Source organism: Mustela nigripes, chromosome 4, assembly GCF_022355385.1.
Source record: "Mustela nigripes isolate SB6536 chromosome 4, MUSNIG.SB6536, whole genome shotgun sequence".
Lineage (NCBI taxonomy): Eukaryota > Metazoa > Chordata > Mammalia > Carnivora > Mustelidae > Mustela > Mustela nigripes.
This window is the reverse complement of record NC_081560.1, coordinates 137,487,264-137,557,663: the sequence shown is the minus strand read 5'-3', so window position 1 is coordinate 137,557,663 and position 70,400 is coordinate 137,487,264. Positions and strand designations below refer to the sequence as shown.

The 70,400-nt window shown below is 53.4% G+C and overlaps 1 protein-coding gene across 1 annotated transcript; it reads right to left on the bottom strand.

Moving 5' to 3' along the window:
* Positions 1–23,622: 23,622 nt before the first annotated feature.
* SLC29A3 (solute carrier family 29 member 3) lies at positions 23,623–63,171 on the bottom strand. Its single transcript, XM_059397673.1, has 6 exons — positions 63,048–63,171; positions 59,471–59,772; positions 39,924–40,006; positions 32,821–33,047; positions 28,549–28,711; positions 23,623–25,234 (listed from the first exon to the last, which is right to left on the bottom strand). The coding sequence occupies exons 1-6, from the start codon at positions 63,169–63,171 to the stop codon at positions 24,583–24,585; spliced, it is 1,551 nt and encodes a 516-aa protein (XP_059253656.1). The 3' UTR covers positions 23,623–24,582.
* Positions 63,172–70,400: the final 7,229 nt, after the last annotated feature.

Here is a 70,400-nt window from a genome sequence, read left to right as displayed (position 1 = left end):
GAGGCTTACGTCATGATGGAGCCCAGATGTCAAGTAGCCCGTTGGACACATGAGCCTGGGGCTTGAGGGGAAAGGGGGGGACTGGAGTCATAGTGGGTCTCAGGTAGTCATGTTTTCGACAAGGTGATGGAACCAGAAATGGAGGTTCTGGGTTCTGAATGCGATTGCTTGCTAGCTGGATGGACACTGGACCCCTTATTCATAAAATGAAAGTTCTAGAAGAAGTGTTCTTCAGAGATTCTTCAAACCTAAATCCTTTCTTTCTGGTTTGCCGTCATCTTCAGCTGACTCCCCAAACTGTCCGTAGTCATTTTACATGTGAGCAAAAACAGCACTGAGCTCACAGAGACAATCACCTCCTTTAATGTGGGCACCATACTTCTTTTCATAGGACCTCTAGGCTAGGAACTGGGGTGTCCATCGGGGTGCAATGAGCCCACAAAGCAAATTTGGCCACATAGTGATGGAAGAGCTGAGAATTCAAACAGGGGATGGCAAGATAAGCCAGAGGTCATCATCAGTAAGAAGTTGCTGTATTACCCCTGAGCCCGAGGGACAGAAGGAGGAAGCAGTGTTACCAGGCTCGGGGGCACACAGTGCCAAGATGGAACCGTGGTGGACATGTCTGGTGGGGGCTGAGGAGGCTGCTACTGTCCAAACACTGCTTAAGGCCCAGTGTGAGGAAGAGATGCCTTGGCTTCTCCTTCCTTCAGCCCTCTGGCCTCCCATGGGACCTCCTTGGGTTGTCCCCAGCCAAAAGCCAGCAGACCCCGGAGCTTGAGGGTTGCAGCCTACAGAGGAGAGCAGGGTGTGGATGTGAGGGGAACAAGCCAGCACCACACCCTGGGGACACAGAGACGAATAAAATCCAGTTCCTATCTTTAAGGCACTCCCCATCTAAGAGAAAGGCAGACCTAGAAATCAATTATAATCTAGCAAAACAAGTGGCAAAGCAGAGAGGTAGCCCAAACAGGAGTGATGCGACAGGTTTCCGAGAAAGTTGAGTCCGGAAAGGCTGCCTGGACAAGGAGACATCTGATCTGGTTTTGCTGCAAAGATCAGGAGTTCCTCAGGCAACAAATGCTGAAGGGCATTCCAGGTGGAGGGAACAGCAGGAGCAAAGGTGATCCTGGAGGTGAAAAGCTGCCCTGCTGTTCTGCACAAGAAGCAGCCAAAGGAAGGCTGAAGGCGTTTGCAGGAGACTCAGAGCTGGGGAAAGAACCCAGGCTCTGTCCCCTGGACCAGCTGAAGTCATGCCCGGCATTTTAGCTTTTCTCCCTGGCTGGGGTTGTTCTCTGTTGAAGCCCACAGCTTTGGGGGTTCTTCCCACCACCCCCTTTCCTTAGAAAACATCTGCCCCTCCCCAAGCACCTGCAGCACGGAGGAATGGGGGAATGAGCGTGATTAAGAGACACCTCTCACCGCCTTATGCAGTTTGGGACTAATCACTTAACCTCTCTGAGCTGCGGTTTCTGGAGCCTGGCCAGCCTTCCTCCAGGGGTGGAGTGTTAAGCACGTTGACAACAATAAAGAACCACACGGATGTTCACTGCTCAGGCCCCAGCACCACGAAACCCCTCTCCTACTGGCTGGGGGCTGGGCCATGAGCCCCACTATGTGAAGTGAGGGAGGGACCAGGCTCAGCTTTAACTGCGGCAGCTAAAGGGATGGTCTTCCAAGGTCCCACCTCCTGGGTGCATCACGTGGCCTAGGCTGGCCAATCAGAAGCACCACTTTCAACTTTGGCCCTTGGGGAAGAGTGGCAGAGTTTAGAAATAGTTTAGAATAGTCTAGACATCAAGGAAAGCACCATACCCCGACAGACAGCTCCTGGGGCCTGACCTGGGCTGCAGGCTCAGCTGCATTCCTGGCCACCAGTCTCCTTTGGTGGCTGTTTTCTGGGCCTACTCTCCAGTCTTCAGGCTGATTGGGCAATCCCACCTCCCCTCCACCTCATCTAAGCATGAAATTCATTTTCTGCATCAATTAGCCGGAGTTCATTTCTGTGGCGGGCAACCATGAGAACCCGGTATGGACCATATGATGGTTCTCCCGGCAGTTGCAGGGGATCCCAGTGCAACATGGGGTCAGCATAGGTGAGTTCCTCTAGCTCCTCTTTTCCAGATTTAAAAAAGGAAGGGAGGGAGGGAGGGAGGATAGATGGATGGATGGATGATGTACAGGCTCCTTCCATATCAGAACACCTTGTTCAGGTATTTCCTTCCAGAAGCCACCACCTCTCGGTAGTGGGTTCCTGTTCATCTTTAGCATAAAGACACATTCCATTTTGGGATCCTCAAAGGCAGGGGCCGCTGTCTTTGTTCTTTTGTTTAATAGGCATTCCTGGAGCATCCACAGTGTGCCAGGCTCTGGACTGGGTGCTGAAGGCGTAGAGAAGCGCAGGATGTCATTCTGGTCCTTAGAGAAGCTACAGCGCAGTTAGAGAGACAGACACGGAAACAAACAGGAAGCATAGGATAAGGGCCTTCTTGAAACCAGGACCAGGTTCAACAGTGACAGAGGGCCCCCGAGAAGGTTGCAGTCCACTCTAACCAATGAGTGTGACAGGACGGGAGGGATCACTTGAGCAGGGTCTTGAAAGATGAGTGCATTGGGCAAGATGAGGCTACAGAGGCATCCAAGGTGTGCAAAGGAGGAGAACTGGATGTGTGCAGAGCCATGGGGGCAACAAACAGCAGAGAGTCTCCAGGAGGTACGGTGGGAGGGCTGGACGGGGGCGCACTGGGCAGCAAGGGTGAGAGAGGAGACAGACCCAGGCTGGACAGAGAAGGGCAAGGCATGCCACGCCCAGCCTTGGGGTCACTCAGCAAGCCATGCTGAGGGTAGAGGGGTGAAGAGGCCTAGGACCGGAGATGCAGGAGGCATGAGGAGCAAAAGGGTAAACTGGAAGAGACCGTGCGCTGTCCCAGGGGGCCCTGGGCTGGCATCTCAGAGGCGGGGGCATCGTGCCTTCATTGTCTCTGTATCGCCAAGCACCAAAGAATCAGCTGGTCCACTGGTACGGCCAAAAGAAAGGGAGAAGGGAGGGAAGGAAAGAGGGAATTCAAATATGCTGTTTTAAACCTGACCAGTCCATGAAGTCACCTGGGCTTGGATTCCGTGTCTGTCCCCTGGCCCCTCTGGGGAGGAAACTTGGTGCCCCTCCTTCCTCTCCAGGAACGGAGGCAGGCTAAGCGGGATGAGGCGGGACCCACTCGACTGGGGTCTTAGTCGACCAGTCTGAGCCTCAGCTTCCTCGGCTGTACATGGGCAAGCCAGCCCCCAGGCACCCTGAATGCCTCCCCAGGAAGCCGTTCAGGTAGAAGGAGAAAACACACGCATGCGAGTGCTTCATAAACTGTGAAAACAAAACAACACTTACATACAAGTCCCTCCTCCCCACAAGGATCGATTATTATTTTTAAAGCACATAAATACCTCTCCTCTGGGTGTCCTCCATAATAGCCTCTCTTTCCCGCCTCACGACGAAGCGCCGTCTCCTACTCCCCTTCTATTCCCAGCCCCGAGCTGCCGAAAAGCTGTTTGTTGCTTCCTGTCTGCGTCCCCAGCCCGCTGGCCCTCTCCCGGGGACAGTGCCTGCTGCCATAAAGCAAACATGTGTGCTCCTGAGTTTGGTTTGTGGGCCCCTGGAGCCTGGCACAGCTGTGGCGGCTCAACTCGGCTCCTGGAAGCATGAGGCCAGAAGGGGAACAAGGTGGGCTGGGACCCCCCATCTGCCAAGTCGAGGGCCCCAGGAAACCCCCAGGGGCATGGCTTCCCTGGGCCCCAGGTTGGAAGTTCACCCCTCCCCAGCATGGCCTGTGGAGCGTGGCTCTTTCCCTCACGTTCTTGCCCTGCTCCCTGCTCCCCTCTCCCATCATTTATTTATAAGGTGTTCATAGCAAAATGAATGACAAAAAGTTAGAAGCTAATTAAAGCTGGCACAGATTGGCACACGGGGGCATGAATTATGCATGGGTGCAGGATGGCGCATGGTGGCAAGAACTGGTACCAAGTGCCCTGGGCACTGGCAGGAAATGGATACGGGACCCCCAGCTCCAACAGGGCCCCCCACCCTGCCTCGCCAAGCAGCTCTCCATCTGGGCCCTCTGTCTTCCTCTAGGGGCACCTGGAGCCTTGTCAGCCACCACCTCCCCAAGGGTAATTTCTCTCTGCATAGCCCCACGTGTCCTGGCTGTGGGAGACAGGACTCTGTGATCGGAGGCTAGACTCATCCCACAAAAGCACATTCCTGGTTCTCTGAGCACGAGCCTACCGCAGCCCCTACACAAAATGGGGCTTCCAGGGGGGAGGTGGTGGGAAAGGCCCAAGGTACAACCAACTCACTGAGTTGAAGCACAAGAACTTGTGCTCTACACAGCTCGATGCCTCCAGAGGGTGGACCTGAGGCCCAGAGGGGGCCAGGCTCTCGACACAGCTACACAGTAAATAATGATGAAAAATAGTAACAACAATCATCATGCTGGCATTTCTTTAAGGCAGATTTTGTGCCAGGCACTGTTCTAAGCATGTTGCATGGATCATCTCATTCATTCATCCCATGAAGGAGAGATACTGTCATGATCCACTTTGGCAGATGAAGAAACCGAGGAAGCTCAGAAGGTAAAAGCAGCTTTTGCCCAAGGTCACCAAAGCAAAGCCCAAATTAAACTAATCCTACAGCCTAGCGCAGCTGTTCTCAGCCTGGTAACCCTTTAGATGTTCTTGGGAGGTGGGGTGGGGGTATTAAAATGGAAGCCAAGATTCAGTTTTGATTGGTCTGAACTGACACCTAGACACTGTCTTCTTGAAAGTTCCCTGCATGATTCCTTTTTTTTTTTTTTGAAGATTTCATTTATTTATTTGACAGAGAAAGAGATCACAAGTAGGCAGAGCAGCAGGCAGAGAGAGGGAGAAGCAGGCTCCCTGCTGAGCAGAGAGCCTTGTGCAGGGCTTGATTCCAGGACCCTGAGATCAAGACCTGAACTGAAGGCAGAGGCTTAACCTCACCGAACCACCCAGGCGCCCCTCCCTGCATGATTCTAATGCGCAAAGGAAAACCACTTGCCTGGGGCCAGAGGCCAGGGGTCAGAGGCTGGATTTTGATCCCAGAAGTCAGAGTTGTGAGTTCTTGCTCTGCCACCACTGACTGTGAGTTTGAGTATATGGCTCAATATCCTGGGGCCTCAGTTTCCTCATCCATAAAATGGGTTTAGTAATATCTTGGGCTGCAGAGTTGGACTATTTGGGCTCATTTAAAGTCCTGGCTGTGCCTCTTAGGCAGCGTATGTAACTTTTCTTTGCCTCGGTTTGCTCATCTGTAAAATGGGGACAAAAGTTGCAAATATTGAGTTAATGACTGAATATAATTAGGAACCCCAGAGCCATCGCCATTGGCTGTCCTGGAAATGGGGAATCTTGCCCCTCCTGGCTCACAGGGCTGTGGCTGGGATTAAATGAGGATGTGGATAAGAACAGAGAGGTTCTGTGCACCGTGGGGCGTGGTAAGAGACTGTCAATCAGAAAGACCACCCTCCTGGTTACCAGTCCTTGGCCCCGACTTTCCTTTTGTTTGCACACAGGAGACAGGAATATATTATCATCGCAAACATCTCGGACCACAGAGACAAACCACTGTGCTGTTTGGTGTGTATCCTTCCAAGTAATGTTCTATACACATATGGAAATATATAGTTTTCGGCTGGGGGCAGGGGTAGAAGAGAGAGAGAGACATCTATCATGGCACACTTCTGTACTTTTGAATTTTGAACCATATAAATGGCTCAAATATAAAACTAAATATAAAGGGTATGCTTCAGGCACAAGGAAAGTGATCCCAGATGGAAGCTTGGATATTCAGGAAGGAAAGAAGAGCAATAGAAAGGGAAATATGGGTAAATACAAATGAATCTTGGTTGTATAAAACAATAAAACTAATGTCTAAAATATATAGAGAGAATTAAAATACGCGACACAATGGCACATGAGTCAGGAAGGGGGTAAATGGAGTTAGAATGTTCTAAGGTCCTTGCATTGTCCAGGAAGTGGGTAAAAATGGGAACTTAAGGGAAACGTTAATAAATCAGGGATGCCCAGTCTATCTCTAGGCGAACCCTACAAGAATGGTAGATGGATGTACAGCCAATAAAAGAGAAAACCAAGTAAACGAAGTTATGCGTGCATGTGTATTTAAAGAATTATTTGTTGTTTATAAATTGAGTCATACTTCACATCTTGTCCTATAACTTGAATTTTTCTGTTAAAATATGTCCCGGAGCTCTTTCCACACTGGTACACAGAGGGTCTGGCTCCTCTCTTTAATCTGCCAGCCTGCCTTCTGCAGAACTGTGGTGACAACAGTGTGGGGTATGGGGTCCTTCCAAGCCTGGGGTGCTACGTGGCTGTGTAGGACCCATGCACACAGAGCTGGCCCTGGCCGAGATGCTGGTACAGAGAGAAAGCAGTGCCCAGGGATGTTTCTGCCGCCCAAATAGGGGTGCCAGAGGTGAACCCTGCTCTGTCCCAGCTCTGAGCCCCCACAGAACCCCATTCACCACACATCGGAAAAACGAATGTCCAGGAAAGAAAGAGGCAGCCTGTGATCCGCTCCCACCTCAGGACCCTCTGCAGTCAAGCCACCCCAGAAAAGATCTTCTTCCCACAGTGGTGACAGCCTTCAGAGATGGGGGGCCCATTTGGGATAGCCCGTAAGTCACTTCCTGCTAGACACAAGCCCTCTTCAGGTCATCTCTGGGAATCACTTAGAGATAAAGTGGTTCCATTGTCCATTCTGGGGAGTCAACGCAAGCATGCACAGAAGGTCATCTCTGTTTATGGACTCATATCTTAAAGAGTTCATAATCCCTCTTTCTTGAACCAGAAGGGATTAGGCTTCGTCTTGTCTCTAGCCAGCAACTTTGGCTGGCTGTATTTAAGAGTATGGTTGTTGCTGGATTTATTTTTATAGTTATCTTTCATTTATTGCGGTGAGCACTGTTTTTTTTTTCTTCCATTTATGGTGGTGATAAATTTTTAAAAATAAATTGACAAGTTGAAAAGTAAGGGATTAAAATTGAAATTGAATGAATAACCGTATAGTTGGCACAGGGATAGACCAGAACTGGTTAGTGTGGAAAATGAATGGCTGAAATTGGAGGTTCTGACCTGAAGAACGATGTGGAAGCATCGGTGTAGCCTTCAGAGGCCCCAGCCCTCTCTCTCTAAGAAATGAGGCTGAACATCCCTTTCGGGCTTCACCCCAACCTTGTTTCCCTGCAAAGTCTCTGTCTCAGCCAGCAAAGTACACAAATACACAGAGGTTGGCACAAAGACGTTCAGTGCAGTCTTCTTTGTAATGGGGATGGGGAGGGACCTCCATGTCCTTCAGTAGGGTATGGGTCAAACAGTCTGCCCCTTGACTCATCTGTCCCATGGGCCACTCAGTTTTTCGGACTTCCCTATCCTCTCGTCTAGGTTACACTGTCCTCTTCCTGCCATCACTCCCTGTCCTCCCCTGCTCTCGGCTGAAAGCCATTCTTCAAGTCCCACCATCTCCTGGAAGCCTTCCCTACCCACCTCCCAGACCCTTAGGTCCTCCTCCGACCCTCAGAATCCTCTCTCTGTACACAGCTGTACATAGTAAGGAATCCTCAGTGATCTTTTGGTATTTTGTCTGTCTGTTTTGTTTCCAGTCGAATCATAAGCTCCCAGAGAGCAGGGACCGAGGTATAGCTGAAGGAGCTCCAGACAGAGATCAGAAGACCCTGGCTTCAGCCCTGACTCTGCGACCCTCTGCCTGAGTGACCTTGAACAAGGCACTTCTCCCCCTGAGCCTCTATCTCCTCCTCTAGCCATGGAGAGTGAGTTCAAGGTCATGGGATCCCTCCTGCTCTAAAATGCAGAAATCTAAGGTCATTACACGTTTTCCTGTATTTTCCTATGGAAGAAGTAAAAAGCCAGATTTTATATTTTAAGAGGGCTGTATTCATGATCTCATTTAATTCTCACAACTCCATGAGAGTTTAATTCTCACAACTCCACGAGAGTGGTACTCTGGCTGTCCCCATCTCACTGAGGAGAAAATGGAGGTACAAGAGAGCTGTGTCAGTAAAGTTAAACTAGGTTAATAGGGTAGCATCCATGAACCCCGAATTCTCAGTGGCAATAAGTTTACTTCCTGCTTATATATAGTGCAGTGCTGGTGGATGGCCCTCCTCCAAAGGGTGCTTGGGGACCCAGGACACTTCCATCTTACAACTGTACTATCTGAAGAGCTGTCCCTGCGGCCAAAAACAAGTCATTGTCACAGGGCAAGAAAAAGGATGGAAGAGATCTACAGGCTCTTCACCACTTTGGTCTGGAGTGACACACCCCACGGCTCCCATTTCTTTGGCGAGTTCATCCCATGGCCCCACTCTAACTACCAGGGAGGCTGGTTTATGGAACGGTGAGCACTAACAATCTGCTGAACTGAAGCTAAGGAACTTGGCCAAGGTCACACCGGAAGTGGGAGAGGCAAGGGTCTGAACCCCAATCGTGTGACTTTGAAACCTCTGTCTCACCACGGTTCTATATGGTCCCTGAAGAGGTACCAGGCCCACAGGGGACACAGACTAGAGGTTGGTAGCATGATGGGCTGGCGCTACATGGTAAGAAAGAATGGGAAGAAATAGCAGTCAGACAGAAATAACATCCGGCAGCCACTGTCCACGGAACAATCCTAATGGTTCCCATCTGTTGAGCACCTGCAGCAGGCCATAAAATGTTCCATCTGATTCTCCCAATATCCTGGAAATAAAACCCACTTCCACTCTACAGATGAGGAAAGTAAGGCAGGAAGAGGCTGAGCAAGCTGCCCAAGGTGGAGCCTATGGGAAGCATCGGGATGCCCGCCCTCTCCCAAGTCCCTCTAGAGGTTCTCACCCAGGGGTCATCAGAAGGCTGGCGAGGGAGGATGTGGTTGAGATGTGAGTTCCCGGTCTGGATCCTGCCAACCCTTCATTGCCAAAGCCTTGGCAGAGGCAGCCTGCAGGAAAAGAGGAGCTGTCTTCCCCGGGATATCCTGAAAAATATAGAGGCAAACCATTACCCAGGGAAAGACCAATTCCCGGTGGCTTGGCTTCCTGAGGGAGTCCAGATCTGCAGTGCGGGGTGCCATCTAGAGGCCGAGTGCTGCACGGCACCTATCGTCCTTGAAGGGGGCACCTTACCCTTCGGCCCAGAGGTGAAGGGAAACTGGCTCCTCTTACAGACCTGCACGAAAATGTCTAGTTCCCTTATCCCCAGCCATCCTAGGTCTCACTCCATAGACTTGCTTCTACCACAAATATTAAATAATGGGCCAGGAGTCCTGAGGGACAAATTTTGGGACTGAGAGTCTATATTTTTGGATTCAGTATCTGCTCAGCCACTAGCTGGCTCTGTGACCCAGGGCAAGGCACTGCCCCTCTCTGGGCTTCAGCTACCTCCCTTGTAAAATGCAGGTTACAACTAGAGGTAATTCAGTGGGGCCTGGAGCCAAGCAGGCCCAAGTTTGAATCCCAGCTGTGCCACTTCCTTGCTGTGTGACCCTTTGGGGGAGTTAATTAACTTCTCTGTGCCCCCACTTCATTCATCTACAACACGGGGGGTATAATCCCTGGCCTGTTTTTTGATTGAAAGATAAAGCAAGATCTTGAAAGTCCTCTATAAACTGACTAGTCCTGTTCAGACATGTTATTCCCATCCCCACTTGACCAACTTTTTTCACTTATTCATTAATAGAGAACACCAGTGGCCAAAGGGCTGGGGACAGATGATGGTGAGCGCAAGGCACAGCTCCTGCCGCCTTGTACACCTCAAGGGAACGGAGGAGAAGAGATGTAACGGCACCTTCCAGAGGGCACCAAAGCCTTCTCCTTCTGCTGGCTCTGTCTCCTTGTAGGAGTGGTCATAACGTCATGTCCAAAGTGCCCAGCTCTGTGCCCACCCAGCACATCACGGACACCTATCAATGGTTTAGTCTTTTCAGCAAACTCTGAAAAGTGAGGTTGTCACCCTCATTCCCATCTTAGAGATGAGCCAATTGAGGCTCAGGGATTTATCCTTAACTGGAGGAAGCTGAATTCCAATCATGATCTGTTTGGCTCTCCAATGAGAGTGCACCCTTGAATTACAGCAGGAAAAGTTCATCAGGCCCGAGTGTGAACCCTGTGTTGTGGGACCAGCGCTTTATGTGTTTCATGTTTCTTGTTCCCCTGCCAGCCACCCTGATTACATACATTACCCAAATTTTACCGATGAGAAAACCGAGGCTTTGGGTGGACAGGGGAAAGCAGTCCTTCCCCTGCCATACTGGCGGACACCTTGGGAGTTGGACAGATTATAGTAATCAGCTAATGCCTGAGCAGGGTTCTGAAGATGCAAAGCTCTTATTGAGAGGGCTAAGTATGATGATTAAGTCGGAACATGGAATTAGCTGCGCAGGGAGAGCGGGCTGCAGCCATTGGGAGAGGATTAGTGATGTGCTGCCCGATTAAGCCAAAGGCAGGCTCGGGGTGAGAGAAACTGAGAGGCTTATGGCTCCACAGTGCTGCTCACGCAGAGGGGGTGAATGACACTGGGGCTACAAGGCCCCAGTCATGCCCAGGGTTGAGGGACGGGGCAGCATCCACAGAAAGCAGGCTGAGTCCCAGCATCCTTGCCTTTCTGCCATCCATCCATCCATCCAACAAATGCTTACCCACCATCTTCTAGGTCTTAGGCACTTTGGATACAGCCAAGAATGAGAGAAAGTTGTCATTAAGCTCCCTGCCTAGTGGAGGGAGACATTTAACAATCATCACATATCAAGGAATTGTCGTTCATCTTTCTAAGCAAATAACGGTAGTGTGGTTTTATTTCATTAAAGAGCCCTAATCATTCAGAGATACATATCAAAATATTTATAGATGAAATGATTCGATGCCTCAAATTAATACAGAGAGGGAGGGGGGTAGTGGGGTGGAAACAAAAAAAGGTTGGTCCCAGGCGCCTGGGTGGCTCAGTGGGTTGAGCCGCTGCCTTCGGCTCAGGTCATGATCTCAGGGTCCTGGGATCGAGTCCCGCATCGGGCTCTCTGCTCAGCAGGGAGCCTGCTTCCTCCTCTCTCTCTCTGCCTGCCTCTCTGTCTACTGTGATCTCTCTCTGTCAAATAAATAAATAAAATCTTTAAAAAAAAAAAAAGGTTGGTCCCGAGTTGGTGACTCTTGAAGCTGGGTGATAGGTACAAGCTGTTTTCTTTTGTACATGTTTATAATTTTCCATTGGGAAAAAGAAGTTTGAAAAAAACACACAAGCAGGTAAATAATTATAACATGAGATGAGGGCCTTGAAGGAAAAGCAATTGACATGGTGAGCAATTGTATTGAAAGGAGTCCCCACCACTTGACTCATTAGGAACACAGACCATCTGTGTTCAAACTCACTCAGATTTCAAGTGGGGAGTCAGGGGAGATTGTTTTTAACAAGACAAGGTGCTGGGGGGTCCTTAAGCCTAGTGATCACCAAAGTAATCCCTGAAAGGTGGGCTGACAGGATCCTGGGGAGAGGGCTCTAGCCTTTGGGTGTCAACTTCATTCTTCTGGCTGACTACAGTCCTGGAGAACCCAAGACCAGCCCCCAAGTACCCTCATCCTTGTAAGAAAAGGAGCAGAGGGAGGTTTCCACTGCAAACCTGTAGCCATCATGGCTCATGCCTGCATCCTGCATGTACATTACTTGTCTGCAACAGGCACCGCATCTGTAGAACAATCTGTAAAATTAGCAAGTGTTTTGTTCTGATTCCTTTTAACATTTTACACAAGTATTCTTTTTGTGCCTAGTTTTATATTGGCAATTTGTAACTCTTTTTCTTAAAGAGGACCCCTAAATTATCTGTTTTGGGAGCCAAAGAACCTGGGTTGGCCCCTGCAGATAGGGCTAATATGAACACAGACTCCTTTGCTGAATTGAAATGAATGTCCACTGCTTCACTCAAGAAAACAGACCGGGGTACCTGCGTGGATCAGTCATTTCGGTGTCTGCCTTCCGCTCAGGTCATGATCCTGGGGTCCTCAGATCGAGTCCCTCATCGGACTCCTTGCTCAGCAGGGAGCCTGCTTCTCCCTCTGCCTGCTGCTTCCCCTGCTTCCCCTGCTCTCTCTCTCTCTGTCAAATAAAATCTTTAAGAAAAAAATAAAAAGACCAACTGAGTTCAAGAATATCTAGATTCAGTTTGCCTCTGATACTCCCTGAGTTACTTTGAAAACGTGCCTAATCTCTCTAAGATCTCTGTTTACTCATTTAGGAAACGAGGACCGTAATCATTTTTTCCCTGCAGGATCAGATAAGGATCAAATGAAATAACCCCTAAAAACAGCCAGGCCCACAGTAAATGTTCAATAAACACAAGTATCTTTTTTTATTGTTGTTAGTCCCCACCGTTTACTCTTATCATTTGCCTTGATGATCATCTCTTTCCTCCAAGTCCAGGTAGGAGTGAAGGAACTGTAGAGAGGAAAAACTCTTTGGGGACTGTTAGCTCGCCTCCCTAACCTGCTAGCACGCCAGCCAGCTCCTTTGCCCAGCTAGCCCTGCCCCCTCACCTGGGCGCTGGGCTCGTTGCCGGGCAACCACTGCCCCCCCCCACCCCCGCACGAGGATTGGCTGTGCGGCATGGCTCCCGGCAAGCCCCGCGGCTCCCGGAAGTCGTACTGGCCATCTGTTTCGCGGCGGGTGGCAGTTGTGGCGTCAGAGAAGCCAATGTGGGCGGCGGGGCGGCAGTGCTGGGAGCGGATCCCGGCCTAAGTGAGCGCGGCGGCGGGTCGGAGGCATTGCAGCAAGTCATCGGAGCAAGTCATCGGGTGGGACGGCCTGGGGGGGGGGGGGGGGGGGGAGCAGTGAGGATCTGCCACCTCTCTTGCTAGGCCAAGGTCTGAGAACACAGGGCTGAGTGTGGGAGGCAGCTTGGAGCATCTGTAGCAGCTCCTGTTATGCCATCCTGGCTCTGAGCTCCAGAGATCGGACACTCCTGGACCTGGCCTGCCAATCTAATTCAGCTCTGTGACCTTGGGCAAATGACACCCCCGGAAGCAGCTTTGTCATGTTGGCATTGATAATATCAGCAGTGATTAATACTCAGTGACATGATTAGTGATGCTTATTTTTGACCCTTGATAAGCATTCTGTCATCCGTGCCTTCTGATCCCAGGAGATAGTACTTATATTATCCCCACTTTGCAGCCATGAGGAAGAAAGAGTCTGGGGAGTTTCTAGCCCCAGGTCGTGCAACTCCCGAGCCCCAGATTTTTAACTTAAAAGCGTCTTGTGAGGTTTGATGAGAGGATGTCAAGTCTTAGCCAAGTGCCGGGCATCTGCCAAGTGCTCAGGCAAGGTTAGTGGGTAACAGATTCGTGGTAACAAGTAATGGCAGTTGTACCAGCATTAAAGAGTGACGTTGGCTGCAGCTTTCTTAGAACATACTGCTTTGTCCACTTGGGACAGGGACAGTCTGGAAAACGAAACTGCCCTCTCCAGTTTCAAGTCCTTAAAACTGTTGAAGCTGTGGTGTGTCTTCTACTTCCCACTTACATTTCTCTCCACTTCTATATTTACCCTTTCTCTCATTTTTACCAGTTATTGCTAGCTCTGGGGCTGAAGCCCTTTGCCTCTGAAAATGGCCTGGTTTGTGCCCTGAATTTAAACTTCAAAAGTTCTCACTTTTATGGGCTAATAAGAAAACAGCCACAAGAGGAGAGTTAATGGGGCCTAAAGTTAAAAGGGGGCCTTACCTAGCCCTTGACCTCCAAGTAGAACACTGTGGTTCTCAGGGCACGTAGATGTCTGTATTCTTCTTAAATGTCCGAGATACTCTTTTGGATCTGGGGACTCCTGCCTGGATGTCAGTTTACCTGCCTTTAAAATAATAAACTTGAATGATATTTGCCATATGCAAATACCATCTGTATGTTTTTAATGTACTATTCTTTAAGTCAGTTGCTTTTCTTAAATTTGCTTTTAAAAAAACAAACTGTAGGGACACCTGGGTGGCTCAGTCAACTAAGCATGTGCCTTTGGCTCAGGTCATGATCTCAGAGGCCCAGGATCAAGCTCCCTATCAGGCTTTCTGCTCAGCAGGGAGTCTGCTTCTCCCTCTCCTGCTCCCCCTGCTTGTGCTTGCTCGCTCTCTCTCTGCATCAAATAAATAAAATCTTTAAAAATAAGAAGCAAACCGTAGGCGTTCCTGGCTGGCTCAGTCATTAGAACATATCACTTTCGATCTTGGGGTTATGAGTTCAAGCCCCACGTTGGGTGTAGAGTTTACTTTAAAAAAAAAAAAAAAAGCAAACTGTATTTAATAGGAAACTAGTATTCCCTGTCATAAAGAGAAAAGGCAAGAAAGCATATAAAGAAAGAAAAATAGAAATCGTGCCCAATTCTAGCAGGCAAGTCCTTGAACTGAAGGCAGATCTCATTTTGTTAAAAAGGGAGAAGAGCAGGTTTTAGCGAGGTGTTGGAGACTTTCAAGCCACTAAACTGAAAGTGGCCTCCGTGGGTAATCAGGGTTGAAAGAACTGAAAAGGGGTGACCTCCTTGTACTGGGATGCTGCCTCTTGACCCCTCTGACCTCTTAGCAGAATAGTTCGCTTTCACACTTGAAGACACTGACCAGGACACTGTGGAGTTGTCTAATATCTAGTCTTTGCTCTGATTCTCTTTGGGTCTGCAGGGCACATGGGGAGCAGGAGATATTCTACAATGAGTGTGCCACAAGGCTGTCCCCTCATACTGTTCCTTCTCTGCCTCTGGCCCCTCTCAGACACAGGTGGTCTTTCAGCAGAATCTGATAGGCACCTGATGTGCGCTGAAGTCTTCACCCACCTGCTCTGCCTTCCCAGAACTGCAGGAGGCGAGGGGGAGGGGAAGGGTAGCTCTTCCTGTCTTACCTTCTGGGGGTGGGGTGATGTAACACACAGACAAGCAACCCCGCTTATAGATCAGAGTCCCTGCTTTGCCAAAGGGTGTGTGAACAGGAAGGGGACATTGGGAAGGGGTTTTCTATGGAGCAGAATGTGGACAATGACACCAGCGGCAGCAAGCAAGGAATAGTTAGGAGAACCTAAAGGGGGCCTGAACTCATGGCGGAGTCATTGGCTGCTACCTCTCACTAACTGTTATTCCCCCTCTGACAGTCTGCACCTTCCAGGATGGAGGTAGGGGAGGATTGGGCGGGACCACTCTCCCTATAGTAGCCCCCTATACAAAAGTCTAGGCTTCTAGGGCCTCCCCCAGCCCCAGGATGCAGCCCATGGCTTTTCTTAGTATCAGCTAGTTCCTGTGGCTTTGGGGCTGCCATGGAACGCTGTCTTCTTCCCCTGAAGTAGTAGGGACATCCACGGTCTGCAAACTGCTCAGGAAGGCAAAGGGAGGCAGCTGCCGACCAGGAGGCTACCCAGGATTGCTGCCTGGGGTCTGTCCTGTGTGTCACTAGGGGGGTGAAAAGTGGTATGAGGAAGAGCAAGGAGCCCCGGAAGTCGCAATATACATCTCTGAGTCCTGGCTACGTTTCTAAGTAAGGCAAGGCTTTGAATATTTAGGAAGACAAAGGAGAGGAAATAGGCACAGAGAAAGAGGAAAATAAGAGGTCTGTCTGGCTCAAAGGAAGTGGCATTTAACCTTCTACTAATAAAAAGGAACATGCGTGGGCCCAGCAAAAGAGTACAAATCAAGGCCCATATACCGAGTGTCTCCGTGTGTAAGTGACAAGTCAAGTAGCAAACTTAAATATGTTCTTCCTTCCGGAAGCTCAGGTCTGCATTGGGAATTCTCTGATGTCTTAGAGTTCTGCTGTGGAATGGGGTAGTTCACCCCCACCTGTAGAGGGGTCTCCTGTGCACAGATTGGATGTCGAACCCGTATGTCCCAATGCAGCACTGCTTGCACACGGCCATCCCCGGGGTCTAGAAGTGCCTCGAGCAGTCTTGGCTGTGGGAGGATGAACCACCTGGGCCCTGTTTGCAAGTTTAAGCCCATGTAGGCAAGGGATTTGGGAGACCTGGGTACCCAGAGCATGGTCCAGAAGGGGGAGGGGGTGTGAGCACCTGGCTACCAAGTCCCCTTGAACCTACAGCCCCCAGCCCCTGTTTGATGGGATACAAGTGGGCCTGTGGTTAGTTCGGCAGTCTTCATGCTTTCTGCAGCTTACAAGGCACCCCGAGCTGATCAGAGCTTAGAGGTATGCAAGATTAGTTCCCCATTATACAGGCGGGAACACAGAGACTGACAGAGGTTGAGGTCTTACCCAGAGTTCCCTGATTGCAATCCCCGTCCCTGAGCTCTTCCCTATTGAAGAATTCAGGTATCTAGTCCTTATCCAACGTGGCAGGAGCCGAACATCTTGAGCAGCTAAAAGCAAGGTAAAGGGACATTTCCTGATGGCATCATATCAGACCAACTGGTATGGTGTTAACAGGCCTGGTGCATTTTGGCATTTGACCCCTCCTGTTCCTTTCTCACAGAATTTTATGGGCAGAAGGTGAGCCACAGACCACTCCCTTCTGAAAGGCAACTTTGGTAAAGCAAGGCCAGATGTCTACATTCTTAGAGCACAAAATGTTATGAGAAAATGCAGTTTCTGTTGCAAAAAGTGTTGCTGTTTGGTAATGGCTCATTTCCCTTTTTGAGTCTCAGCAAAGACTCAGCAAAATTAAAAACAGTGAACACCACCTCAGCAGCTGATGAGCCCAGGGAACAGGTAGGAATTGTGACTCTGGCCTTGGCAGGAAGTGGCTCTGCACCACCCCCTCCACGATCCCTGGCTGCTGCTCCCCGATTATAGGCCCCGGGGTAGGGAGTGGGAACATGGCTCCTTCCCCCTTGTCAACTCCAAGCTATGGGCAGGACACCTTTCCCATCAGGCCTCCCTCTTTCTTATTCCTTACTCCCTCCTCCCTCCTGAATATGGTGGAGAGAGCAGGTGAGAAAGAGGCAGCCGAGGAGTATAAACCCTCTGGATGAGCTGGCAGAGAGCATGAGTTTGGCTTTTACCATGCATCGGCTCTGCCCTGGATCTGTGATCACTTTTTAAGGAACGATGATTGAGTGCCCACAATGCATTCGCTTCTCTACAGGCTTTCCAGTCCTGAGCCCTCAGCTGGAACAGGAGCAGACAGAGGCCTTGCTCTCTCTCCCTGGGCCAGGTGTGAGCTGCCGAAGAGCCCTCATCTGTCTTCCGTGGTCTGGCAGAGCTGCTCTTGGATTTCCGGATTCCCAGACCAGCTGCATCAGCACCACCTGGGCACTTATTAAAAAATGCAAATTCTCATGGCCTACCCCAGGCCCCGGGAATCAGGAACTCAGGGTGGGTAGAGCAATCTGAATGTTGTCCAGCACTCCGGGTGAGTCTAGGGGTAGGGGGAAGATGCTGCTACAATTCCTTCAGGTGCTGGTGTCCTGGAGTCAGACGGATCTGAGCTTGAATCTCAGCTCTGCCCCTTGGCAGCTTGCATCCGAGTCTTAGTTTTGGCACCTATAAAATGGGACTACTACGACTTCCTCCTGGTGAGTTGGACAGATTAAGGAAGATTATGCATTGACATGCTGGTTTACAGGGGTCACTCTTCTGCTTCTCTGGAAGTTAGATGAGACAGGGTAACCCCAGGAAGGCATGGCAGGCCCTTTCAGACGTGTGCTTCTGACTCATGCCTAAAGCCACCTGCAGCACCCTCTGATCCTGTGCCTGGTTCTGGGGACCGGACCAAGGACTGACATTGTCGGTAGATCTGCTTGATTCCCAGCTTCTCTAAAGGAAACCCCTACCTTCAAGAGCAGTGCGCAGACCTCTTCGGGGGACCGTGGGTACTCTGTCAACGGCTTTCCCAGACAAGGAAACAGAGAGGTTAGGAAACTTGTCCCCAGTTAGGATGCAAAACTGGGCAGGCTCCAGAGTCCCACCGTTCGGCACCGTGCTGTGTATGAGGACACCATCTAAATGGGGCAGGTCCCTGGCCTCCTAGGGATCTAAAACCTTAGAACATGGATTCCTCTGATGACCTGACAGATGACTGTGGTCCCTCTGCCCAGAAGCACACAGACTTCTGCACATGCTCTCAGGGCTCCGGGAGCCTCTCACTGCTCCCAGGCGGGCAGAGCAACACCTGTGTAAGGCTCTTGGAAGAAAACAAGGACAGAAGAAGTCCATGGCTTTTAGCATGCTCTGCCCTCATTACGCTCCACAGAGCAGGCCTGGGGCCCGAGCAGCAGGGGCAGGCCTTGCAGGGAGACTGCTGCAGGGAAGGTTTCGCATCCTTTTGTCTAGAGTGAAGCATGTAGGAAATGGGCTGGGAACGCGGGGCTATTTCCCGAAGGGCAGGGGTGGGATGCTCCATCTCCTCAGGCCTCTGGGGACTTGGTCTGGAAGAATCTGCTGATCAGCACAGGCTGGGTGCCTGACCATCTAGAGCAACCCGTGTCATCTTGGCAAGAAGCAGGCGTTGGACTAGATGACCTCAGGACCCCTCCCAGCTCTAGATGTGTTTAAGTTGGGGATGGGAGGGTGAGCATCTGAGGACCTCACACTTCAGCCTGCTCAGTGTCTGGGAAGCGGGGGCCCAGCCCTGGTTCCACCTCTGGTTCCTTGGCACCCTGGAGAGGACTCACACGAGGCATCAGCCGTGTAAGGCAGAGGCAGTGAGGCTCCTGCCTGTAATTATGTGCTCCATAACCTGGCCCTTGGCTTGGTGTGCTTTAAGTTCCAGGTGCCTGTAAAGCCTGCTGCTCTGGTCACTGAGGACCAGTGACTTCATCAAACACCACAGAGGCACTGAGGGCAGGCCAGGTGGCTGCTGTGCCTTGCCCAGGACAGGTCAGTCCTGCTGCAGGAAGGCTGGATGCTCCACAATGCCTGCTGCCCACCCAGCATGTGGCCCACGGCTCCTCCCACCAGGAAGCCTTCTAGGCAGCACGGTGGCCCCAGAGAGAAGCCAAGCTTTGGAACCTTACAGCCCCAGGCTGAACTGACCTCTTGCTGACTTAACCTCTCAGAGTCTCAGTTTCCTCCTCTGTGAGATGGCAATGGCCACCCCAGCCAGCAGGGTGGTTGTACATGGGCACAGCCCGGCCGTGGTGGGCACTGAGTTAGCAGTCCCCTCCTTTACTGCGATGCGTGGAGGAGCCGGGCCTGTGCGGAGGCTCACAGCACCCCGCCCTTGCAGAGCCTGGCTACAACTATAAAATCTGCATCGCATCCCAGCGTGGAAGCAGAGCCATGCCTTGTCCATGAGGGCTCTTCCAAGGTTAAAGTCGCCAAAGCCTTCCCTGGGTATAACAAGGCAGAAGCGTCACGCTATGGGTAGGAAACACCTTTCCAGCTGCCTCCACAAAGGTGTTCGAGCTGTGACTCAAGACAGAGCCAGTGGCCATGCCTGGAGCCTTTACAGCATACCTCTCACTCCTGTTCACCCAACCGCCCGCTCTCCCAGAGCTGGCAGGGGACCCGACTCCCAGCCCACCCTCATCTCCTCTCTTTTTGCTTCCTTCTTTCCTCCTTCCTCCCCTCCATCCTCCCCCTCCTGTCTTTTCTCTTCTCCCCACTTGTAAAATCATCAGTAAGTGAGCACCATCGAGCCACATTCTTGGAGAAGCTCGTCCAAGCACACTCTGTTGGCCCCAACGGTGGGCCGCACTGGGAGATGTGGCTTTGAGAGGTGGGCAGGGGAGGGGCAGGACAGCCTGGCACAGGGGACACATCCAGAATCTAGTGAGCGAAAGAGACAACGTCAACGAGTTAGTTGGAAGAGGCAAATATATAGCCTTCTGGAAGCTGGCAAGGAGCACCGGTTATACCGGCCTCAGTCCTGAAGGCTTTCTGTGAGATACCACCATGCCACTTATCACACACAACAGCCAGATGCGTGGCTGGAACAACCATGGCCAGTCAGGCTGACCTTGCCCCTGGTGCAAGGACAAGGAAGTGGTGAAACCCAGACCTGGGCTAGCCGGCTCCAGAGCCCAGAACCACTTTCAGACACGACCAGTGTCTACAGAGCATCTGTGTAGCTAGCCACCTGTGGATGAGGGAGGCAGGGCGGGTGGTGACCACTTTTCTAGATGAGGCTTAGCAACAGATTGACGGGGCTAGCCCAGAGGTCAAAGTGAGGGGCAGAGTGTGGTCTAGGTCTTGGAGCCCCAGCTTTCTGCCTCAGCCATCCAGCCCCCAGGTCGGGTGTGTCTAGGCCGGAGCCAGGCAGGGCGGTAAAGAGCAGGCATCAGGACCAGAGGTGCTGGGCCCTGGGACCAGGCAAGGGATGGGTTCTGAAGCGCAGGGTGCCGTACTGTCCCGGCAGCAGCGGAAAGTCTGTTAAGGATCTCCTATTTGCTGGGTACTTCTACCTACAACCCAGGGGCTTTGTTACCTCTTACGGCAGCCCTGAGAAGCTTCTCTGAAAGATGGGAGAGGGTAACAGCAAGACTGGGCCAAAGCACCCATCTGGGAGGCAGCAGAACCAGAACTCCCACGTGGGGCGGGTGCCCGAAGCCCTGGCTGTCCGGTCCTCCCACACACTGCAGGCCCGGACTTCCCTCCCACTGGCAGGCAAGGGCAGGAACAGGGTGCTGTTCTCAGGGGGGATGCACAGGGCCACTACATCAGCTGGCCGGAGTCTTGTGAGGACAGAGAGCATGACCGGCTCCATCACTCTCCCTTGGGTCAAGCCCACGGCAGCCTGAAGTTGAGGTCATCTGTCAGGCTGAGTCTGGGTCAGCCCGCCACGTGCACTGTGAGGCCTGGTGCAGCCCGGCTGATGTGGGCTGGGTGTCAGGAAAGAGTGGGTGTGCTGGGTTGGCTCACTGGCACCCTGGACAGTCACATTCCAGAACTTATCATTCCCTTTGCAGATGAGGAAGTGAGGCCCCAAAGACAACGTGACTCAGAGCCAGTGCCTGGTGGAGGTAGGGGAAACCATCTTTTGTGCCCTATAGTCCTGTGTCCAAAGGTGGGCCCAGCACCAGCAGCCACACTGTAGTGACCTCAGCGGTAGGGGCTGGTGAGGCAGAGAAGGGGCTGTGGGGGCCAGGAGGGCAGGGGCTGGGGATCGGACTGGGCAGGGGCTGGGGATTGGATGGACAGGGCAAGGGCTGGAAGCAACCCAAGGTCCTGTGCCAGGGCCCATGAGGACCCAGTCCAGAGGGGGCTGGTCAGCTGCACTCGTCTGATCAGTTAGGCCAGGGCCAGTGGGCAATCCATCTACTTGGCACAACACTCCTACCAGGCCATGGGGTGGGGAGTCAGGGAGACAGGGGTCAAGAACCAAGGAGAAAGTCAAGGTTCAAGCAGGGGAGCAAGAGGGCAGGGCCTGCGAGGACCTCTCAGTTTAGGGAGAGCTGGATTTGATTCTTGTCTAGGCCACCTGGTAGCTGAGGGACCTTGGGTACGTTACTTAGTCTTTCTGAGCCTCCTTGTTTTCAGCTACGGATGGGGAGGTAATCGAGGTGAAGCACCTGGCGGAGGACAGCACCAGGCGAAGGCTCTGGGGGGCTGATGGAAAGGTTGGATGCTGGGTCTGTGGCCTGCTGACTACTCCCACCTGCTGTGGGGTCGAAATCCCTTCTGGGATCCTACCAGGGTCCCAGCTGAACTGGGAAGTGGGCCAACCTCAGCCAGTAGGTGGAGGGCAGCAATGACTCAGGCCCAGCTGGCGCCGTCACCGAGGAAGTGAGGATGGCAAACAGATACTAGCGGCTTTGCTCAGAAAGCCCACAAAGGTGAGCGTGGGCTGTCAATGCAACCACCCATGCCCATGGAATGAAACCTCTCAGCTGACTTCTGGCCCTCTCTCTTCTACTTGGAGTTCTCTATAAAAGCATTACATGGTCTCAGAAGCCGGGGTCCTGCAGTGACCTCCTCCCACATCATGTCCAAGCTGCTGCGGGGGCCCAAATCTTCTCGAGGCAGCCCTGGGTCAAAGGTGGCAGAAGGAGGAGTCTTTTGCGAATGACATCCCCTCTTGTAGGAACAAGCATTTTCTTAGAAGCGCCTGTCACTCGCTAGTCGAAGAGTCCGCTCTGGTGGCTGCCTCTGGCTTTCTTTGTTGAATAAGAGGAGGAAAATGAAGATCTGTATGGTCTGGAATATAGACAAGGGCACGTACTAAAAACTGGCCCTTGGGATCGAATCAGAGACTAGGAGGCAAAGCCAGCTTCTTGGGGACTCCCCCACCCTCACACTGAAAAATATCCTTCTCTTCAGCAAGTTTGGTTCACTCCCCAAAGCGCGTGAGTTAGTTCCACACTGTGGTCACGTGAGACTAACCCCACGAGCAAGTCCAGTGCCTGGGAACGACCGTGTCTGAACACCGCTGTCTGTCCTGCTGCTGCGAGACGTGTTTTTACTTTCCTCCCTCCCTCCCTGGGAAGGAATGATCCCTTGTGAAATGCTCACGAAGGTGAGCAACTAAGTCGGCAGCACTCCCACCAGCCCCCACGCAGCCGATGCCTCCTCTTCCAGGAAGCTGGCCCTCGCCCTCCCCTCCACCCCCGGCTGGCCACTCTCTTGCCCCTTCACTTCAGCCTGAGGTTGGGATGAGTCACCAGCCAGACCACTGCCACCAAATGATCACCAGCATTAGAGGTGGAGGAAAAAAACCAAGGGCGAGATTTCAGGCTCCTGCAAGGGGAGGAAAGACAGGAGAATTTATTTTTAGCTAAAAAAATTTTTTTTGGTGCTCGCTTCGGCAGCACATATACTAAAAAAATTTTTTTGTATTCTAGATACCAAGTTTCAGAAAACCTTTCCAGGGTGTCTTCTCTAATTCTCTGGCCGGAGAGAGGGAGTGTGTCCTAGCCTGAGAAGGAGGGGAACATAAGCTGCTCCCACTGGGTGGATTACTGGCTGCTTCCAGGGCTAATCGGCTGTCTGCAGGACACCGGGGTGCCCAAGCTCTTCCGAGAAGGAGCGGGTAGATTGACAGCTCTTGGGGTTGCTGCTTCTTGGGGGGCAAGCTCTGTTCTTTCTGCACAACTGTCAAGAAAGAACTCCTGGGTCTGATCTAGCTCCTTTCTCTCAGATTCCCAAGCCAGCGTGCTCCCCCAAGGAACAGTGATGCAGAAGCCTTCAAGGCACTGGAGAAATGCAAATTACTACTCACATCAGACCATCCTGGGGGGCCACACAAATTGAGGGTCGCCTGCTGCAAAAACAGTTTCAAAATACACAGCTGATCCAGGACAAACCAGGACAGAGCACCACTCAGGACCTGGCCGAAACTTCAGAGCTATCCTGATGTGCATATGGGTCGGGGAGGGTGGTGCCCCCTTTCGGGACACCTGCTGCCTTTCCAAGTCTAGGCCCCACCACTCTGCCTGCTCCTTGGCTGTGGCTCAGTGCTCAGGGGCTCCGAGGAGATGGGATGGAGGGAAGGATGAAGGGAGTACACCTCCTGTGGTTCACAACAGGCTGGAGATGCCCCCTGCCCCCAGCCCTGGGTAAGGGTACCAGGGCCTTACTATTTCTGGGATATAAGGCACAACTCCATAGGATTCCTATACCCTGTCTTCAAATATCCTCACATCATCCAGTTGGAGGATGCCGTTTCTGGCCACGACCCTGACTAATCCAGACACCAGTCAGGCTCTCATTAAATATCCAGGTATTCATTATGCCTTTGAACCAAGGTGCTTGACATCTTGTAAACATGGACGTGAAAAGACCCCTACCCTAGAGCAAGCCACAGACCATTTGGAGGATCCCTGTCAGAACTCCCAGGCCTGACCCCCTCAGTCTCTAGGATGGGGGAGCCTTCTAGAGCACAAGTTTAGGGAATGGAGGATTCCTAGAAGGCCTGTCTTTCTGGGGTCCCCTGTCCAGTGGACGAGTACTCTCTTGGCCACAGAAAGCAGGGGTCTGCACAGCCTTGGGTCTTGGGCCTGAGAATTGGCTATTCCAGTGGATTTTTTTTTTTTTAAGTAGGCTCCACGTGCCCAGTGTGGAGCCCAGCGTGGGGCCTGAACTCACTAGAGGACCCTGAGATCAAGACCTGAGCTGAAAATCAAGAGTCCGACACTTAACCCACTGAGCCGCTAGGTGTCCTGCCATGGGATTTCCATTCTAGGGGAACCCCCTGGAGAGGGAGGGCTGGGAATTGCTACCTCCAGCTGTCCCCAGGAAGGGAGCAAGACTGGGAGAGGCAAAGGGCCTGTGGTCAGGTTTTGGCACTGGCCTTGTAACAGTTTGGAGTCAACACTGGCGACGGAGTTCACAAGAGGCTGTAAAACGAGGCAGAATGTAACCAGAACGGCGATGGGCATGTCCACTGTCCTCTGAGTAACTGTGGTCACGGGGCCCCACTCACATGTCTTTTGGTCTCCTTCAGAGGTCTCAGGAGAGCTCTTGAAAGTGTCTGGAATGTGTGCCTGGCACGGCTGCCAGCTCCCTGGGGAGACAGGAGGCCCAGGCATGCTCAGTTCTGCACCGGGCCCAGCTGCCGCTCTCTTCTGCATGCTGACCCAGCCCTCCCAACACTCGCTCGCCACCCACCAGGGCTCCTAAAGTGTCTGTTGCAGGGCTCCAAGGTTCCTGCCATCACGCCTCTTCTAGATGAGGTGCACAAGCAGGGCGGAGCAGGCCGAGCCCAGGACCAAGCCCAAGCACAAATAGAAGGACATCACCACCCCTGTGGCCTCGGCCAGCTCGCGGGGCACGATCTTTGGCCCGTACATGAGCGCCAGCGTGCTGAGGTAGCCATTGCTGAGCCCGAGCAGGGAGGTGAAGAGCACCGGGTAGAGGTCGGACCGAAAGAGCACCATGTGCAGGTGGTTGCGGGGCTGATAGTTGCAGAACATGAAGAGGGGGAGGAGGCAGGTCCGGAGGAGCACCAGCCCGGGGAGCACCTTGCTTCTGGGCCCCGGCACCTGAATCCAGGCTGTGACCTGCCGGCCACACAGGTCGGCGAAGTTATACAGGAGGAAGGTGGTGAGGGGGACGAAGAACCTGGTGGTCCACGGCGAGCCCGAGCCCTTGTCGAGGGACTCGATGTTGGTGGAGATGGCAGGGAAGACGAGGCTGGTGATGAAGAAGAGGTAGACGACACAGAAGCCCAGGCCGGCGGTCTTCTTCAGGATGGGGCGAAGGGGTGGTATAGAGTCACGGGATCTGAGGGCTGCCAAGGGGGCGCTGGGGGAGTCCTGGGGTGGCTGCTCTTCCCCAGAAAACACATGGGCTGGCCAAACAGGTCTCAGGTAGAACCTGCAGAGGGAGAGGGCTCATGGTCAGAGGGCCCCAGAAAGCAGGGTCACTTTGGAGTTCTGGGGACATGGGCAAGGGACCCATAGGCCTGGTGCATGAAGCCTCAGGAAGCCCTCAGACATACGTGTGCCCAGGAAGCCACAGGGAGACCCGCAAAAGTCCTTGGCCTGCCCATTCTGGTGCTGCCTGAAAGGCTGGCCACGAGCAGGGACAGAGGGAAGCAGCACTAATGGCCACATAGTGAGCCATTGTTTTCATTTTGCTTTGGGGAAGACATGGAGATAAAATAGCACTTTAAATATAATTTTTAAAATTTTAAAAATAGCACAAGCTTGATGCAATGAACTCAAAATACAGAAGGAAAATGGTTGACTAGAATGAGGACGGTCTCTGTCTGGTCTCACTCCTTGGAGGTCCGGATGGTTAAAAATCTGGTGTGTATGGCTCCGTGGATGGGCAAACGTCCCCTCTCCCCCCACCACGTGTCCTTCCTAGTTCTGTTTCTTAAGCAAAAGGGGTCAAACTATACACATTGCAAAACTTCCCGCAACAGGGCAATTCCTAAATCTATTATATAAATAATGTATACAAATGTGTTACATAACAGCCCAAATAACATGCATAACTATGATATACACATGCATGCCCATAATTGCATCTAGAACAGTATCTCGTGGCCAACTGTTAATATGGAGACACGTGATTCAATGCCTCTCTGCTGGGTGGCATACTTCATTATATGCATATGCAATGTAACCGCTCCCCCGCTGATGGACATTAAGGTTAGCTCCAATCTCTCTCTACTATGAATAATGGTGCAATGATGAGTCCCACACAGCCTTGCGCCTGTATGCTAGGACTTCAGTAGAGCAGATTTCTAGAGAAGGAACTTCTGGATCAAAACGTTTGTATCTTTCAATGGAATATTATGCAGATCCAGAAGTCTTGCCATTTGCGATGATGTGGATGGAACTAGAGGGTATTATGCTGAGCGAAATAAGTCAATCAGAGAAAGATAATTATCATATCTCACTGATATGTGGAATTTGAGAAACAAGACAGAGGATCACAGGGAAAGAGAGCAAAAAATGAAAACAAAATGAAACCAGAGAGGGAGACAAACCATAAGAGACTCTTAATCTTGGGAAACAAACTGAGGGCTGCTGGAGGGGAGGGGGTGGGAGGGATGGGGTGGCTGGGGGATGGACACTGGGGAGGGTATGTGCTGTGGTGAGTGCCGTGAATTGTGTAAGACTGATGAATCACAGACCTGTACCCCTGAAACAAATAATACATTATATGTTTTTTTTTTTTTTAAATCTTTTCTTTAAAATTTTGGTAGCTGTCAGTAAATTACTCTCTAAATAGGTAAGACCGATCTGTCTCTGCTCTGTACCACTCCCCTGCCCCATCTCTAGTCACCAGCCTTGTTAATCTTTATGCGATCATTGGTTTCTTCAAAAACACAGACCACAAATTATAACCATTGGGTTAGTTTATGTTTTATCATTTGGCTCCTTTGTTAAAAGACAGCTCCCTGGGGCAAGTACCATGTTTGCCTGTTTCCAGCTAGATCACCACACACAGAGTAACTCTTTGAAATAGAATTATAACTAATAAGTCTATAAAGGTATCTTCCTTCCATATCCTCAACACTGATATAATCAATATTTTCAATTTCTGCTACTTTCACCAGAGTAGAAGACACTTAGGTGGCTTGGCCTTGCTATCTTGCTGTGTGACCTTGCCTGAGTCACTCAACCTCTCTGGGCCTCAGATGCTGAAAGCCAGGAGACACAGGCTGACCACAGGACCACATCCCTCACAGAAAGCTTGGTGTGGGGTTGGGAGAACAGTAGCTCAGTGATGGCTGGGTTCTGGTATCAGCCCCCCTCATTTCCCCATGTGACATTAGGCCAGGCATGCCCCTCTCTGAGCTCAGTTTCCTCCTCTGTAAGATAGAGGGGTCCTGCAGTCGTGAGCTTCTGAGGCCGCCACCAGGCCGCCCATCCTAAGTGCTAACAGGTAATAATCGAGTCGGTAGGAGGGCTCCTCCTCCAAACCACTTTCCCGTGTGATGCTGAGCCGGGCACTGCAGACTTGAACTCTGTCTTGTTCCACAACCGCTATTTAGGGGAAGGAGTAGTCTTACTTCCCTTTCTACTCAGCGGCAGATCCCGGCCTGAAGTCAGCTCTCAGAGGGCTCCACGCCAAGTTCCCCTGGTCAAACCTCTTCCTCATCAAGCTCTTCCACCTCTGTCTCCCATTGCCCTCCCCGATCAGCAGCCCTGGCACTGCCTGGGGGTCCGTTCCTCCTGGGGGCAGCACCCATGGGCTCCCTTTTAACTAGGATTTAGTCTGAGCAGCCCCAGGAGCATGGCTGCCTCCAAAGCTCCTTCCTCTGATGTGTTTCTGTAAACCAGGAGTCTTGACCAAAGTTTTAATCAGCAGAGAGGAAGCTTCCATGGGACAAGCATAGCCCATGGGTGTTCTCTGTCTCACAGGCTCAGCTAGAAAGGGTTTTGTGAGGATTTCAGCTGGAAAGTGAGATTAGAAACTAAGGTGACCAACTGTCCCATTTGCTGAGACTTTCCGGGGTTTAGCACTGAAAGCCCCTCAACCTCAGAATCCCTCAGTCCCAGGCGAATAGGGAAGGTTGGCCACCCCACTGGAGACACACCCGTGTGAAGCACCATGAAACAGGACACAGAGACACAGCAGGAGTGCTGGGACCCTCCTGCCTTCTGCCCATTCCGTGACTCAAAAATGGTGCAAAGGGCACAGCTCTGGAAACAAATCCGGTTCAAACCCAGGTCTGCGACTTACTAGGTGAGCAGCCTGGGCACATCAATTAGCTAACAAAGCCTCGGTTTCCTCATCTGTAAAATGGGGAAGGGCGGTAACAACTGCACACAGAAAAAGTGAAGAAAAGACACAGGCGTAAATGGCTGAGCTCAGCACCACCAGACAACATGGGTCCCCAAGGGAAAGGGCAGAGCTAGGACCTGGGCCTCCCCAGCTCTGCCAGCTTGCCCACTGTGCGGTCACAGTCTGGCCCCCTGGCCTTCTCGGGCTTTGTTTCTTCACCTGCAGAACAGGGCACATGATTCCTGCCTCTCCTACGTCAAATACGATAATGGATCAGGAAATGCCTTGACAAGAATAAAATGCGAGAAAAAGTTGAGGGCTGTTGTTAAAAGAGCAGCAAGAAACACGAAAGACATGCGAGAAGAGGTGGGGAGAGAGGCCTGGGAAGACAGCTGATACAAAGAAACCGATCGGGGGGAACATCCCGACGGTGAGGGGGGCCTCACCTGGCGTACTCCAGCCTCGGCAGCAGCAGGTAGAGCCCGACGCAGAGCCCGAGGAAGACGTCGGCCGTCAGGAAGAAGGCCAGGGTGCTGTCCGTGACGTCGCTGGATGCCGCCAGGTCCACCAGCAGGGCCACGGCACTGATGGTGCCCCCCATGGCTCCTCCTGCAGGGAGCACAGGAGGCCATGGAGATGGGGGTGGGGTGGGCCCACCTCCCTGCGACTAGGGCATGCCCCTGTCCGCTCAGCCTTCATGGAACGGTAGTAGAAACTCTTCCTGCTTGACAGAGATGCTGTAGTCCTTAGGGGGCCCTGACGCCCAGCAGACACAGGGGGCTGGGCAGCCATGAGCTCTGAGTCTAAGAGGGTATCAGAGGTCATGTCCCCACCCCAGGTTCCCATTGATGGGCTTGTGGGAGCTGCAGCCTGAGGGGGCAAACACCCTCCAGAGTTTCACCTTCACCTCCATCTCTCTTTACTGCCCTTCTTCTAGGGTCAGCAGTTTTCCACTGAGGGGTGGGACTTCTCAGAGAGCTCCCCTCTAGTGCCCTCAGCCCAAGCCACCACCAAGCAAACTGGGTCAGAGGTTCAGGGAATGTTCTGGCACAGGCCCACCTGTGGTTCTGAGCAACGCCGCCCCATCCTGGGAGTCCTCATCGGTTACAGAAACCCTGTGTCACCCGCCTGAGAGCTCACGGAGCTGACGTTGTACCCCGTGGGAAGTGTGGCACACATGCACGTGAATGTGGTTGCACATACAGCACACACACGTGCTCACACTTTCTCATACACACTCTCACACACACACTGCTGTGCTATAACACTCTTACACACAAACAAACTCACAGTCACATGCATGCAACCACCCTCCCACATGGAATGTTCTCTCTGGCCAAGGGCTTTGCCATGTGACCCACAGCTTAGTGGACCCACAGCTTCGGGAGCCAAACAGGTGTACCTCTGACCCTTGACCCTGCGGCTTGTTCACTGCAACTGGGGAGGCTAACACGATGCCCTGGAGCCCCAGTTTGCTGGTCTGTAAATTGGGACTAACAAGCCCTGCCTTGAACAGCTGCTGTGAGGCCTGAGCTCATGTCTGGAAAGGGCCCATACACAGTCAACTTTCGACAAGTGTCGGTCCCCTTCTTTGCTGCAATCACACTGTCACTTCTGGGAGGCGGGGTGGGGAGATGGGGGGATGGACCTTACTTCCCTGTTGAGCCCTTACGTGGGTAGTCAACCTGTGCTAGGCAAGACTCAGAGGTTAGACACGGCTGTGCGTGCCCCCAAGTCATTTACTCCTCTCTGCCTCTGTTTCATTGGCTGGAAAATGGAGCTAATACTCGTCCTCCATCCACCGAGGTCTGATGAGTACTTTGCACTGCCTGGCTGAATGAATGAGTCTGCCTGCACTTGACAGCCAGGAGGCCAGGATACCGATTCTCAGGGAGACAAGGAGGTGGGTGACTGCAGGCAGCAAACAGCAAAGTGTTCAGTGCGGGCAGGGACAGCCCTGTCATTGTCACGCAGATGTGACCAGGTGGGGCAGGGACAGCCTGTCATTGTCACGCAAATGTGACCAGGTGGCACTCTCTGCTGGGTGCTGCCCAGAGCAGGAGCCAAGAGAGAGCAACAGTTGAGGGCCTCACCCATACTCTGCCTGACACCTCTGTGGCTCTGCTGGGAATAGCCCACGGCCTCCCACCACAGATCCTTCCTCCCTAACCTCCCTGTGAGCTTTATTCGCCCGGGCAGGGCCAGAGATCGGGATCTGAAAGGACAGCAAAGAGCTCAAGGTTAGCACAACGAAGACAAAGAGCAGACTCTGGAACCAGAACACCTGAGTCCCATCCTGATTCTACCTCTTCTGGCTGTGTGGCCTTCAGCAAGTCACTGAACCTCTCTGTGCTTCCGTGTCCTCAGCTGTAAGATGGGGATGTTACTAATGCCCACATCAAAGGCCTCTTATGAAGATAAAAAGGATCCTGAGCCCGAAAGCCTTGAGAATGGTGCCCGGCACAGAGGAGTGCCTATGAACCTCTCAGATTCCCGATTAGGTGTCTGGCTATTTCTGTCCTTCCTACATCAAAGCAGCAACAACAGGGTAAACCCCTCGCCAAGAGGGTGCCAGCTTCAGAGAAGCTGTAATACCCACCTGGATGTTTTATAAGAACTGGAGCTCAATTTGAGTAAGACACTTGCCAGCTGCCTGAGGAAGAGATCTTAACATCACCGCCTATTGATTTCCCTCTCTCTCCCCAACTTGTAGGGAATTTACAATATTATCATCAACAACAAACCAGGCCTCCGGGAGCTCATCTTTCATGACTCCCTACTTTTATCTCATCAGTTATGGAAATACATGCAAATGAGGGGTTTAAAAAAACACCAGTACAAAACAAATGAATTGTTCCTCGGATGCCTACACACGCAGAATTCACAGATGGGTTCCTCTGGTCCAGAAATAACGAGGGCTGGGGAGATGGCGTTGGGGCCTCTGGGGCCACCTTGGATTTTCCAGGGTGAGGGGCACCTGCCTGATGGCTCCTCCCAACCCCCTGCAGAGTGATGACACTGGTTTAGAGTCTGGGGTAATCAGTACCGAAGTGTGACAGCCGGACTTCTCCACTTTTTCAAACATGGAATTTCTGAAAAATTCACAAGGGAGTCCCCTTTTCGAGACGATTCCCCGGGTGGCCCGATGAACCTGAAGGACCCCCTGCCAGCATAAATGGTGGGTTTGGTCACTAGTAGACAGGTAGCCAGCAAGGTGGTTGTAAGGAAAAATCCATCTGTCTGCAGGATGGAGGGAGATGAGATGTTTCTCTCTGAGACTCAGGTGACAGATGAGATCACATCCAGTGCTTGGAGGCCATTTCCCTCAGGCTAGGCATGTCCTTCTCAAAGCTCTGCTACAGGCATATTGACTGTACTCAAGAAACTTAGCCACGGGCCCACTTTCATTTTACTTTAGACCCAAGGATTTCCCCGGACAGAGCCAAAAGCCTAAACTTTTGTCCAAAATGGCAAACAGACTTGAGCTCACATATGAATTCTGATCTGCAGGTAGGAACACCTCCAGTGCTGAGCTGAGAAGGGATGGGAGGCTCGGGGAAGAGATATGGATCTACTAGTGATGTTCATGGACACAGAAGAGATTCTTTGTGAAATTCTTTTCAAGTGGGCAAACGCTTATAACCCTCCTTCACACAACAGGGACATGCTCGGACGCTGAACACAGCCGCTGAGTTCCCAGTCTCGCGTTAAGGGACGGTGGTCTTCTGTGAAAGCACAGATTCTTACTGACCCTCCTCCTTTTTTTCTTGTTGGGACATCTGAGCGAGGGAACAGAGCTGCTAAAGGCCTGGACCATGGGCTTAGGATCAGCATCAAACTTCAGCCAAAGGAGTTGACCCAAGTGGTGCATCTGTGTTTCTAGAGACTGCCAAAGTTCAGGGTCATGCAGGTGCTTATTTGCTAGGCTATCGGCTCCCAAGAGGCTGGGTCTGTTCATCTCTGAATCCCTGGCACATAGTAGGTCTTCTATAAAATGAGAAAGGAAGAAAAGGGGGAGAAGCTAAGAGGAAGGCAAAGGAAAGAGAAGGCAGGGGACAGGAGAAGGCGAGGGAACGAGGAGGAAGAGAAGAAAGGAATGCTGTTGCAGGAGATGCACTTGGTAGACGGATGTGTTTGCCCTAAGGGACTACAACTGGCTTCCCTCCCAGCTGCTCTTCTCACAGGATGATTTTCATGCTCTCCTGCTGATACATGTGGGTCTGTGTTCCCTCCCCTCAAAGGCCCGTGGGCTTATGGCTATGGTGGGCGTTGGCCATAAATGGCTTCCACATCTAAGCTATGAAAGGAAATAATGTTTCTGCCTGGGTCTCCTGGGATGCTCACTCTGGTGACCCAGGCACCACGCCCTGGGGAAGCCCAACAGGCCGCGCCGAGACCCCGGTAGAGAGGAAACCCCCAGGCCCCAGGCCCCAGTTTCTCAGAGTGGGCCCTCCAGCCGGGCTCTGCTCTATCGGCTAATGCCATACAGGGCAGCGGAGAGCTGAGCTGTCCCTGCCTACTCCTGCCCAGGTGCAGATCTCTGAGCCAGACATGACTCCTATCATTCGAAGCCACTAAGTTTTGGGGTGCTTTGTTACCCAATAATAGTGCAAATAGAGCTAACACTTGTTGCCTTTTCTGGAAGGGTCACTGCATGTCCCTCTGCATGACCCCCCAGGTAGACTAACCTAGTCGGGTGTCTGGAGGCCGGCTCTTACCTGATATCAGCGCCTGGGAATTCCTCATGGGGAAGGAACCTGTCATGCCGAAGACACTGCTATTGAAGATGGTGGAGGTCCCGCTGAGGATCGCCATGCAGATGATGGTGACAGCAAAGAAGCCATAGGTCCAGGAGGAGGTGTCCACCTTCACTAGTGCAGTCATCACCAAGAAGATGGCCAGCATGATAGTCAGCGAGGCCAGCACACGGACTTGAATTGGAACCCTGGGCGGGGTGGAGGGATGCCAGAAGCAGTCATAGATCCCCTTGGGCTGGTGGGGAAGGTTCTTAAGGGACACTCTGCAGCTGGGAGGCCTGGGCCTGAATCCTGCCTTCCTGGCTCACTAGCTGTGTGGCCTTGGGTCAGTGACTCAGTCTCTCTGGTTTTAGTTCCTGTGTCTGTACAACAGAGAGGAGGATGGATCCACCTGCAGGTGTGGTGGTGAGGGTCTCTGGAAGGGAGTGTGTGGAGTGCAGGGGGCAGCATCAGCTCAGGGCAAATGCTCGGTGGATATTGCTTCTTTTCATCTTGCTGTGAGGTTCAAGGACAGGACAGGAGGTTTCAAGGCAAGCCCGTGCTTTCAAGCTGAGCTCCCACTGGCTTTGGCTAGTGTTTCAACAAAGTCACCACCCTCTGGGCTTCCTTCTCCCCAAACTTAGCAGTGGCGGGAGGAGGGAGACGAGCAGTAAACCAACACCATCGTCATCACAGAGCAATCAACCCAGATAGTACTAAATTTGGGCCAAGTACCCTTCGGAATGTTTCTACATGCTGACTTGTTGCCTTCTCACGCCAGCCCTGCAAGACAGGCCCTCTGACCTGTCCTGCAGGTAACAAGGAAGGAAACTGAGGTCAGAGATGCTAAAGAACTTGCTCAAGGTCCCTCACTGTGACCCCGAGAGGACTGGCTCCAGGTCTGTACTCTTAGAAGGACACTCTACGGCCTTCCTGGAAGGAAGGGAATCTGGGTGGTCCAGAACAGGCCAGGGCAGAAGGATTCTCCTGCGATGGTTTCAGCTGTCACGGGCAGCTGCTGACGCCAAGCCAGAGCAGCCCTGGGCCAGCCCCACACCCACAACGCAAACCACACGCTCCTCTGGGCCCCCCACCGCCCAGATGCTTCCCTGAAGGGAGGAGCGGGGAAGGTTGGCTCTCCAGGAAACTGCACATTTTTATTCCAGGGAGAGAGAATATCATGGAAAGGGGCTGTTTAAATCATCAGATTAGACTAAGCTTTAAGCCGGATTGGATATTTGGTTAATTTTCCTGTGAGCCAGTGGGTGGGGGCTGGGAGAAAAGCCAGATTAGTTATACACACATAAAAAAAATTTTTTTTTTATAAAAAAGAAAGACCTGAAAGGTTTTTTAAAAATTTATCTACATATATATGTACATAAATAGGTGTGAAATGATGAGCATGAGAAGCAAGGATTTTTCAAAGTGTTTTTGCGGCTCCAGGCTAACTGGAGTTTTCTCTGATCTTAGTTCTGATCCTTGCTGGAGGGAGGGCAGGTGCCACCTATGCTGCGTAAAGGGTAGAAGGAAGCCTGCGGGTGTAAAGGGGCAGTTCAAGGTCTCAGTGTGATTCCACGGGGAGCAGGGGAAGAGAACCCAGGTCTGCTGAGCCTCCGCCCAGGACTATCTACCAACATGCATTCTCTCTGGTGTCTTTTATGCAAACATTTATCAGACAGTTCCGGTGTGTCAAGCCACCTGCTGTGTGACCCCCGGCCCCGCACAGGCATTTTGCTTTAGTGTGCACAGTGCTCCACTGGGAGGGCCCCAGGGCATTCTGGGTGCATCCAAGGGGGTACAAAACCCAGCCTGAGGGTCGCACAGTCTTTCTGGAGGAGGTACCCAACCTGGAGTATAAGGAGTGTTGGGATGTGAGGGCATGTGTCTGGTGAGAGGGGACACGGCACGTGCAGGGACCTGGCCTTGGACTGCAGGCGAGATAGAGAGCAGAGGCTGGAGGGAAGCGGAGCCCTATCCTGGAGGGCCAGGTCCAGCTGCTAAGTGCCAAGGCTTGACCCTCAGGGCAGGGTGTAGGATGCATGTGCAGGTTTCGTCTGCTAGTATCCTTTCCCTGAGGCACACTCTTTCTTTCACGCCAAGTTCTGGAGAGGTGGCTGGCCACCTTGTCCACCCTGACCAAGCCACAGATGATGGACACATGATGACTTGGTCTGGGGTAACTGGAGTGTCTTATGCCACAGGGGCAGGTCACTGGTTTGGGTTTGGGATTAGCATGTGAGCCAGGCAGGGCCAGTGAGGGCCCTCCAGGACTGAAAGGTGGAGAGAAGTTCCTTCCTTGCCATGACCATGTTGGAAGCTCCTGGTTGTCACCTGGCCAGCTGCATGGAGAGAGACCACATTTGGGATGAAGCCAGGCAGACACACACAGAGCCCAGGGACAGTGCAAGAGGACAGCCCTGGGCACATACATGATCTCCTAGATCCAGCAATGTGCAACTATGTGTGGCAGCAGCCCTGATTTTAATTTTCCAGGTCAAGAATGAGAAAACCCTTTTTGTGATTCTGTTGTTTGTTACCAAGAATGCTAACTCACACAAAGAGGCACATCAAGGCTTCTAGCTGGTGGTTGACCTGCCTATGCACCATCCCTCTACCTCGCCTTCCACACTGGGTCCCAGAGTCCCCAGGCAGGTCAAGCTCGGTCTCTTTCTGTGGGAACTGGCTTGGTAAGACAACCTTTATAGGCTGCCTTCTCCTCTCATCCCGCCCCTCCATTCTCCTACCTTCACCTCCCAAGTAAAGGGCTCACACTTCAAATCCCTGTTGCAGGGGCTGTTTCTGGGGAACCCCGCACCATGATGCATCTTCCCAGGGTCTGCAGGGGCCTCATCCTGGGCAGGAGCTGGGAGGCAGCCAGGTAGAGCACCTGGACCCCTGGGGGCCCAGAGTATCTAGTGTAAGTGCACACCAGCAGTCCTGGAGGCTGGTGGTTAGGCCTACCTCTGATGCTCGGGCTGGTTCTCCACACTCAGCCGGGTTGCACCGTGCCCTCCACCCTTTCCCAGCAGCTGAAGCTGCCCCATGCCCCAAAGATAAGAGCCAGCAAGAGCTCAGAGCCTGGGTTAGCATAACGTTCCCATTTATAATTGTAAATATTAAGATAGTTACGGAGAGAGAGGGTGGCGACCGAGGCCGAAAAGCTTTACCAGATATCTGGGGCAAGAAGGAGGCCCAGGGCAGACTAGAGACAGGAGGAGTGCCACCAGGACAGTGCTCTGTCTTGTTTTCCCCTGCCCTTCCCAGGGTGGACAGAGGGCCTGGGAGGGACCTGGTGAGTCCCCGATAGACCACACAAACTGACAGGCAAGGCTTATTAACAGTGGAGGGAGACTTTCTGCTTCTTGACCTCCCAAGCATGGCAGGCAGACCACTGGAAATACTGAGTTTCCAGCCAGCCTCAGGTGTCGGCTCTGCCTCTAACCACCTCCTCCCAGTCCCAGTGAAGATGAAGTCCATGCCAGGAATGCTGATGGTGTCCCAGGAGCTCTCTGGCGCCTGTCCCAACAAGGTAATTAGTTGCCCCTACAGGAAGGTTGCTCTGGAGGAAGCTGGGGGACTGCTCGCCCAGCACCCCCAGGGTGGTGGGAGGTGAGGAGGTAAATGCCAAAGGCAGGCCAGGAGCAGCAGAGTCGCTGCAGGTCCCTCCCTTGCACGGGCCTCCTCCTTGCCAGCAAATCACCTGCCACGTGACCCATTCTGCCCCAGGTCCTCAGGGGTCCTCCATGGGGCTCTCTTCAATGCCCACGAAGCTTTATGAGATGTGCTACACCGAACCCACCCCACGTGCAATAACGGGGGCATGCTGGCCTCTCTCTGCTTCTTCCACCTGGACCGAGAGAGTGGCGGGGGGCGGGGGGACAGGGACATCGTCATGATGGTAGAGACAGTCTAGACAAGGGCTGCCCTGGTGTCAGGGGTTTTGCTCTGGAACAGGTTTTGCTCTGGGCCGAGACGACTGCTTCGGCCCCGGGACCCTGGGCAGGCCACAGGAATGTGAGATTCTGGGCAAGGGCTAGGGCTGCCAGCTCCCCTCCCCCTTGTTCAGGACCCCAGGGGACTGATTTCTTCATAAGTCTCTCAAATGTAAATTCTACTCATAAGTATTTATGATGCTACAGATTTAACATAATAAAACACTTGGAGATTATGGATGAGCCAGTCAGAGAAAGCCGGGGTTCTCCAGGAAGGGAGAAAAGGAGACGTTTCAATCTCGCACATTAAATAAAAAACAGCTTAGCCGCAAACCATCTTCCCACAGCCCAGAAACAGACGGCGGCCCGCAAGCACTCCCCACATTGCCTTCATCCCTCTCTTACAGGGAGGAGGGCCAGGGCAGGCCCTGAGGTGGGCTGAAACTTCTGGAAGAAGCCCTATAGTGCTGAGCCTTCGCAGCCAGCTCCCTGCCTGACTTTGGGAGGGTGGCTACCTGGGCGGTCCCCTGTCCCCACTGCAGGCAGACCTAGACCTCCTTGTCCACCTCCTTCCTTCCAGCTGCCTGAAGCCAGGGCAGAAGGCTCTGAGGTGTGGCTCTGGCCACAGGGAGGAGCTGGGGGACCCAGAGGTTCCAAGTACAAGTGTGGGGCAAGGAGGGGCCCAGTTCCCACCTGGACTCACCCTGTGAATTTGACCTCCGTGTGCCTATCTTCCCATCTGTAAAGCAAGGTACTGAGTTTCCCCGCTCTCCAGCTGTTGGGAGGATTAAAGGAGACAAAGCTCTAAGGGGTAGGAGTGCTCTGAAGTGCTACCAAGTGTCCTGAGGGCCAATCTTCCCTATTGCTGACCACTGTCCCAGGTCGGCTTCTGGCCTGCTGGATCTCATGACCACAGAGGACGCACAACGCCAGCCTGGGCCACCCCGCACTGGTCCTGTGGTCTTGGGTATAGCTCCTGACTTCTCCCTGGAAAGGCGCTCATGTTAGGGCCTCCCTCTCGGGTTATTGTGTTGTCACCAGGCATCACCCCTTGTTATAGCTCAGACACTGATGCCTGACCTAGAATGGGGTGGGGCTCTCACTTACATGAGCCCGGGCTGTCTCTGATGGACCAACCTGTGTCCCCAGGCTAGCCAGGCAAGTGGACAGAGAGGGTCATGAGAAAGTCCTAGAAAGGAGTGGGTGGTGAGAGACCAAGGGGCCCTCCACCACCTTGGCTGTCACTCCCTCTTCCTCATCCTTCTCCTTTCTGTTCCCTTCCCTTCTTCCTGCCTTCTCTCCTGCAGCTCTTCCCTCCAGGGACCAGGAGTGTGGAGGGAACACTGGGCCCTGCTCTGAGTTCCATTCTTCCACTCATTCCTCCTGGGGGGGGGGGTGCTCTGGAGACTGTGCCCCACCTTTGAGGACATGGAGGGTAGCCCCAGGGGCCCGGGGAAGGCAGGAGGAGGCAAGGTGAGGGTCAGCAGGCTTACCTCAAGGCCATCTGAGCCCCATTGTGCTCTTTGCCCTTACGGCCTGTACTTTGGTTTTAAAATGGGTGCAAATTCTTTGCCTCTCCTTCCATCGACAGGTGGGTCTACATCCCCTGGAAACCAAGTGACCTTGGGGAGTGCTTGCCCAGCCAAGTCCGGCTCAAGTGACACCGTGCGGCCATGGAGACTAGCTTACAGAAACCATGTAGCTTCTGCCTTGCTCGTTCAAGCACCTGCTCTTCAGCCACGAGACGGAAAGTCCTACTACCTGAGACCACCGTGCAACAGACCATGGGGAGGGGAGGGGAGACGAGAGGAGAAGGAGATGGGGGCCAGAGAAGGGCCAGCAGCTCCAGCCGCACTGTCTGCGACCACATGGGAGGCAGGAAGACAGAGCTGCCAACTAGCCCAATGATGCCCAGATCGTGAGACAGACTCATTACTGTTAGTGTTTAAACTGCGACCATGCTTAGGGATCACTTGAATGCCACGACAGATAATTGCAATAGCCCCATTGCATAATATGTTTGGAAGGACCAGTCTATCCAGGCTTAGCCCACTTGCTGCTTCTCTCCTCCTGTGCTCAGAGCAGACCCCATCCATCAGTCCTAGCACACTGCCTGAGGCAAGACCTGCCTTGGAGACCTGTTCCACCAGACATCCAAGCCAGCACTGCAAAGTTAACAGAGCTGGGTAAACCTGATTGGCCAGCAGGGATCTAAGGTTCCAGGCGGCTGGGCCCAGAGGAGCCCAGGTTCCTATTGGTGGCTCAGGGGAAATGTGGGCCAAGAAGCTAGGGTTAGTGCTCCTGCAAACCTCAATGGAGAAGAAGAGTCCCCCGGTGGAGTCTAAGGGCCATGCTAACTTGCCTGGCTGTCTCCTGCATCATTTCTTCCGCCACAGCGCAGCCATGGGGCTCTCTCCCAACCCCTACTCTAACACAGTGTCAGGAGGTCCCCACAGGGCCTCTATGAGTGGTTAGCACATGAGCTGGAGGCCCATTCCATGGAGCGAGTGCCAGAATCATGGGGAGCCAGGCTCTCTTGACACTCTCAGACTGCTTGCAGGTGGGTCCGTCAGTTAAGTGTCTGACTGTTGATTTCAGCTCAGGTCATGATCTCAGGATTGTGGGACTGAGTTCTGCGTTGGGCTCTATACTCAGTAGAGTCTGCTTGTCCCTCCCGCTCTGCTCCTCCCTGCCGGCTCTCCCCACCTCTATCTCTAAAATAAATACATTTTAAAAATCTTAAAAAAGATCAGCTTCCACAGGTCTTGACCACCCCTCCCCCTGGGCCCACCTCCACCATCCACATGGTGGCCTCCGGCCACACTGTCTGCAACTCAGGCAGCTGGTAACAGACAGGCTCCCCAGATGGAAAAGGAGGAAGAGGAGGGTCCCGACATGTCTCCTGCTGGCTGCTGACACAGGGTCCTAGCATGTGGCTGGGAAGTGAAAGTCCAGCTCCCGGTCCTGGCTTCCCTCGACGGGGCCCTGGCTTGCCCATCTGACCTTTTGGTCTTTCCTGCCGGACTCCTGCTTGGGGGCCTGCCCCTGCAGCGGCTGAAAACCAGCAGCCCACACCAGCAACCATGAGCGAGAGGCACTGGGAGAGGGCTGGAGGCACAGGGCAGGGCTGGGAGAGGGAGGGACGTGGCCTACCTGTTGACGAGCAGGAAGTTCGCCATGAGGCACAGCACATTGGAGACGGTGGAGGCAACGGTCAGGTAGCTCTCAAAGTAGTTCTGCAAGCACAGAAGTGAGGGAGCTGCTGATGTCACCGCGGATGGAGGGGAGGGCTCCCTGGAGAGCAGAGACCGCGCCCCTCCCCTCCCCACTGTCTTCAGAAAACAGCGTGTAATGGACAGGTCTGCTCCAAGATGGTGTGGCCCTGCCCCATGGTGACCTATGACCACTTACTAGGTCCCTCAACAGACACCAATATAAGCCATGCGAAGTGCTGGGGACATAAGTCAGGATACGACATTGTCCCTGCCCTCAGAGAGGCTCCTAACGGTCTGCAGCCCATGTTCTCCCCTCCTCTACCTGTCCCACCCACGGACAGCCAGTGTGGACAGGACCCAACTGTGAGCATGTGCACACCGTCAGACTGCGTCCTGCCAGCCTGCTCTGCCTCCCGCCAGATTTCAGTGATCCAAATGCGCTTTGTTATGACCCAACCACATTCCAATGTTCTTGCCACCAAGTGAGGCCTCTTAGAACTACACCAACCCTGACGTCTGCGGGGACACTTTGTTCTGACTCTGGATTTGCCCCCTCAGGAGAGATGCTCCCCGGAGGTCAACTGGGAAATGGCTCCTAGACTGGCCGAGAGAAGAGAAAAAGGCATTTTTTTTCTGGAAGTCGGTGCTGAGTACTCCAGACGAAGCGTGCAGGAGACCACACGATGAAGAGCTCCTGATCAGAACATGCGGGAATTTATGGCTAAAGAAACTGTACGGCAATTGTGCCCGGTTCTCCAAACTCGGAACTGACCACTCACTAGGACAGATGTTACTGCGTATCCATTATTCCTCAATATACCTGTCTTTAAAAAAAAAAAAATCAGGAAGGGCTGACTTATCTTGGCTTGGGTCATTGTCAAGTCATGAACCCCAGGCTGGTACTGATTGCGGGTTCTAAGCCACGGGTACAGATGACACGTATTAAGCATTTCCTGTGTGCCCAATACAAAGGCTTTTTATTAAATATATTGTTCACTCTGAAAAAGAAAAAAGCAGCTGTGAGCGTTCTCCTCTGGAAAGCTCACAAAATTGGACTTAACTGAGGCAGTGTTTTGAGTCACAAATGTGCCAAGTGCAAGAGACAGGCATGCAAAAGCCTCACCAACGCACAGAGCACTGTGGCAGTTGTACGGATCACGACAAAGAACGAGACACACCTCCCGGCCACTAAGAAGGAAGCATCCCACTGGGAGTGTAAGATAGAGTGTGAAGGTATTTTCATCTCAAAACACCACGGGGAGAGATGTCAGAATTTTGTGGGTTTTTTCTTCTGTTTTTTTTTTTTTGCCAAATCAGAGGTAGGAGTGGTGAGTTTGAGAAGGGGTTCCGGGTCAGGGAGTGGGACCAGGGTCACGTGAGAGAATGGGAAGGAGTACGGGTTTGGGGAAAAGTCCCAGAGGAGGTGGGATCTGAGTCAGACCTTGATACGGACGGTCAGATCTGTCCTTTCTGGGGGAGTCTGATTGCAACATGGAGCCCACAAGAGAAAGATATCATAATGAGCTCCTTCTGGTCTGAAACTAATTGTTCCACGGTCCCTTTTTAAAGCCTGCAGAGTGCTTTGTGGTCTTTGAAATCTGCACCCTGAATATCAGGTAGTGGTGGCCATGCAATTAAAATGGTAATCACAGCGACTGCGGGCCATCAACCATGAGCCTTAGAAATAGCCTCCCTCCTTTGAGGTGCCACCTCATTGTTCCTGCCCTGATGGGCTCAGTAGAGCCTGGACTGGCCCGAGGCACTCAGTCAATTACGTCTTGACACAGTGGCTGAGCCTACGTGAGGCCAGGCAGGCAGAAGCCGCGGAGAAAGGCCCCCAGGAAGAGACAGCCGCAGGTGGGGGCCATCCAAGATAGCCCCGAATCTGAGCCCCCCTCCCCACCCCAACGGGGGTCCCTTCAATTCAGTGGCTGCTCACTCGTTCCATGCAAGTCTACGAACAACCACTGCATGGGACGCAGAATCTCTGTCTTTGTTTTTTTTGAGCAGGCTCGGGTTCCCTGAACATTTTAGGAATGGGGATTTTCTAGGTAATTGAATGTTCTGGTTTGTTGATATTTAAGCAGAGAATTGTCCTTTTAATGGTGGAAAGCTTTTTAAATATTGACAACGGAGTAAGGCTGGAGGAAGGCTCTGCCTCCCTTTCTGTTGACGGAGCCCATTTTCTTGGCTTTTCAAAGAACATGCAGGAGGGGCAGAATGGACTGGACCGTGGCCTGTTTCTCTACTGGCACAGATGGGGGCTGTAGACGGTTGTGTAGGCTGACTCAGCCGACACATGGAGTTTTGGTTTTGTTTTTTTTTAAACTTAATTCCTGATATAAACCTGGGGGGGGTGTGTAACTTATTTGATGCTTTTGCCTGTAAGTAGAGTTCTAACAAAATGTGGTGGACAGACTCTCTAAGAGGCCTCCACAGTCCCAGCCTCCTGTGCTCACGCCCTTGTATGGGATGCCCTCTGCTAAGTGTGGGTGGGAACTGCGACTTGCTTCTAGTCAAGAGAATACGGCAAAGGGGCAGCCATACACAACGATGCATATGGGACAACGTTACATGAGATGTAGCACCTGTCTTGTTGAACCCCCTTTTTTTCCTCCCTTGATGGCTCTGAGGATGCAAGCGGCCATCAGGGGAACCCCAAGTGGCAAGAACTACAGGTGACCCTGGTTGCTCAGAGAGATTTCTGGCCAACATCCAGCAAGAAACCGAAGCTCTCAGTCCTACGACTGCAAGGAACTGGATTCTGCCGACAACTCAAGGAAGCCTGCATATGGTCCTTCTCCAACTGAGCCTCCAGGGAGACTGCAGCCCCAGCTAAGCCCTTGATTGTGGCTGTGTACAACCCAGAGATGAGAACTCCATCCAGCCGTGCCCTGACTCCTGGCCCACAGACACTGTGAGATAGTAGTAACTGTGTGTCATGTTAACCCTCTGGAGTGTGTAGCATTTTGTTACACGGCAATACATCCTTAATGAATGAGGATTGGGGGCAGCTGAGTTCCTATCTATCCTAAAAACTATCCAGAGTTTTTTTTTTTTGCATGTTGCTGACTTCTTGTAGTTTACATTCAGTTTCTTGATGAAGACAGGGCTAGCTCACCGTGATCTCGCCAGATGCAAAGACCAATGTATCTGCCCATGAGGGAAACAAAGTTTATACTTGCGGACATCAGTCCCCTTAGCCTTTCCTCATCAAATCCTTTGCTGAAATCAGGCTCATTTTGTGCCGATTCCAAGAAATAGCTTCCGTGCCACCCCAGATCTGTTCACTGCCCGCCCCTCGGGCCATGTGCCTTGCCACTCAGTCCCACGGTCATAAAGCCACTGCTGCCCCTGCCCCCAGAAAAGGAGGTGACTCCTATGGAGAGACCCCTGTGCTGCACACTGCCTGGGGTCAGGTGATACTCTCTGAAGTGGGGACAGGAAAAGCCCCAGGACATATGCTTTGACCAAAGAGAGGCAGGAAATGGGAAGGCAACAAGAGATAAACTTCTTGACTTTCTTCTCCCTCAGTCAACTGGTCTACGGATGCGGTGGCCCCATGTGGCTTCATGTGGCTTCTCCAGATGCATGCGGGGCACCCGAGCAGCCAGCTGTGTTTGTTGCAAAGCTGTGGCCAGCCTGCATCTGTTCTCTCCCATCCCTGCCTCACTTCTCTTTTCCTTCACTCTTGCTTCCCTAGGACGGTGCACGTGAGATGGTATTCACACATAATGGGTGGCCTTGGGCTCCTTTCTAAGAAACATTCAGCAGTGAAGGCCCTAGTTTCCATCCTGGACTGTGCCCTTGGCAGACCAGTAGCTGGCCTTTCCTTCCTGGTTTTGTCTCATTTGCCTGCAAGGGATGTTGGGGCTCCCTTCTCCCATTTTATTCCAGGCGATGCAAAAACATTTGAATATTGGTTCAAACACATTGGTAACCATCTTGCCCCCTCCAAAGCAATCCGTCCTCACCATCCCATAGGGCGATCTCATGTCATGCAACGTGTGGGGAGGATTCATGCCACAATTTGCCTGCACTTGGGCCTGGTTCCTAGGAGCTCCCTGGAGAGGCTCTGTTGTTATTACCACACCACGTGCCCCACGTGATTGATGAACATGGCCTCTACCTCCAGAGGTGGACCCAAAGACCCCAAAGGCCAGTGTTGGCCATGCAGGAGTGGAGGGACAAGGAGAGCCCGGGGGCAGGGGCACTGGGCCACCTCGTGTGAAGGTGGAGGCTACGCCTTGCACACCCACAGGGAACGCCAATCCTGAAGCAATGAGATGAATGAAACCCCACATGGCCGTGCCACAAGGCAGCCCTGTTTCTACAGTCCACGGAAAACCTACGTCCTGGAGGGTCCTTCCTACAGGTAGGAGACACTGTGATGCAGCAAGCAGGCAGGGCTGGAAGATGGGTGGGAGTTGCAGGGCAGGGCACGATGGGATGACGGGGCCTCTCGGAGTGGGGTTCTCTGCCTTGGCCGTCGGGAGCCCCAGAGGCTAGTCATCCTATGGCTGTCTGACTGGCCAGCAGCCGCTGCCCACCCAATCAGCAACCTGACCCGTGGTTCCCTGAAGATGTGGCCACCCCCATGTGCCCCGCACCATGCTGGTGGCTTGGTGTATGCCCTCTGGGAGCTCGTAGCCTGGCACCATCCTGCAGCTAGAGCACAGGGGACACATGGTATGGAGGAAGGAAGGAGGGGTCTGGGGGTGCTTCCCACAAGAGACCCTCTTGGACCGCAGCCTGAACAGTTGGGGGAAGTTTGCCAGATGGATATGGGGAGGCGGGGAGAGAGCCTGCACTCCAAGTGGCGGGAGCAGCACATTCAAAGGCCCGGAGGGTTGCTTCCTTGCCAATTACGACTCAGACACAAGCACCTTTGTTAGAACAGACTTCCCGAGGCCTTCCTTGGCATCGACAGGAATCAAATGTACTGTGTAGTGCATTCAACCCAGGCATCCCAGGATAGGTGGCCACGGAGCCACGGCACTCACCCCTCCCTTTCAGGGTGCTGATGGGGAACAACAGTCCCACCAGTCACTGTTCTAAATTCGCCAGCCTGATGGGAGGCGAGGCCCAGCTGAGGAAGAAAGAGGAAAACTTCTGCTCCTTGTGTGTCTGCCTGCCCTCCACCATCTCCCAGCAGGCTGCAATTCCCTGGGGCTTGGGCAGGGCTCAGCCCCCAGGTCACCAGCTACCTGGTCACACTAGTCACACTAAAGTCATCCTTGGCACTGGGCAGGTAAGCCAAGTGGTGGCACAGAAGCCCCACAGAGTGCCAGGGAACTGCCAGGGAACAAAATGGCCCCCAGAGACCCCAGTCCCTTTGCTCTTAACATAGCCTGTAAGGGAAGGCAGAGCTGGGTTTGCTCCCATTTTATAGATAAGAAGCCTGAGGCTAACAGATGGATGAACTACACAGAAGTGCCTACCTGGCATATGCTGGTGGCAGATCTTTTGATGCAGGGCAGGGCTGGGGGGACATTTAGCCACTCTAGCTGAGGGAGCCCGCCCCACAGACGCACAGGCTCAAACACTGTCCCTGGGATTGCACCATGACACTGAGGACCCAGTGGCCAGCACTGGCAGCCTACGGGCCTTCCCAGCTGTGAGTAGCTGTCAGCTGCAGACTCCAGGGTCCCATCAGGGCGGTGTCTTCCCTCTGCCCCAACCCTCATACATGGGTGACCTGCCCAAGCCAGCGAATGGCAGGGTTTGATTTCTCTTCCCTCTGCAGTTCACTCTCTGCTCCTTAAACTCCACGGTCCATTCCCCAGGCTATTTCTACAGGGCGAAGGTTCTGAGTAGAGTTAAAAGGAAAAAGATTCGGAGGAGAAGAGCCCTTGCTTCTGTCAGCCACCCGAAATGGACAGACACGGTCCGCTACAGAGCACGGTCCAGAGGACATGAGCATTGGGAAGAGCCAGGCAGGCTTCCAGCTTACCCCTCACCCCTACCTGAGCTGACTCCCCACAGAGCCCTGCCCCACCCCCAGGCCCAGCGGAGGTGGGACTCAAAACCCAGACCCCCGGTAGGGCGGGGTGCCTGGCAGGTGTAGGGGAGCCCCACTCTGGCCTGGGTGCGGGACGCCTGATCCCCTGGTGATGGAGATGGGAAAGTCATGTTCATCTGTTCCACTCTGGCCTGGCTTAAGAACACAGCAAAGGGGAGAGCTGCTTTTCAAACACAATTTAAAAACCCACCAGAGCCAGCTGGCCAGATGTGAGGCCCATTTTACGAGAGGGGGAACATTTCCCCTCCTCCGCCACGCTGAGCGGCTTCGTGCTAAGCATCTCTTCTGGAAGAATTTAATTCCGGGCTCAGCGTCCAGGTAAAGAGGTTTCTTCGGGCAGGGAGGCCCCGAAATGAGCCCGTTTATCTCTGGCAGGCCCCGGTTTAAGCTGCTTCTCCCCTGAATGCTATTTGGGCACTTTGAAATAAGTGCAGCAAATTAGTCACGAGCTGCGGCAGGCTAACCCGCAGCCCAGCGGCTCGGAGGCTGCCTCGTACAGCCCCCACCTCGAGAGCTTGGGCAGCAGAGGCAGCTGGCTCCTGCGGGGCGAGAAAAAGCGATTCAGGCCCGGGGGTGGCAGCTCGAGGCAGCAAAGCGTTACCTGGATCACAGGGGCATGAAATTAGCAGCCGCGAGCAGGCTGGAGCCAAGAATAGTTTGCTGCTGCAAACTCGCTGCCTTCCGATCGCCGAGCTCTCTGGCCTAGGCTGCGGCAGGGAGGCGCCCTTGCCCTGGCATTAGCCAGGAAGGGAGCAGAAGGCAGGTGTTCCCCAGGGGTGCAGCTGGAGTCCTGTCGTTAGGTTCCGAGGCCCTGTGTTCGGGGACACTGGCCCAGGAAAGCTAATTGGGTTGTTGATGAGCTGGAAGGGCCAGCTGGAAGATGCCTGTTCCAGAGCCTGGACAGGTGAGGGACACGGGAGCCCCCATCTACCCAGGTGTGATAGGTGGTGAGGAGCCCAAGGGCAGAGCAAAGCTGGGTCAGAATCAGACAGGTAAGGCCCTGAAAGATGCTAGCCAGACAGACCTAGCCATCAGACCTGTGCACACGGCTCCAGGCTCTAATAGCAGCCCACTAACTCTTGTCCTCGTGGACCATCTTCGGCCCCGGCTCCCTGGGGCCTCTATAAATCTTGGTCTTTAGTGGCCCGGAGGCCCTCATTAGCCTGCAATCCTTTTTTACACCTTCCTGGAATCCCTGCCAGAAGATACGCAGAGTTGCGAGATTGACTGGAATGAGCCTCTCTTCGGGCCCTGCCTCTGCATAGAGCCCTGTGGAGCACACCTTTTCTCCCCCAGCCTTTGCTGACTTCCACGAGCACCATGAATGCTCACCCTCCATGCTTGCATTTTCTCTCTCTCCTTCACTGCTGGGCCTTCCTTCTCGTCTAAGGAAAGAAAAACCTCTGACTTTATGGTTTCCAGCCACAAGGCCCCTCCTTCCCTTTGCCCTAAACTCCCTGGACAGGCAGCCCATGCCCTCAGTGCTAACACCTTACCCTCTCCTGGGCTGCTCTGGGAAAGACTCCTTCAAAGGGGCCTCTCTGCTGCGCCCCGGTTACTAAGACCTGGTCATGCTCCTGACACCACGTGCCCCACCCCCCGTGGCTGTAGTGGGCTGAACAGTATTCCCCCGAGTTCATGTCTCCCCAGAACCTCCGGATGTGACCTGATTTGGAACAAGTCCTGGCAGACATCATCAGTTAAGATGAGGTCATCCTGGATCTGGGTGAGCCCCAAATCAAGGATGGGTGTCCTCAGAAGCAGGAGAGGGTGCACAGACGGAGGCCAGGAGACAGCCATGCGAATAGAGGCAGAGATCGGAATTACACTGTCACCAGCCATGGAATGCCAAGGACTGCTGGGAGCCCCCGGACCTGGAAGACGCAAACAAGAGTCTTCCCAGAGCCTCTGGGGCAGGCATGGTCCTGCTAGCCTCTCTGGGGCTTCTGGCCCCCAGAATCCTGTGACTAAAACACTGCTGTTCTGAGCCACCCAGCTCTGGTGTCTCAGCCACTAGAGCTGGCCCCAGGAGCCCCTCATAAGAGTCGGCCACACCTGCCCTTCTGTGGCTCCGCGCCTAAACTTCCAGGTCACCTTTCCTCCTCCTTTCTCTCCTTCCCCTTCTTCCCCTCCCCCTCATCCTCGGCAGCTTGGCCCACCTCACTCTGCCACCAGAGGCACCTCCTGAGCCCCACCCTGACTCTCCGTCCCTGTGCCACACTCCTGCCTTGGGAAGCTCATCACCCCTGGCTTCCATGAGCCCCGTACCTGCATGCGTCCCTGTCTCCAGAACATTTTCACCACCTGCCACCCATCCTGCCTGCCGAGCCCCAGCTCTAAGCTCCCCAACAAAGGCCTTCGAGAGCACCCCCAGCCACCTGCCCCCAGGCTCCTTGGTCTGCCCCCGCTTTTCTCAGTGCTCCTGCTCCAAGTTTCTCTGCTTTCCTTCACCCTCACCCCAGGTCGCTCACCTGCCAGTCCCCACATGCCTAGCAAAGACATTGGCTCAGGCTCCCACCCTCACCCCCGGGACTCCCCTCTGCCCACCCCAGGTTCCCATGGCTCAAGCTCCTCCTCGGGCCTGGCCCTCTGCCTCCCTGACTCCAAGCCACCCTCATGTGTCTGGTCCTTGCCTGCCTCGCAGGGGCCCCGCTGCCTCCCCTGCTTCTCTCTGTAGCCTCGCCCCTTGGTCCTCTTTGGGCTCCTCAGTGCACTGTCCCCCTTCCTTCTTTGGCTCCCTTTCAGGACAACCCAGGGGCTCCATTTTGGTTAAATGAGGGGGCCTGGGAGGTGAGGGAGTCCCAGAGGGGAGGCTATGGATGATGTCCAGTACCAGGCTCGTCTCAGAAGGAACTGGGGAGCCATGGAAGAAGGCTTCTGAGCAGCACACAGAAGCTCAGTGCTGGGCACAAGGGGCCACCAGCCCAGAGAGGGTGGAAGGAATCGAGGGGGAGCAGCAGGTGGCAGCGGCTACTCATGGATCCCTTCATTTCTTCACTCAAGACACAGTAAAGAGAGCTGAATCTGCGAGAGGCCACTCACTTATTCGACAGACCCGGCTCAGCACCTTGTAAGTGCCACCATGTGCTGGGGGCTGGGAGGCCATTTGGCTCTAGGGAGGGAGGCAGGAAAAGGAGTAAACAGCAAGTTCAGAAAAGAAAAGATGCATGTTACATTAAATGCAATGAACGGAAAAACCAAGTAAGGAGCTATAATAGAGCCTGGTTGGGCAGGGGCGGGGGGGTGCTGATGTTGGTGATGGTGAAGGAGCTGATGTTTGGACCTGAGGATAGACCAGGCAAGGGGCGAGGGGAAAAGCATTCTGGACAGAGGGAACAGCATGTGGTTAGCCCCAAGGCAGGAGTGAGTTTGGCATGTTGGAGCACCGGGCAAACCAGGCTGATCCTGGAGTAAGGGGGAGAGTGAAGAGACTGGGATGGAGGCAGGGGCAGGCTGGGGAGAACAGGCTGGGGTCGGAATTCGGATCTTATTCTATGTGCGACAGGAAGCTACTGCTGGACTCTAAGCGGCTGGGAAACTTGGTACTGGTGCACAGTCACTGAGCCCTCCCCACGCTCTGCTGTTCTGAGGGCTGGTCATGTATTCACTCCCCTGATCCTTACAGCACCCTCCTAGGGACCAGTCCTGTTACAGATGAGGAAACTGAGGCTCAGAGAGGTCAGACACTTGCCCGAAGTTACACAGCTTAAACCCAGCCCTCTGTCCGCAGAGCTCTGCCCCCTTACCTGGCGCAGTAGACAGCCTTTCCATTTTACATCTTAGAGAGACCACCTCTGCAGCCTCTCCGGACCCTGGTTTGCAGGGATGCCCTGGGAGCCAGTGGTCAGGAAGGCTAGGGCTGGGGAGCTGGCCATGGAAAAGGCAACCAGAGGTATCTGAGATGTTTGGGAAGGTGGAATCAACACAACTTGCTGACAGACCGAGTGTGGGGGTGGAGGACTGAGGAACACAAAGGGGACCCCTGAAGTTTCGAGCACGGCTGACCTGTTATCAGCAGCATGCACAACTAACTAGGCAGCAGAGGGCGTCTGCTCCAGTGTCACCTAGGTCTGCCCTAAAATAGTTGCATCACAATCCCGAACCCCTGAGCGTGATGCCCCGATGCCCGATCCCGGGAGCAGGGTCCTGCTCCTGTTCCCCTCTCTTCACCAGTCCAGTGCCAGACAGGCCCTCCACAAACACAGATTAACTCACCAGTCTGCATGTATTTGCTGAACTCAATAGATATTCTAGGCACATGGGATCCAGCCCAAGCTCCTGCTTTCAAGGAACGGATGGTCTGGTCAAGAGACGGTCGGCGAATGCATACACAAACACACTATGTCAGGCAGTGATCCATGTTCCAAATAGAAATTCAGCACAGTAAGTCCCTCTCTAACAGATCTTGGAACAGTAGTTGGGAAAGACCTGCAAGGGAGCGTCTGGTCCAGGGGTGAGCAGTCAACTGCCCCCAGGGCCAAATCAGCCCACCTCCATTTTTATAAATACTAGAAACTGGTCAGGCCCATTTGCTTATGGATTATCCATGGTGCAGAGCAGAGTAGCTGCAACAGAGATCACATGCCATCTGGCCGTTTGCAGAGAAAGTTTGCCAACCTCCACCAAGTTTCTTAGTTAAGGAAACAGAGTCCTAAATCACCCAGCAAATTTGAAACACGGTAAGAAACAGAACCAGCTCTCCCGAATCTCAGGTCTTTTCACTACTGGAGATGAGCGTGGAAAATGGAAACAGGACTTCTCCCTACCCTCTGCCCCACCCCTCCACCAAACCCCACCCGAACAAGACAAGCTGGCCTTTGATTTTCATCCTTTCTATTCCCTACCCAAACTTCAGACTGAAACCTCAGCAGGCAGAGAAATGGCTCAGAACCAGTTCAAGGGAGGGGTCAGAGTCACAGAGAGCCTTGTCAGTCCACACGCAAGGGACGCCAACCCCTGGGGGGTGGCCACTGATGCGGGACTCGGTCACTGCTGATGCTCGGGCCGGCTGTCCTTCCTCTTCTGCAGCCTGACCACATGGCCAGGGCAAGGAGGAAGAGGAGGCCTTCCAAGAAGACTCCCCACTTATTCACACAGCCCTTGCCAGAAGGGGTGGCTTTTGCACCCCCCAGAGGGCCGACATGCTTTGGTGTCCCAGGGTGGAGAGCGGGGGACAGGGCCCAGGCAGACGGCATGTGGGTAGAGAGGAGGTGGTCTGGGGGTGCTCCAGCTGCTCTCTATAGGAGGAAACCCAGGAAAACCACCAGGAAGAGGGAGAAGAAGGAGTCCTGAGAAGACCCAGCCAGCACTTGCTTACCCAACATACTTGCAGAGAGAGGCTGAAGCCCCAGGCTCCCAGGCTGCTGCAGGCCTCAGAGGACCCCCGAGAGGCCAGCTCGGACCCTTCCCCAGTCCTTGCTGCCACCACATGATGACACCTGCAACGAAGGCACCTGGCGAAGACTGATCTGGCTCTGCTCTCCGGATACACTCAATGATCAATCACGTTAAGGAGACACTCGAGCACTTAAGGCCCAGACCATGTTCTAATTTGTCGAGGAAATCGCCTCTGGATTCCAAGGACGAGTGTGGAAGGAAGCAAAATCGAAGAGAGAGTGGGGAGGGGTGGGAGCGATCGATAGTCCAGGGCGCCAGCGAGCAAGGCATGGAGGGGCAGCGGAAGCCGTGAGCACACACAGAGAAAATAAAAAGAGAATTTGAGAAGTCGAGGCCACTGAAGGCATGACTGCAGCATTTCTAGTCGGGCTTTTTCTCTCCCTTTGCAAGACACAACAAGAGCTAAACACAGAAGAAAAAGCCATCACAGGTATATTTATTGGGAATGGCATGCTGGCTGGGTCTGCAGTTAGAATCAGAGGGTGGACAAGGGAATAAAAAAATGACTCACTTTTGGTTTTAATTTTTTAAAATGGTTTGAGAGCAGCCATCCCGCTAGCCCAAACCACTGGGCAGCTGCAGGGTGGGACCCACCCTCTCTGCCCCTCGGCCACTCACCCATGCCCTGGGCAGGAAACCTGGAGACCCCTGGACTGCCTCTGCCATCTCCCCTTCCAGGAGGACAGGGCTCAGATCAAATCCTGCCGTGATTTGGGGTTAGCCCCAGGCTTTAGAATTCTGCTCTTAAAAAGTGGATTGCCAGATGGAGTGCACCGTGCATGTTTTCCATTTGGAGGGATCGGAGTGGCTCAAGGATTGGCCTGCAGGAGCAACATGATCCAGCCACAGCCAGAATGGTGCAAGCTTTTCAAGGAACAGCAGGTGGCACGGGGGAGCAGTTCCCTGATTTATCAGGAGCACCTGGCAACAGTAGCAGAGGCCCATGGTGGAGAGATGGAGCCAGCGAGGCTGGATCTGGGAATCTGGGCATTTGCCAAGTGTGCCCAGAAACACGATGCAGACTCAGATACCCCTGGGTCAGAGCCCCCCTCTTGTCTTCACAGCCCTGTGCTTTCAGCAAGTTCCTTATTGTTTCCACTTTCCTCTGCTGTCAAATGAGGGCAGAAACATGTCCTTATGGCCAGCTGCCGGCAAACAGAGCGGGCGTTTTCAAATTACAGGTTGCAGCCTACTAAAGGATGTGAAATCTCCTGATGGGTCATGGCTACAATTTGTTTCCTTTCATCTCTGGCTGCCTTCTCTCCTGTTCCTAAGGATGAATCACCTGCATTCTTTTTTTCTTTAAAGATTCTATTTATTTATTTGAAACAGAGAGACAGAGAGAGAGGGAGAGAGTGCACACAAGCAGGGGGAAGGGGCAGAGGGAAAAGCAGGTTTCCTGCTGAGCAAGTAGCCGATCGGGGCTGGATCCCAAGGACCTGAGATTGCGACCTGAGCAGAAGCAGACGCCTAACCAACTGAGCCACCCACGCACCTCTCACCCGCATTCTTTTCTGGGCCCCCTCCACTGTGCCCCAGAGCCCATGCCCTGTGCTCATGGACCCCAGCACCGGCCTTCCCCTCTCTACTGGGCCACTCGCAGGAGCACACAAGCTGCCTCTTATTTCTCCTGAAGAACAAAGAAAATCCATCCCCTTCTCAATCCCACTTCCCGGAACTCCTGCCTCACTCCTCTAGAATGAGTCTGAAAGCTGCCTCCAGTGTCCCTCCCCCGCACCCCCATCCTCCAGCTGTGCTAGTAGCCTGTAGTCCAGCGTCTGTCCCTCCCCTTTGGCAGTGCTCCCCAGGGCCACCAAGGACCTACAGGAGGTGAAATCCAAAGGTAGCTCTCCATCCTCAGCCTCCCTAGCTTTTGCCACTTAAAAGGTCATCACGCATGATCACTGGTTCCTCCTTGAAAACTCTAACCAGAGACTGTTCCGGAGTGTGGACGCTGCTGTTTCTGTTACAGACATGGAAATCTTGCCAGGGAGACAGGCATGGGTCAGAAACAGTCTGGAAACACTCGGAAGCGCCGGCATGGGGCACAGGGTCTTGAGCACGGATGGCCTGGGTTCAGACAGCCTGGTTTGTGTCCCAGCTGTCACTGCCCTTCTGCTTGGGAACAAACTACATTTTTTGAGCCTTGGTTTCCTTCTCTGTAAAATGGGTCTAATATCTATCCCTTGAGACTCTAGTAAGGAAATGGATAATGAAAAGAAAGCCTCTGGCACACAGTGGCTTGTTGAATAAATCCTGCCAGATTAAGGAATGAACCAGCACCCTTGGCACATGGTGAGAGAGCTGCCCTCCCAGTGATACCTGGGTCTGGAGTAGAGCTTTGACAACCTGTCTGGGGGAAGTTCTTCCAGAGAACTCTCATAATGTAGCCCAAGTCCATAGCGTGGATGCTCTGGTGGGGGGCAGAAAACAACTCTGCATTACCCCCATGTGGTAACGTTTCACTTGGATCACTGGCTGCATGTTAACTTCTCCTAGAGAACTTAACAATGCTTGTGCCCAGGCCCCTCCTTCCACTGCACCAGAACCAGCCAGGTGGTTGGGGGTGGGGGTGTGCACTTTAAAAATCTCCCCAGAGGATTCTAGTCTATTCTACAGGGTATCTGGAGAAGCCAGAGTGCATGCTGGCTGGCAGCAGAGGCTCTGCTCACCTCCAGACTGCTCCCAGGCCTAGCTCTGTCGCCTGCTAGCAAATGGCCATGGGTCAGTGAGCCTCAGTTTTTACATCAGGAAACTGAGGAGGACAATCCCTAATTCACCAGGCTATCCTGCTGATAAAGACGGTAGGTCTGAAGGTGTGTAGGCCTAGGCTTCATGGCAGGGGCTTTGTAAAGTCAGCAAGTCATTGCCAAGGCTTCTGAGAATCTGTCTTCCGGTTTTTTCTTCTCCAAAATAGTTCATCCTGGTTCCTTTTAACCCTACCTCTCTGAACTGGGATGTCTGCCCTTGTTCATAAGGATAGCTTCCAAGCCATGCTCTCCTGCTTTTTTGGGGGGTGCTGAGGAGTTGGGCCAGGACTAAGGTGCTATAATGAGGGGATGTCCTAGGACCCTCCCTCCCTCATTCCACTGAACCAGGCCAGTCTGGGTCTGTTTCCTAGAGAAGAAATATTACTTCGTGTGTGTGTGTGTGTGTGTGTGTGTGTGTGTAGGAATGGGGCAACTGGGCGATGGACATTAAGGAGGGCATGTGATATAATGAGCACTGGGTGTTATATAAGACTGATGAATCACAGACCTGTACCTCTGAAACCAGTAATACTTTATATGTTAATTAACTGAATTAAAATTTTAAAAGATTTTTAAAAAGAAATATCACTTCATGTCTGTGCCAATCCAAATGAAAGAAATGCTTTGGTGGTGGCCACTATGACCCCAAGATCTTCTTCTGCTTCTTTGCAGACCCATGCCATCCCTATCTTGGAGTGGGGTGATGGGGCTTACCTCGCCAGCCATTCAGTAACTAATGAGACAGATTTCTCTTATTACTTTTATGTGCTGGGCACTGTGCAGGTTGTGCTAAGGGCACCGGGACATATAGTAGGAGAGCTCACAGTTTAGTGGGGGAAGCAGGCTCATCTGTGGACTGGGTCCTCTCATCACAGATAATAACACTCCTGCCTCACAGAGGTTCTGTGCAGTGAAACAAGCTAGTGTCGGCAAAGTGTGGCTCAGCAGCCCCCCCCCCCCCCCCCCAATAGACACCCAATACCATGAATCGTGTGGCAAGCACCAGAGGAGGAAGTGGGTTCTGGGGACCCAGGATCCCCTACCCCAGATTGGTGGCAGCAGGAGAGGTTCCACTTCCTCAGACAGGCCAGTGGGGCTCCCTCTGGTTGGGGGGATGGACAGGGCAGCAGTGGACTGCCAGGCCTGGGTCCAGGTTTTGCTGACACCAAGTCAGACTGTAGGTCCCACCCATGACCTGGTCATGTCCTGCAGTCCCCTCAGAGACAAGCCCTGGACAGGACAAGGCACATCAGAAGAATGTGTGAGGAGGAGGCCGTGGGGGGCTCATTGGCAGGGAATGACTAGGAGAAGGTGTGGTCCCCCTCCTCTCAGGGGGTAGAAAGAGGAGCAGGTCTGGCTTATACTCCCTGGCCCAGGGGGAGCCCAGACAGGTTTGCAGGAGAGGCCAAGTGGAGGGTGAGGAGTGCCCCACAGGTTCAGGGACAGCATAGAGACCCCAGAGCCAAGGGGGCAGGGGTAGGAAAGGGATCAGGGACGATGACAGTTGGAAGCTGGGTCCAGATCCAGGGGTAGAGCTGAGGCACCTGTTCTCCCAGGGTGGAAAAGGAAGCCAGACCAAGGGCAGGCTCTGCATTTGGCAGAGTCAGGGGGATAGGGTGGGGTGGGGGCCCTCCCGTCTCCAGAACGGTCCCCTCTACACCACTCTCTGAGCTTGACCAACGTTGCAATCAGCTGTCCATCTGAATTCTCTGTGATATTCTCTACCACCCTTGCCCACTATGTGACTTGAGGCAGATTACTGAACATTTCTGAGCATTTTTTTTTCTGAACAGTTGATGAGCGGTGAGTTTAACACCGCTGCCGGCACTGCGGGCCCAGCGCTGGGCTCAGAAGATGGCAGCCACCGTGGCACCCCGTGGCACCACCTCTTCAGAGAAATTCTTCCTTTTTTATGCTCTAATTTTCTGGGCTCTGGGCCCGAAGGCCTGTGGTGGGTTTATTCAAAGTTCTTATTCCTGGGACTATAGTCGAGGGGGCAGGTGAGCAGGACACTTTCTAAACCATCCCCCAAACTGTCCACGGCAGAAGGAAATGGGCCTGGGATGGGAGGTGACCTTGAAAGTCACCTAAACTGGAGGGGACTGTACCAACACACTTACTCAGCCAACTCCCCAGCCCATGGTATCTGTCCCTGGGAAATATTAAAAGGAAAGTACAGAAAAAAACCAACACCCGGAGCTAACTGATTTGCAGGTGGTCGGCTGGAGACAGACCCATCTGACTCCTCCCCTCCTTTCCCCAAAGTGGCCCTCAGGTGACAGGGCAGGCCCACCACCTCTTTCAGGGGAATCAGGAAGAGAGTGGGCACGAACTGGGGAGGTGGGTGGCAGGAATGAGGAATTAGGCAAAGAAAAATGGCCTGCAAAATGCAGAAACGCCCCAGCATGCTTGCTTCCCAGACCCGGCCCATGAATCGAAGGGTGACAGGTCTCTCATCTCTGATGCCAAGAGCCAGGAGCTCCGCACAGCCCCAGGTACTACATCTGCACCTGCCAGCACTTGGAAAGAGGCAATAAAGCATCCTAGCAGGGCCTGGAATGCTAAGTGCCTGCAGCTGGGAAGGGACTGCCTTGCAGCTCGAGCAGCTCGCAGCAGACGTCCACTGCGCACGGCCGCGCTCCCAGGCACTGGCCTCGGCTTCCTCTCCTGCCCCAGGGGGCCGAGGAGATGGACGGAGAGGACAGGACAGGTGCATACTCAGTCCAGCCCCGAGGGCTGCCACGGCCGGGTGCTGGCCCAGACAGACAGGGATCTTCTGGAAGAAGCCCAAGTGGGCTGGGTAATTTACTGAGGCTGGCAGGAACTGGGATGCTTGAGTCACTGGTATAGAAAAGTGGATCATAAAGCACCTCGGTGAAGCCAGACGTCTGGAAATACACAGGGCCCCATGCTGCTCGGCAGTGTCCCATCCCCCAAGTGGTCATAATGATAATAATGTTTGTACAGCATTTAGAGCTCAGTGCTGGTGCGCAGAATTCTTTACCGAATCCTCGAAACAGACCTAAGAAGCTGGTGGTAGTAGCAGCCTCCTGTTCCATGCCAGGAAGACGAGACTGCCCGGAGGCCAGAGAGCGAGGCGCTGGTAAAGGCAGGTTGGAGCCCAAGCCGTAGGCTGGAAGCCACGCCCTGGCGAGTGTTTCTCAAACACTCGGGGGGCTTGGTATCAGGCAGCTGCTGACTCAGCTGGTCTGTGGTGGGGCCCGTGTCATTAACAAGCTCCCAGGTGACGCTGGTCCAGGGAGCACACCTTGGGTAGGAGGCTCTGAAGTCCTGACCCCCTTCCCAGGACCCTTCTTTGGCCATGCACTGCTCTGGCCCTGGGAGGCGTCTGCGAATCCCTGAGTTGGCGGAAACAGGTCTTGGCAGGGTGTCAGAACCAAGGGCCTGAGGCCAAAGGAGGGAGTGCGAAGTCTTGGAATATCTCTGTCCCTCCCACACCTCAGCCTAGTTCAATCACAAGCCCTGTGGTGGGGCTAAGATGGGGATTTTTTAAAACTCCCTGTGTGAGTGCGATGTGTGGCCGTGTATGGTCCCTGAGACAGAAAGTAGGGCCGCTCCAGTCAGTGTGTTGGATTTATCCCTACAGGACTGGGAAGAGTTCTTCGTGGTTAGGACAGGGATTTCAAAGGTGCTTTCAGAAAAGGGGTGGTGGGCCACTGCCTGGGCCAGTCGAGGGGTATGGCTACGGTTGCTAGGGTTCCCTCTTCTTGTCCAGAGGAGAGGGCAGTTGGCAACACTCCAGCCTGGAGTGCTTTCAGAGATGCCCACGCTCTTCCCATCCATGAGCTTCCAAGAGAAAGGAGACACAGCCTGGATCAGCTGTGGACACTGAAGCTCCGTATAGAGATTACCCGAACCTCTGAGCCCTCTCCTGCACTAGGCCTTGACCGTGGCCTCCATCCTGTCTTCTACCTGCCCAGCCCAGGCCTAGCAAGAATCCTGCTGAGTCCATTTATGGAGAAGCCCCCCGACCCTAGATATCCGACCACCCTCGGAATCGGGGCAAGCTCCTCATCCCCTGCTCCTGGTGTGCATGCCCTTGACCTGCCTTTAGCAAGAAGCCCCCTGCTCTTGATGGCTCCTCTTTTTTCCATCCACTAATTCCTCTAATTTTCCATCCATGGAGCTCTCACTCTGCTCCACGGCTATAAACCCCCCATGTCCTTGTGGTATCTGGAGTTGAGCCGATCTCTCCTCCTTATTGCAACAGCCTCAAGTACAGCCTTCCTTATGTTTTAGCGAGCAGTAGAGTAATTTCTGTCTTTAACACTGCCCCCTCCCAAGGGAAAAGTCATGCCACAGAGGGAGCAGCTCTGGTGGCGGGAGCGGGGAGTGGTGCCACTGCCCACTGAACACAGTTTCCATGCCTCACCTTGGCATTCAAGGCCCAAGCAATGACTTCAGCATCTAGGCAATGATCTCAAGCCTTATTTACATGCACCCCTCATATAGGAAACCCAGTGCCTTACTGCCCCTCACACACCTGAGCGTCCCCCCATCCTGCCTCTGCTCAGGCTTTCCCTCCCACCTGGAAGATCCCCTCCCTTGTAGGCCACCTGCTCTGAGTCATAGTAATCTCTCCCCTGGTGACAAGACTACTGATATCCCAGGCTTTGTTCCCCCAGTCTCTCACAGCTTGTACAACCTCCCATTTTAGCTGGGCACACAGTTCTCTGGGTAATGACTACATCTAAAGGCTACATGTGGTCTGCAGATCATGTGGTCACATGACCGAGTTCCGCCCAATGCCATGGAAGCAGAAGCAATCTGTTACTTCTCGGAATGTTCTCATGCCTCTCCTCTTGCTGTGATGACTGGAGCGACAACAGCCATCTTGGACTGTGAAGTAACCTTGACCATGGAAGCCCTACATGGTGGAGCAATGAGGTTCCTGACCACATGGAACATTATACCAGAGTTGGGCTGGCCCCTCCAGACTTGAACAGGAGAGAAAAATTAGCTTCCATCTCGTTTTACCACTGCTTTTGGGGGAGTTTTCCAGAAGAGCTGAACTTACTGCTATCAGAGCCACCTTTTCAAATCCCTGGAGTCATGAACTCTGGATTCTTAGGTTCCCCACTTACATCTGCTGCCCAAGTTAAACAGTAAGCAGGCCGCAGGCTGCACCACATAAAACATGTGTCAGGACTGAGGTCTGTCTACTGCGCTCCACACAACGCACTGGTTTGCATCCAAGTTCGCAGCAGGCTGCAAACCATCCCAGAACGGTACACCCAAGTACAGTCGCCCCATCCAGCTGTTCCCCACTCTCCAGGACACACGCGTGCGCCTTACCAGGATGTCCGAACCCGCAGGTTCCTCCCCCGAGGCTGGGCTGGAGCAGTTGCGGAGCTTGAATACCCAGTACTCCTTGGCAGTGATGAAGAAGTTCCATGGCAAGAGGCTGCCGATGCCCAAGCTGAAGAAGATGATGTAGGCCCCATGGAAGCGGTCCTTGGGCCTCTGCAGGCCGGGTGGGGGGCGGTCGAGCAGTTTCTCAAGCAGTGCTTCCTGGTCCGTGCGGAGGGAGCTGCTTGCCGTTCTGTAGGTGGAGTTCGAACTGTGATGGAAGTCATCCTCGGAGGCCATGGCCACGACTGGAGCAGAGAGACACAGAGACAGGGCAGGTGATCAGAAGCTTAGGCTGGGCCTAGCTAGGGACTCAGTTGGCCCCGCAGAGCTGACTCTGCCCCCACCATGGGTCACCAAAGCAAGGTTAGAGGGCTTCAAGTTTAAGGATCGGGGAAAAAGACAGGATACCAGAACTGTAAGTGACCAGAGCAGCCCCCCACCGTCCCCGGGCAGGGTGCCATAGGTAGCAAACATGCTGTGGGGTGGCCGGCAGTTAGGCCACATGGCACAGTGGGACCTCTAGCTATCGATCCAGAGGGGTCAACCCGAGCTCAAGGCCTTCAAATGTCTATGGAGCCATAAAAAAAGGAATTAGGACCCTTGACAGGCAAAGCATGTTCTCCAAACTTTTCAAATTTATGTGAAAAAATTAAGGAGCAGGAAGGTGCGCAGAATATGTAATTATCTGTGCAAAAATCAGGCAGGGTTGGGGTGGGTGGGGAGAAGAATATCCTCTGGAAGGACACACGGGGAAATTTCAGAGTTGTCGCCCCAGGGAGGGAGGCTGGGGACAAGGAGGAAGGAGGCTGGGGATAACGGGGAGGCGGGAGTCTTCGCTGCCTCCTCTTCTGTGCCTCTTGAATTCTGAACTATATGAAGGTATTACGTGTTGAGAAATAAAATTATAAATAAAAATAAAGGCATTCAAATGAAATAACATAAAAAAAAAAAAACACCACTAAACCCATGGTGTCTAGAGCTGCCTTCAGAAGCTGGTTTGAGAGATCCAAGAGTCCACTCCCTCATTTAATTTGTGGAAGCAGAGGTCTGAAGAGCAGAAGGTCACAGACCAGGTCCATGGCCAAGCCTGGGTGTGTAGTTCCTGCCCGGGTCCCCACCTCTGTCCCTCACATCCCACCAGGAGACAGCCACTCCCAATCTGTGACAGCACCTAAAACTAACTAAAATTTTAGGTTGCCAGGAACTATTGCCTACCTGACCTTGGGCAAGTCACCATGCTTCTGAGCCTCAATTTCCCCATCTGTAAACCTAGGGAGGCCTTTTTACGATGATTATGTAACTGAAACTGGCTGGCAGTGCTTGGCCCATGGTAGCACCTGCTTCATGAACGTCAGCATCTTCCCTGCCATCCTGGGCTTGTCACCTGGCTGGCTGGCTGGCTGCTGAATCTGATTGCAAGAGGCATGCCTGTTTCCATGCTCTCTATGGCACCTAGGACATGGCGGCAGTGTGATAAATGGGCAGTACTTCCATAGAGCTGAGGAGGGGACATTGTAGTCTTTCCTGCAATAGATTTTCCCCAGTTCACCCAGAAATCAACATGGCTCCCATCGGAGGCTGACCCTTAACTCACAGTATCCAGCCAGGCAGAGCCAGGCCCTCCTTCCCTGCCTGGGGAGACGGGAACAGCCCGTCACACAGGCACAGAGCCTTCTCTGTTATCTCGGGAGAGCCTCGCAACATTCCCTGGAATTAAGCAGGACAGGAATTAGTGCCTCCTTTTTCAGAGGCAAAGAATGAAGCTTTGAAGGCAGTTGATTCACCCCACATTCAAACAGTTAAGAATTCCCAATAGCTAAAATGAAATCCGGTGTTCACACAATGCCAAGGTCCGTGCCTCGCACTTGAGCCTGACAATAGCACAACATGATAGGTACTACTCTACTCTAAGACTCATTTCCTAGATGAACAGTGAGGCTCAGAAAGGTTCAGTCATTGGGTCAAGGTCACACAGCAGCCAAATGGCAAGGACGAGGTTATACAGCCAAGCAGTCCAGGCCCACCCAGCAGAGGAGGCTGGTTGGCAATGGGAACCCATGTCTGCTGGCTCCCAGTATAGACCTCCTTCTAGAAGACCTCATGGACAGTGAGCTGTGAGCAGAGGCGAAGAGGATGCAGGGCACCCTCACCAGTATTTGCTGAATGAATGGACTCTGTCTGGGCAGTCAGCATATTCTCTCCCTCGGAGCATGTACCCCCGAGGGGGCAGAGAAGAGGCTGCTGGACGCCTAAACATCCCACCAGCAAGTCTATCTTCCAAATCCCCTGGCTGAGCAGCAGGCGGTCTTTCCTAGCCTTGTTGCACAGGAAGTCCAGCTCTAACAAACTAACCAGTGTGGGCACACACACAATGTGCCTGCCCAGGTGCAAACACACACACATTTCTCAATTAGTGTTTAGAAATGTAAAAACTACGACCCATGTAAGACAACAGACAGAGAACAAGTGGTTCTTTCCAGATGCTCCAGCCACAGGGGTGGGGGCAGGGGCCCGCAGTGGGGTCACTCCAGTCCTCTCTCATCTCCAGGTATCTATTTGTCCAGGACCATTCAGCCTTGACTGAGCTTCTGAAGAAGGAGCCAGAAATTTTCTCTAACGTGGGTCACAGGCCAGGGCATTGAAGTGAGCAAAGTCTTATTACTCTTTATAAAAGCTAGCTGCTGGCTTTTGGATTAAAAAGAAAGAAAGGAAAAAGAAAGCTAAGGAAGAGCCCTGGTGTTGCCAGCGTGGGCTGACCACTGCCTGCTGTGTACCCCTCAGTCACCTGCAGGAGTTGGCCAGGCTTGGCGGAGCTCCCTTCCTGAGTGACTTGTGGGAAGGGGCAGCACCCCCACAAAGAAGCAGAAGTGTGTGGTGTCTCTGCTTCAGACCACCACCTGGAACTGGGGGCTGGTTCCCCGGAGGCTTCTGACTCTGGCTAAGTCGATCTCTCCCACTGTGCCTCGATTTCCTCATCTGTGAAATGGGGACAGGGGAGCTGGTGATGCTAACCCACGGGAAAGCATTGCTGGGGAACACAGGGTGCCACCCAGACAGCATGGCAGTATGGCCTTTGGGGTTGGAGGTATACTCAGCCTCACACTCCCCCAATCTGAACTAGAAGTCAGCCACCTTCTGGACACTTTGGACTAACTGGTCCATATCCAGGCCCCCCACAACCAGGCAGTGAGGTCCCGTGTCAGGAAATCCATAGGAGGAAGAGGATGGGAGAGAATCTGGAGGAGAAAGAGCATAGCGACCCAGAAAGGGAAAAATTAGCCAGGGGTGGTGGGGGGAGCCAGGAGTTAGAGGGGCGGCGATGGGGAGGGATACAGAGAGAGTTGAGAGGGGCCGCAGTGGAGGGGCTAAACTGCCCCCCGCCCCACGCCCGGTTCCCGTGGAGCAGCCCCCAGAAGGGCTCTTCGGGGGAAGCCGCCAAAGTGCGAGACTAGGAGGCGGCCGGAAGCCTGAAGAGCCGGCCAGGGGTCGGGTCCGCGCCCGACCTCCGGCCCGCACTTACTGTCGCCTCCGCGCCGCCACCGTCGCTGACTCCCTGGCTGCCGCGGCCACTGCGAGTCCGGGCTCGGAGGGGCCGCAGGCCGAGCTCCGCCTCCCGGCCCGGCCCCTCCCTGGCCCCGCCCCATCCCGCAGACGCTTCCGGGTTTACAAACCCTTCCAGGCCGGCGTGCCCTCACTTACGCGGAGCACCGGCGGGCCCGCGTCCATTGCACAGGTAGATCGGGCGAGGCGTCCGCTGCCTCGTGCAACGTCCGCGATGGCCTCCAGGCTGCTGCGCGCGCTCCTTCTCCCCCGGGGGGTCGGCCCCTGTGGTCTCCAGTGCCTGCGCCCCGGAACCCAGAAGAGCTCCCCTCGCCCCCAGACCCCTGCAGAGAGTCCCCTCTAACTGCAGCCCACCACTCCTCCCCATTCTCCGGCCCAGCCACCAAGCTTTGGCGCTTGACCATGTGCCAGGCCAGCGCCATGACGCTTTTCCTTGCCAGTGCCTTCTGGAGACACGTTGTCTGGCTGAGGCAGAGGGCAAGCCTGGCGGGCAGTGGTCTGGAGGGGAACAGGTCCTCAGGACCGTCCTGCCAGGTCCTCCCCCAGCCCCCAGACCTTCATGTCCCTGTGGTTGGCCAAGGCGGCCACCTTTACCCGACCCTCTTCCTTTCTCTGCCATGCCCTTTACCTCCCTCTGCCATGCTCTTTACCCTTCGCATGCCTGAGGCACAGGGGTGCAAGTACGCCCCTTTCACAGAAGGGGGAAGACTGGGCTTACCCGAAACGACGATGGAGCTGGGGGTCTAAAACCCTTGCTCACGTGCGATGCCCACCTCCAAAGGGTGCTTCAGTGCTAGGTGCCCTTGGGACAAGGTGAGGCAGGCTCAGAACACTGTGCTTTCTTCATTAAACAGACGTACTGCAATGAGGACCCGTGATATTGTGATATAAATATATATTTGGGGGGGGTGCCTGGGTGGCTCAGTTGGTTAACCTGGGACTCTTGGTTTCACCTCAGGTGTGATCTCAAGGTCGTGGGTTCCAGCCAGGCATCTGCACTCAGCGGGAAGTCTGCTTGAGAGTCTTAACCCCTTCCTCCCCTCTGCTCCTCCCCCCTTCCCACATGCTCTCTCTTTAAAATAAATAAAAATCTTGAATACACACACACACACACACACACACACGCATGCATATATATATATATATATATATATATATATATATATGTATATATGTATGCATATATACATTTGGTGTTAAAGAAAGAAAACTGCAGGCCCCAAATGAGTGAGTTCCCAAACGGGATTAATTCCCAAACTAAATGCAGTTTCAACCTCCCCCAGAAATGTGGCTTTAACTGTCGGTCAGGAAATATTTCTTTCCAGCAGCACCAATAAATCTGTCACCCGGGGTCCTCTCCCTCCCACCTTATGCCCAACGAAAAATGAGGCACTCCACATGATAAGATACCTTGTTTTTCCCCTAGCAAACAACTTCCATGGGAGAGATCCCTTTTTTTCCCCTAAAAATTTTCTTGCCCCCACCCTCCATCTATAAAAATCTCCCATTCTGTACAGTGCCTTGGAGTGCCGCTCTGCTGTTGTCCAGTCCGAAAATCATTTAATAAAGTCAATTAGATCCTCAAATTCACTTGGTTGAATTTTGTTATTAACATCGACCTGTGGCCAGTTCTGGACATGAGAGCTCCTGAAACTCTTGGAATTTTCTAGGTAATAGGGGTGATAGTGATGTGGTTTTGGAATATAGGTAGCGTTCGGTGGGGTGAAGTTCAGAGCCGATGACCAAGAAAGAATTCTTGAGACATCTTTGGTGCAAAATGGTTTATTAAAGCACCAGGACAGGACCCGTGGGCAGAAAGAGCTGCAGTGGGGTCATGAGGAGTGGCTGATTATAGACTCTGGGGTTGGGGGAAGTAAAGAAAATGTTTCAAAAGAACTTTCAGATGCTAAAGAGGACCGACTTACAGCACACCAGACACCAGAAGTCATGCCTTTGTCAAGTTAATGTTGCCCCCCAACCCCAGCAAGGTATTAACATTAAGATAGTTGGGAAATCCCTGTGCAAATGTCACACATGTCCCACCCAGGAGTGGAGGAAGGGGGGAGGTTAACAGAGTGTTGGTGTACACTTTGTCTTCAACTAGCCTTCTGCTCCCTCATCACTAGGACCAGTTTGTTTGTTTGTTTGTTTGTTCATAACAAGCCCCTTTGGACCATGCCAGAGTTTATGCTAATCAGGTGACTCTTGCCGGGCCCCAAGATAGCTTCCGGGTGGGGTCAGATTGTTCCAGAGGAAGCATCCACGGATCTAGAGGTTGGGATTTTCAGCACCATGCTCCCCTCTAGGGAGAAGAGGACCTAAAGATTAATTTAATCACAATGACTACCGAGTTCATGAATCATGCCTCTGTGCCTCCATAGAAACCCCTAAATGATGGGGTTCGGAGAGCTTCTGAGTTGGGGAACACGTCCACTTGTTTAGGGGATGGTGCACCCCAACTCCATGGGGACAGAAGCTCCTTTGCTGGGGACCTTGGACCCTGTTCATCTGTATCCTTTATAATAAACCAACTGTAGTACATTAGGTGTTTTTCTGAATTCTGTATGCCCTTCTAGCAAATTATTGAAACTGAAGGTGGGGTGTCATAGTAGGAACCCCTGACTTTGCAGCCAAGTCGGACAGCAGTTTGGATACCCTGGGCAGCCCATGTGTGCGACTGGCGTCTGAAGTGGGGACAGTGCTATAGGACTAATGTCAGCTCCCTGTAGTTGTGTCAGAATTGAACTGAACTGCAGGACACCGGAGAGAGGGAGGATTGGTTGTTGGTGGGGAAAGACCCCACACGTTTGGTGTCGGAAGTGTTGAGAGTGAAGATTGTGCAGAGGTGCAAAGGTATGGAGGGCTGGGGTCTTGTTTTGGAGGAGTTTGGACCCTTCCTTGGGGAGGCAGGCCAGCGTGAGAACCCCTGCAGGGGTGTGCACGGTGCTGGGGCATCGGCGGGCAGGTGCTGGGAGTCAGCAGTGACTGGCCACCTGGCCACCCTCCCTGGGGCCTCACATCCTGGTTAGCCCTATTCCACAGTGTAGAAGTACCAGGCTCATAAAGTGAAGGAGCTGGCCCAAGGTCATAGGATGGTGGGGACTGTATTTGCCACCCCTCAAACCCAGTCTGTTTGACTCTGAAAGTAGTACCTGTTTCTTCCTCCTCCTCCTCCTCCCCCTCCTCCTCCTTCTTTTTTTTAAGATTTTATTCATTTATCTGACAGACAGAGATCACAAGTAGGCAGAGAGAAAGGCAGAGAGAGAGGTGGAGGCAGGCTCCCCGCTGAGCAGAGAGCCCGATGGATGTGGGGCTTGATCCCAGGACCCCGAGACCATGACCTGAGCCGAAGGCAGAAGCTTTAACCCATTGAGCCACCCAGGGGCTCAGGCCCATTGAGCCACCCAGGCGCCCTGGCGCCCATTTTCTGCTCCACCATCTGTGCCTCCTAAGGGTCTAGGACAGGGTAAGAAGTGGGATGAAGGGAAAAAATTCTGATCTGGTGGGGGCCGGTGGCATGGGTATTAAAGAACTCACCAAGGCAGAATGAAGGAGATAGAAGGTGACTGACTACCCTGCAAGGAAGCAGCAGGCAGGACAGTAGAGGAGAGACTGTCTGCTAGGGGGCAGTGGCGGTGGGAAGTGAGGAGGTGTGGGAACAATAGAATTTCCCCCTTTATGGTACCTGTGCCCGGTTGTAAGTAGCCCATCAGTCAGCTAGGGCCTCTGGCTTTTTCTAGGTGGGTCACGTTTGCAGTCAGCTGGGAGGTCACTGTAGGCCCTTCTACCCTACTCAGGTTTCCATTGCTCAAGTCTGTGGCCTAGGAGTGGCCTCTATAAAGGGTTTCTTGGGAGGGGTGACCTTGGACCTGAATCTTCAGTATGCTTGTGGCCCCTGGAGGACAGCAGGGAGGACCTTCCAGAAGGAGCAGAAGGCTAAAACAAAGGCAGAGGGGGAGAGCTGGTGCCATGTTGGTGGAGGGAAGGATGCGAGGCTGTGAGAAAGGGCGGGGACTGGGATGGCCCTGAGAGCCCGGCTGGGGGCGTGGTCTTACCACCCTGCAGGCCAGGGCATTGCGTTCCATGGAACAGCATTCCACAAGGGTTTGCAGGAGAGGAGAACAGGCCCCACCGGGGGTAGAAAGGTGACTGCGGTGATCTCTGATCACAGGCAGGGCAATGGACTAGAGGCGGGGCCACCTGGCTTCAGTATCTGACTGGTTTGTCCAGCCTAAGAAAGAAAACAGATCCACATTTGCAAGGTTTGCATTTAGCCTCTTAACCTTTTAGGTTTTGAACCGTCCTGGCTCCCAGCCCTGCCTCCCTAACCCAGGTTCAGGCAGTTTGAAACACCCAGCCCAGGACACCTGGACTGTACCTGAAAGGTGGGGAAGGGGTGGGTGGAAGGAGGGAGATGTTGGGGGGCGGTGGCTCAAACACTATTTTGGAGGATTTGGAGCCCCTGTGTGGTTGCTGGGGGAAAGGCAGAAGACTTGTCTTGAATCTCCCTTTGCTGAGCAAGCTGGTGTGTGCGATGCGCAGATCGGGATGGGCAGCCTGATTTCCCTAGGACACTCCAATCCTGTAGACTTTAAGTACAGCTGACAAAATAGGCACTGCCCACGGTGAAATGACAAAAAACAATGACAAAAAAGGCTGAAGACCTTCCCAGATGCTGTCCCTGATGGGGAGGGGAGTGGTTCAGTGTCCCTCTTGCTGCATTTGGCCTCCCAGGGCAGGGCGAATGTTTCTGAGGGACGCAGACATGGAGCAATTCCAGCAGAGAGTGGGGGTCCAATAAGCAGGACTGATGCCTGGCAAGAAAGGAGGGGCTCTTCACAGAGCTCTGCACTGGCTGCCCCACCCCCCGCCTCTCTCCTGCAGGGACCACTTACTCTTACTCAAGTGTAATGTACAACTCCAGGGGGTAGGTACGCTAGTTAGCTTCATTTCGCCTAGGGGCTCAGAGAGGTTAGTATCTTGCTCAGAGTCACACAGCTACTAAGTGGCCAAGACTCAAATCGACACCTTACGGCCTCCAGAGCCCTGTCAGGGGACATCATCCAAGGGGGTGGTCACAGAAGCTGGTCAGCTTACCCAATGCCTGCTGACCTGTAGGCGGTCCAGCAGCAGAAAAACCTACACATTCACATAGCTAGCTAGCTGCCAAGGACGTCAGCCAGGCGGCTGCCAAGGCCTCCAGGCACAGGGTTGGCAGGCCACCTTGCGACCACACTCTGTCACTGCAGTGCACATGGGCTGGCTGGCTCCGTGAGGCTGCGCTTCCTGCCATCTGGGGCTTCCTGCGCCCCCAGAGCCCTCCAGCAGGACACGTGGGTAGGGGAGGCAAGGACTCATCCGTAACAGCTGAGCTGAACAGTCTGCTCTCACCTCATCAGTTCAAATCCACCCTCCGACTCTAACCACCTCTCCTTCTGTGTCCCACAGCTGCCTTTGGGAAAGTTCCGCACCTCCTGGAGATTCCTGCCCTTGACCCCTCCGTTTCCCCTCCATGCCTCAGGCATCTTGTCCTCCACCCTGACTCCGCTTAGCTCTCATGGCCCATTACTGCAGTAATGGGGTCTTAGCAATGCCCCAAACTCCCATGTCCCCCTCTCCTAGGGGCCCCGCTGGCTGACCCTGGAAGCACCCGCCTACATCTGAGCAGATGAGCCTCACCTGAGAAAGTCCCCAGCTGGCAAGCGAATTCATGGTTACCAGCCCGAGTGGGCCTCCAGACTCCAGCAGGCCCACAGCACGTCTTAGCTCTGCTCTCCCTAAGAACTATGGCCAGCTTCCTCCTGCGATTGCTTCAAACCCCTGGGCACACCCCAACCCTAGACGGTCTTGTCTCCTGCCTCCTGGGAGGGACATCCTCATTTCTCAATACCAAATCTGCCCCCATGATTTTTTGGGGTTTTCTCTCTCCAGTTACAGCAGAGCAAGAGAGCAGTGCGATCCCCCTCCATCTTAGGGAGAGGATGGGATCTGGAGCCAGAAGGAGATCAGGTCTCCCAATTATTCGCAGCTCTCTGCCTCCCCCAACCTGTGGGGTCAGCCCCCCATAATTCCCCCTTGGGAGTCAAAGGGACAGAGGCAGGCCACCAAGACCTGGAAGGAGCACACAAGGGCTTGTGGGGGAAGCATGAGATCGGTTTCCCCAGTGATTGTGAGGGTAAAAATAGCCCCTACTGTGAAAATAAGTAAGCAGTTAATAAATTCCATTTATTATTATTCTCTTAGTAAGTAGTGTGTTCATCATCTATGAGGTAGTCAAGGGCACCCAGAGGAGCCCGAGTCTGGGCTATTGTGGAGGGAATTCTGGCATCAGGTGAAACACAGGAGATGGTGGCCAAGGACCCCCACCCTCTGATCCTAAGAGTCAGTGAAATGGATCCCAGTGAAGCCCTGCAGTTCTTGGGGACAGCCTCTGCCCACTGCAACCTCCTTGGTAATCCTGATATTTACTGGTCTGAACCCTAGGCATCTGTCCCCAGTGACCGGGGTAGGGGAATTGGGGGGAACCCCAGGGACTCAGCTAAGCCCTGCCCTGGGATTCATCGGGCAGAGGGGTAGCTCCTGGGAAGAGGAGGGGCTGAGGCCACCACCCCGCGGAGGGACGCAGGAGGGGTGCTGAGACAGGCACCAGTGTCCCTCAGATGCTACCTGGCAAAGGGGCGTACAGGCAGGGGTTTCTTGGTGGTTTTAGAGAGGGCCACAGACTCAGGACAATCCCACTGAGCAAACCCTGCACCCCCTGTGCTGTGCCCATCTGTGCATCAGATCAATAAATACTGATCGAACGTCCAGGTATCCCAGACCCTGGTGGGGAAGCTTTCTAGACTGAGGAGCTGGGGTGGGCAAGTTCAAGCCACTTCAAGGAGGCCTGGGCGTGGTCAGGCCCTGACGGCTGCTGGAACAGGACAGACGCACTGGTGCCCCCTCCCCAGGATTATCCCCATCTCCTGGGTCAGGGTTGCTGGGACGTCATGAGCTCCCACTCCCACACGCACACACACACACACACCCAGAGAGGGCCCGGAGACCATTTAGGCACCTGCAGCAGACAGCGGCCTTGACATCTGGCCCATTTCCTGCTAGCGGGACATCAGTGTCTTCTTAGCCAGAAGTTTTGTAAAAGAAAGTTGCTGCAAACTTTGGCCCAAAGCATCTCTCCCCCAAAATGCACAGCTGAGAAACTATGGCTCAGGGAAACCGACCCCCGTGTTTTAAAGTATCACTGTTCCAGGGGCGCTACTGTGAAGCCTCTGCCTTGGCTCGGGTCATGATCCTGGTGTCCTGGGATCGAGTC

Excerpts from the sequence above, each read along its gene's own strand:
- SLC29A3 (XM_059397673.1), bottom strand. The coding sequence starts at position 63,171 with ATGGGGCGGGGCCAGGGAGGGGCCGGGCCGGGAGGCGGAGCTCGGCCT. Across the intron at positions 59,773-63,047 it reads GTGGCGGCGCGGAGGCGACA|TCGTGGCCATGGCCTCCGAG; the intron begins GTAAGTGCGGGC and ends TCTCTGCTCCAG. Across the intron at positions 28,712-32,820 it reads TTCCCAGGCGCTGATATCAG|GAGGAGCCATGGGGGGCACC; the intron begins GTAAGAGCCGGC and ends TGCTCCCTGCAG.